This window comes from Hylobates moloch, unplaced genomic scaffold (assembly GCF_009828535.3).
Source record: "Hylobates moloch isolate HMO894 unplaced genomic scaffold, HMol_V3 SCAFFOLD_5, whole genome shotgun sequence".
In the NCBI taxonomy this organism is placed as follows: domain Eukaryota; kingdom Metazoa; phylum Chordata; class Mammalia; order Primates; family Hylobatidae; genus Hylobates; species Hylobates moloch.
Window position 1 is genome coordinate 2,815,923 of NW_026652280.1, and position 60,729 is coordinate 2,876,651.

Genomic DNA, 60,729 nt, shown 5'->3' on the forward strand with positions numbered 1-60,729 from the left:
GGATCCACTCCCATGACCCAAACACCTCCCACCAGACCCCTCCTCCCAACACTGGGGATTACAATTCAACATGAGATTTGGTGGGGACAAACATCCAAACTGGGTCACTTGGCAGAGTGTAAAGTCTCAACAGTTATTGTGTAAATAAATGAACTTATCATCTCCAATAAAGCTACAGGATTTTTTCTCTAGTCTACCAGTGATTTGCTTTTCATTCACCTCTTTATTAAATTTTTTATTCAGTACTGATTTGTCTTATATTCATATTTTTACATAGCTGTGACTTGGATGTGCAAGGACATCTCAGAGTGTTTTATTTCCTGCTAACATTTTTTGAACCACGACTAACAGAGTGCCAAACTCAATCAAATGCCTTTAAAATTCTTAATTAGTGTGGTTGGATGTTGCCCTCTCTTAAATTAGGGTATGCAGCAGTCATCTATTTATTTATTTATTTATTTATTTATTTATTTATTTATTTGAGATGGAGTCTTGCTCTGTCGCCCAGGCTAGAGTGCAGTGGCGCAATCTCTGCTCACTGCAAGCTCCGCCTCCTGGGTTCATGCCATTCTCCTGCCTCAGCCTCCCGAGTAGCTGGGACTACAGGCACCTGCCACCAAGCCCAGCTTTTTTTTTTTTTTGTATTTTTAGTAGAGACGGGGTTTCACCATGTTATTCAGGATGGTCTCGATCTCCTGACCTTGTGATCTGCCCACCTCAGCCTCCCAAAATCACCTATTTTAAACTCAGTCACCATTGAGCCAACAACTCCTGCTTACCAGATACATAGTTTGTTTTGGTCCTAAAAGTGAATATATTTCATCTATGGGTAAACCATAATGCATCTTCCAAATGTCACTGTCTATATTTTAGGAGAAATGCAACTATAGAAGAACTGGGAGAAAATCACCTGCTAGTAGGAACCCACTACAGCACATTCCCCTAGTTGCAGTGGACACCCAGTGCACATCCTGACCCAGGGTCTACTCTGTCTCAACCCAGGAAGAGGCAGAGGCCCTTAGAACAAAGGCAGCTTCTGAGAGAAATAGTTTTTTGATGTGTGTAAACGTCCTGTCTGTTTAACTTGTTGATACTTATTTCCACAGAATAAAACTTCTTTTTTAAAAATCCAAAACAATGTCTCATGATGTTCAGTTGTGGTTGGGAAATATGGATGCCCAATAAGTATTAAATATGTACCATGGTACGTAAATGTATCTTATAGTCATCTACTAAAATTAAAATGCTAAAAGATTTTCATGGGCCTGGTCAGTAAATCAAACTTGTGGCACAGTGAAAAAAAGCAAACAAACAAAACAATCTTGACAGGAGTTCAAGGAGAGGGGTTTGTTTTTTACTGAGATATAACTCATATATCTCATATATGATAATTACTATCATAATTCACTACTTTAAATGGTAAAATTCAGTGGTTTTTAGTATATTCACAGGTTGTAAAATCACCATCACTAATTTCAAAACATTTTTATCATCCCAAAAAGAGGCCTTGAACCACTTAACCACCACTCCCATTCTTCCCTCCCCAAAGCCCCTGGCAGCCACTAATCTACTGACATGGTTGGGCTCTGTGTCCCCAACCAAATCTCATCTCTAATTGTTATCCCCACATGTCAAGGGAGGGACCTGGTAGGACGTGACTGGATCATGGGGGAAATTTCTCCCAAGCTGTTCTAGTGATAGTGAGTGAATTCCCACAGATCTGAAGGTTTCATAAGTGGCAGTTTGCCCTGCTCTCTCTTTCTCTCTCTCGCCGGCCACCATGTAAGATGTGCCTTGCTTCCCCTTCACCTTCCACCATGATTGTAAGTTTCATAAGGCCTCCCCAGCCATGCAGAACTCTGAGTCAGTTAAACCTCTTTTCTTCATAAATTACCCAGTCTCAGGTAGTATTTTTATAGCAGTGTGAAAATGGATTAATACATTTACTTTCCATCTTACGGATTTTCCTATTCTGAGCAATCCATGTAAATGGAACCCTACAACCTGTTGCCATTGGTGTCTGGCTTCTCTCGTGTAGCACAATGTTTTCACAGATCCTCCAGGTTATAACACGGCTGAATAGCACACCACTGTATGCACATCCCACAATTTTCTTATTCATTCATCAGTTAATGGACATTTGGGTTGCTTCCACTTTTTAGCTAACATGAACAATGCTGCCATGAGCACTCCTGTTCAAGTTCTTGTAAGATCATATGTTTTCATTTCTCTTGATGGATACACATAAGTGAGATTTCTAGGGTGTATGGTCAGTCTATGTTTAGCATTTCGAGGAACTGCCAGATTAGTTTCTCTAGCAGGTGTATCATTTCAAATTCCCACCAGCAGTATATGAAGGTCCCAATATCTCCACATTCCCAACAACATTTACGTTCCTTTTCCATTTAAATTATAGTGATCTGTTGGGTGTGAAGTGGTATCTCCTTGGGGCGTTGATGTGCATTTCACTGATGACTAACGATGGTGCACATCTTTTTATGTGCTTGTTTATATTGTATATCTTCTTTGGAAATATGTTTATTCAAATTTTTAACTGCTTTTTAATAATAGTTTGGTTCTCATTGTTGAGTTGTAAAACTCTTTTATATAGTCTGGATTCAAGTCCTTATCCTAACCAAGGGAAGCCGTAACAGACGGTACCTGGAAAAACAGAATGCTCCCACCAAAATACTGCACTTTTCCAATGGCCTTAGCAAGTGGCACACCAGTAGATTATATCCCGTGCCTGGCTTGGTGGGTCCCACGACCACGGACCCTTGCTCACTGCTAGCGCAGCAGTCTGATATTGACCTGCTAGCCTGGCAGGGGGAGGGGTGTCCACCATTGCTGAGGCTTGAGGAGGAAAACAAAGCAGCCAGGGAAGCTCTAACTGGGTGGGGCCCACCACAGCTCAGCAAGGCCTGCTGCCTCTGTAGACTCCACCACTTGGGGCAGGGTATAGCTGAACGAAAGGTGGCAGAAACTTCTGCAGACTTAAATGTCCCTGTCTGACAGCTCTGAAGAGAGCAGTGGTTCTCAGCAGGGTGTTTGAGCTTGGAGAACAGACAGACTGCCTCATCAAATGGATCCCTGACTGCCGTGTAGCCTAACTGGTAGGAACCTTCCATTAGGAGCCGACTGACACCTCATAGAGTTGGGTGCTCCTCTGGGATGAAGCTTCCAGAGAAAGGATCAGGAAGCAATATTTGCTGTTCTGCAATATTTGCAGCCTCTGCTGGTGATACCCAGGCAAACAGGGTCTGGAGTGGACCTCCAGCAAACTCCAACAGACCTGTAGCTGAGGGACCTGACTGTTAAAAGGAAAGCTAACAAACAGAAAGGAATAGCATCAACAACAACAAGAAGGACATCCACACCAAAACCCCATCTGTAGGTCACCAACATCAAACACCAAAGGTAGATAAAACCACAAAGATGGGGAGAAACCAGAGCAGAAAAGCTGAAAATTATAAAAACCAGGGCACCTCTTCTCCTCCAAAGGATCAAGGCTCCTCGCCAGCAAAAGAACAAAGCTGGATGGAGAATGATTTGACAAGTTGACAGAAGTAGGTTTCAGAAGGTCGGTAATGACAAACTTCTCCGAGCTAAAGGAGGATGTTTGAACCCATCGCAAGGACTAAAAACCTTGAAAAAAGACTAGACGAATGGCTAACTAGAATAAACAGTGTAGATAAGACCTTAAATGACCTGATGGAGCTGAAAACCATGGCATGAGAACTACGTGATGCATGCCCAAGCTTCAATAGCCAATTTGATCAAGTGGAAGAAAGGGTATCAGTGATTGAAGATCAAATGAATGAAATAAAGAAAGAAGAGAAGTTTAGAGAAAACACAGTAAAAAGAAATGAACAAAGCCTCCATGAAATATGCAATTCTGTGAAAAGACCAAATCTCCATTTGATTGGTGTACCTGAAAGTGACGGGGAGAATGGAACCAAGTTGAAAAACACTCTTCAGGATATTATCCAGGAGAACTTCGTTAACCTAGCAAGACAGGCCAACATTCAAATTCAGATAACACAGAGAAAACCACAAAGATACTCCTCGAGAAGAGCAACCCCAAGACACATAATTGTCAGATTCACCAAGGTTGAAATGAAGGAAAAAATGTTAAGGGCAGCCAGAGAGAAAGGTCAGGTTACCCACAAAGGGAAGCCCATCAGACTAACAGCAGATCTCTTGGCAGAAACTCTACAAGCCAGAAGAGAGTGGGGGCCAATATTCAACATTCTTAAAGAAAAGAATTTTCAATCCAGAATTTCATATCCAGCCAAACTAAGCTTCATAAATGAAGGAGAAATAAAATCTTTTACAGACAAGCAAATGCTGAGAGATTTTGTCACCACCAGGCCTGCCTTACAAGAGCTCCTGAAGGAAGCACTAAACATGGAAAGGAGCAACCGCTACAAGCCACTGCAAAAACATGCCAAATTGTAAAGATCATCAACACTAGGAAGAAACTGCATCAACTAATGGGCAAAATAACCAGCTAACATCATAAAGACAGGATCAAATTGACACATAACAGTATTAACCTTAAATGTAAATGGGCTAAATGCCCCAATTAAAAGACACAGACTGGCAAATTGGATAAAGAGTCAAGACCCATCAGTGTGCTATATTCAGGAGACCCATCGCATATGCAGAGAAACAAATAGGCTCAAAATAAAGGGATGGAGGAAGATCTATCAAACAAATGGAAAGCAAAAAAAAAAAAAAGCAGGGGTTGCAATCCTAGTCTCTGATAAAATAGACTTAAAACCAACAAAGATCAAAAGAGACACAAAAGGCCATTACATAATGGTAAAGGGATCAATTCAACAAGAAGAGCTAACTATCTTAAATATATATGCACCCAATACAGGAGCACCCAGATTCATAAAGCAAGTCCTTAGAGACCTACAAAGAGACTTAGACTCCCACACAATAATAATGGAAGATTTTAACACCCCACTGTCAATATTAGGCAGATCAACGAGACAGAAGGTTAACAAGGATATCCAGGACTTGAACTCAGCTCTACACCAAGCAGACCTAACAGACATCTACAGAACTCTCCACCCCACATCAACAGAATATACATTCTTCTCAGCACCATATCGCACTTATTCCAAAATTGACCACATAGTTGGAAGTAAAACACTCCCCAGCAAATGTAAAAGAACAGAAATCACAACAAACTGTCTCTCAGACCACAGTGCAATCAAATTAGAACTCAGGACTAAGAAACTCAAAACCACCCACCTGCATGGAAACTTAACAACCTGCTCCTAAAGGACTACTGGGTAAATAACGAAATGAAGGCAGAAATAAAGATGTTCTTTGAAACCAATGAGAACAAAGAAACAATGTACTAGAATCTCTGGGACACATTTTAAGCAGTGTGTAGAGGGAAATTTACAGCACTAAATGCCCACAAGAGAAAGCAGGAAAGATCTAAAATCAACACCCTAACATCACAATTAAAAGAACTAGAGAAGCAAGAGCAAACAAACTCAAAAGCTAGCAGAAGGCAAAAAACAACTAAGATCAGAGCAGAACTGAAGGAGATAGAGACACAAAAACCCTTCAAAAAAATCAATGAATCCAGGAGGTGGTTTCTTGAAAAGATCCACAAAATATTCAGACTGCTAGCAAGACTGCTAAAGAAAAAAAGAGACAGACTCAAATAGACACAATAAAAAATGATGAAGGGGATGTCACCACTGATCCCACAGAAATACAAACTACCATCAGAGAATACTATAAACACCTCTATGCAAATAAACTAGAAAATCTAGAAGAAATGGATAAATTCCTGGACATACACACCCTCCCAAGACTAAACCAGGAAGAAGTTGAATCCCTGAATAGACCAATAACATGCTCTGAAATTGAGGCAATAATTAATACCCTATCAACCAAAAAAAGTCCAGGACCAGACGGATTCACAGCCAAATTCTACCAGAGGTACAAAGAGGAGCTGCTACCATTCCTTCTGAAACTATTTCAACCAACAGAAAAAAAGGGAATCCTCCCTAACTCATTTTATGAGGCCAACATCATCCTGATACCAAAGCCTGGCAGAGACACAACAAAAAAAGAATTTTAAACAATATCCCTGTTTAACATTGATGCAAAAATCCTAAATAAAATACTAGCAAACCAAATCCAGCAGCACATCGAAAAGCTTATCCACCACAATCAAGTTGGCTTCATCCCTGGGATGCAAGGCTGGTTCAACATACACAAGTCAATAAACATAATCCATCACATAAACAGAACCAATGACAAAAACCACATGATTATCTCAACAGATGCAGAAAAAGCCTTCTACACAATTCAACAGCCCTTCATGCTAAAAACTCTCAATAAACTAGGTATTGATGGAACATATCTCAAAATAATAGGAGCTATTTATGACAAACCCACAGCCAATATCATACTGAATTGGCAAAAACTGGAAGCATTCCCTTTGAAAACTGGCCCAAGATAGGGATGCCCTCTCTCACCACTCCTATTCAACATAGTGTTGGAAGTTCTGGCCAGGGCAGTCAGGCAAAAGAAAGAAATAAAGAGTATTCAATTAGGAAAAGAGGAAGTCAAATTGTCCCTGTTTGCAGATGACATGATTGTATGTTTAGAAAACCCCATCGTCTCAGCCCAAAATATCCTTAAGCTGATAAGCAACTTCAGCAAAGTCTCAGGATACAAAACCAAAGTGCAAAAATCACAACCAATTTTTATTCTTATACACCAGTAACAGACAAACAGAGAGCCAAATCATGAGTGAACTCCCATTCACAATTGCTACAAAAAGAATAAAATACCTAGGAATCCAACTTACAAGGGATGTGAAGGACCTCTTCAAGGAGAACTACAAACCACTGCTCAATGAAATAAAAGAGGAGACAAACAAATGGAAGAACATTCCACGCTCATGGATAGGAAGAATCAATATCGTGAAAATGGCCATACTGCCCAAGGTAATTTGTAGATTCAATGCCATCCCCATCAAGCTACCAATGATTTTCTTCACAGAATTGGAAAATACTACTTTAAAGTTCATATGGAACCAAAAAAACAGCCTGCATTGCCAAGACAAGCCTAAGCAAAAAGAACAAAGCCGGAGGTATCACACTATCTGACTTCAAACTATACTACAATGCTACAGTAACCAAAACAGTATGGTACTGGTACCACAACAGATATGTAGACCAATGGAACAGAACAGAGGCCTCAGAAATAACACCACACATCTACAACCATCTGATCTTTGACAAACCTGACAAAAACAAGAAATGGGGAAAGGATGCCCTATTTAATAAATGGTGCTGGGAAAACTGGCTAGCCATATGTAGAAAGCTGAAACTGGATCCCTTCCTTACACCTAATACAAAAATTAATTCAAGATAGATTAAAGACTTAAATGTTAGACCTAAAACCACAAAAACCCTAGAAGAAAACCTAGGCAATACCATTCAGGACATAGGCATGGGCAAGGACTTCACGAGTAAAACACCAAAAACAATGGCAACAAAACCCAAAATAGACAAATGGGATCTAATCAAACTACCATCAGAGTGAACAAGCAACCTACAGAATGGGAGAAAATGTTTGCAATCTACCCATCTGACAAAGGGCTAATATCCAGAATCTACAAAGAACTTAAAATTTACAAGAAAAAATCAAACAATCCCATCAAAAAGTGAGCAAAGGCTATGAACAGACACTTCTCAAAAGAAGACATTTATGTAGCCAACAGACACATGAAAAAATGCTCATCATCACTGGTCATCAGAGAAATGCAAATCAAAACCACGATGAGATACTATCTCATCCCAGTTAGAACGGCGATCATTAAAAAGCCAGGTAACAAGAGATGCTGGAAAGGATGTGGAGAAATAGGAATGGTTTTACACTGTTGGTGGGAGTGTAAACTAATTCAACCATTGTGGAAGACAGTGTGGCGATTTCTCAATGATCTACAACTAGAAATACCATTTGACCCAGTGATCCCATTACTGGGTATATACCCAAAGGATTATAAATCATGCTACTTTAAAGACACATACACATGTATGTTTATTGCAGCACTATTCACAATAGCAAAGACTTGGAACCAACCCAAATGTCCATCAATGATAGGCTGGATTAAGAAAATGTGGCACATATACGGCATGGAATACTATGCAGCCATAAAAAAGGATGAGTTTATGTCCTTTGCAGGGACATGGATGCAGCTGGGAACCATCATTCTGAGCAAACTATCGCAAGGACAGAAAACCAAACACCACATGTTCTCACTCATAGGTGGGAATTGAACAGTGAGAACACTTGGACACAGGGCGGGGAACATCACACACCGGGGTCTGTCATGGGGTGGGGGGCAGGGGCAGGGATAGCATTAGGAGAAATACCTAATGTAAATGACAAGTTAATGGGTACAGCAAACAAACATGGCACATGTATACCTATGTAACAAACCTGCACGTTGTGCACTTGTACCCTAGAACTTAAAGTATAATAATTTTTTAAAAAAAAGAATTCTCAAGTGAGGCCATCTGCTCCTAGATTTCTGCTTGTGGGAAGTTTTTTTTATTATTGTTACTAACCCAATCACTTTACTGTGTGTTATTTTATCATCCTCTTTCCCTATAAGGTCAGTAGTATTGTTCTTCCTTTCATCTTGATTTTAGTCATTTAATTCTTTTCTGTTTTTCTTGGTCGGTCTTGTTAAGGCTTTTTCAACCTTTTAAAGGTTTTCAAAGACTGACTTTTGGTTTCATTGATTTTTTGCTATTCTGTTTCTGTTCTCTACTTCATCTGTTTCCACTTTAATCTTTATTGCTTCCTTCTTTCTGCTAGCTTTGGATTTAGTTGGCTCTTTTTTTTTCTAGTGTCTCAAGATTGAAGGTTATATTATTGATTTGAGATACTTCTTCTTTTTCAACATAGGTGTTTACAACTATAACCTTCTCCCTGAGCCCTGCTTTTGTTACTTCTCTTGATTTTTGGTAACTTTTTAACTCACCACCGTGGTTTCCTATTTACCTTTTGATTTCTTTTTGGATCCATTCGTTATTTAGAAGCATGTGTTCAATTTCAACATATCTGTGAATGTCCCAAGTTCCCTTCTGTTATTGATTTCTAATTCCCTTCCACTGTTGTCGGAGAATATATTTTGTATATCGTCAGTCCTTTGAAATCAAATTGGATGTGTTTGATAGTGTAATGTAGAATGTACTTAGAGAATGTTTCCTGCACACTTGAGAGCTGTTGCTGTGTAGAGAGCTCTATAGATACCTGTTAGGCATAGATGATGTACACTGTCGTCAAGTTTTCTTTCTCCTTGCTAATCTTCTATGTCTTCTATTCATTATTGAAAATGAGGTCTTCAGGTCTCCTACTAGTGTTGAAGTATCTATTTCTGCCTTGGATTCTGTCCATTTTGGCTTCATGTAGTTTGGGACTTTGTTCTCAAATGCAGATATGCTTATTTGTTTGTTTGTTTTCTTTTCTGAGACAAGGCCTCAGTCTGTCACCCAGGCTGGAGTACAGTGGTACAATCTCAGCTCACTGCAACCTCTGCCTCCCAGGCTCAAGCATCCTCCCACTTCAGCTTCCTGAGCAGCTGGGATTACAGGCACACACCACCACACCTGAATAATTTTTTGTATTTTTAGTAGAGACAGGGTTTCACCATGTTGCCCAGGCTAGTCTCAAACTTCTGAGCTCAAGCAATCCACCAACTTGGGCTCCAAAATTACTACAATTACAGGCATGAGCCACCACACCCGGCCTTATAATTGTTATATCTTCTTGATGGGTTGACATTTTTATTATTATAAAAGTATTTCTTTGTCTCTATTAACAAATTTTGTGTTAAAGCCTATTGTATCTGATATTAGCATAGCCAACCCAGCTCTACTTGGTTGCAAATATGTTTGCATGGCATATCTTGTTCCATCCTTTTACTCTCAGCCTGTTTGTGTCTTTTATTCTACTGTGATTCTGTTGCAGACAGCACATAGTTGGAACATTTTTTAATGCATTCTGCCAGTCTCTGCCTTTTAATTGAAGCATTTCATCCATTGAATGTAATTACTAGTAAAGCAAGATTTATATATGCCATTTTCTCTATGTCTTACATCTTTTCTTCCAGTTCCTTCATCATTGCCTTCTTTTGTGTTGAATAGTTATTTCCTACTGTACCATTTTAAGCTTCTTGTCATTTCCTTTACTATGTATAGTCATTTTCCTAGTGGTTACTCTCACAATCCCAATTACCATTTCAAATGACACAAGTCCCTTCCAAGTTAATGCCAACTTAATTTTAATAGTATACAAAAACTTTATTCCTATATAGCTTCATTCTTGTCCCACATATGGTGTTTTTTCACATATTATATATCTATAAATAGTGTGCCAATCAACATACATTTAAGTTATTATATTATTCAGTTGTCTTTTTCATTGTAGAGGAAATAAAAGGTGTAATTACAAGCAAATGTACAAACATACACTCTTTCCTATATACTTACGTAGTTATCTTTTCTGGTGCTCTTTATTTCTTCATTTGGAATTGAGTTACTGTTTAATTTTCTTTCATTTCAGCCTGAAGGACTCCTTTTAGTATTTCTTGTGGGTTAGGTCTGTTAGCAGCAAACTATCTCAGCTTTCATTTATCTGGAAATGTGTTAATTTTTTTCTTTATATTTAAAGGCTAGTTTTGCAGGATATAGAATTCTTGGCCGGGCGTGGTGGCTCACACCTGTAATCCCAGCACTTTGGGAGGCCAAGGCGGGTGGATCACGAGGTCAGGAGATTGAGACCATTCTGGCTAACACGGTGAAACCCCATCCTACTAAAAAATACAAAAAAATTAGCCGGGCACAGTGGCAGGTGCCTGTAGTCCCAACTACCTGGGAGGCTGAGGCAGGAGAATGGCAGGAACTCGGGAGGCAGAGTTTGCAGTGAGCAGATATCGCACCACTGCACTCCAGCCTGGGAGACAGAGCTAGACTCTGTCTCAAAAAAAAAAAAAAAAAAAAAAAAAAAAAATTCTTGGTTAAGGCTGGGTGCGGTGGCTAACGCCTGTAATCCCAGCACTTTGGGAGGCCGAGGCGAGCGGATCACAAGGTCAAGAGATCAAGACCATCCTAACCAACATGATGAAACCCTATCTCTACTAAAAATGCAAAAATTAGCTGGGCATGGTGGCAGGCACCTGTAGTCCCAGCTACTCAGGAGGCTGAGGCAGGAGGATCACTTGAACCCAGGAGACGGACTTTGGAGTGAGCTGAGATCACGCCACTGCACTCCAGCCTGGTGACAGAGCAAGACTCCATCTCAAAGAAAGAAAAAAAAAGAATTCTTGGTTAAGAGTTGTTTTATTTCTTTCAGTACTTTGAATATGTCATCCCACTGCCTTGTATCATTGTTTTGATGAGAAGTTAGCTATTAATCACACAATTGTGGTGTAACAATTCACTTCTCTCTTGGTGCTTTCAATAGCTTTCTCTTTGTCTTTCAACAGTTTAATTATCATATTGGCTGTTCTTGCATTATTAAAAAGAAATACCCAAGACTGGGTAATTTATAAAGAAAAGAGGTTTAGGTGGCTCATGGTTCTGCAGGCTTTACAGAAGTATGGTGCCGGCCTCTGCATGCCTTCCAGTGAAGCCTCAGGAAGCTTTCAATTATGGTGGAGGGTGAATGGGGAGTAGACACATCGCCTGGCGAAAGCAGGAGCAAGCAAGAGTGAGTGGGCAGGGAGAAAGTGCCACACAGGTTTAAATGACCATCTCTCACAAGAACTCACTGTCATGAAGATAGCACCAAGCCATGAGGGAGCCACCCCCACCATTTAAACACTCCCATCCCCATGATGTAAACGCTCCCACCAGGCCCACCTCCAGCCGTGGGGATTACAATTGAACATGAGATTCAGGTGGGGACAAATATCCAAACTACATCAATTAAGATGTGTCTAGGCATGCGTCTCTTTGAAATTCTCCTATCTGGAGTTTGTTGAGCTTCTTGGATGTTGGACACATGTCTTTTATCAAATTTATAGAGTTTCAATGACCAAGGGCGTAAAACATGTAATAATTCAGTCTTAAAACAGTCTATTAAAACAAAAACTACCACACAGCATCTTTCCGGTAACTCTGCTACTCAGGGGGTTTCCTCTTAATAAAGCTTCTGCCTGATCACTCATTTGCCACTTGATATTTTTGTCAATTTGTCTTGTCAACAATCTATCTTGTTTTTTGTTTTTTTTTGTTTTTTTCTGAGACAGTTTCACTCCTGCTGCCCAGGCTGGAGTGCAATGGCGTTATCTTGGCTCACTGAACCCTCCGCCTCCCAGGTTCAAGTGATTCTCCTGCCTCAGCCTTCCAAGTAGCTGGGGTTACAGGTGCATGCCACCACGCCCAGCTAATTTTTGAATTGTTAGTAGAGACAGGGTTTCACCATGTGGCCAGGCTGGTCTTGAACTCCTGACCTCAGGTGATCTGCCTGCTTCAGCCTCCCAAAGTGCTGGGATTACAGGCATAAGCCACCACGCCCAGCCTGTCTTCTTTCTTAAAATTATATGGTTACATTCCTTGGGTGACAAGAAATATATATTACATTTGTTTTTATTCCTGACAATGCCTAACATGGTGAATTGCACACAGGTGTTCAAAAAAAGTTTATTGATTGGCGAAATGAAAAAAAGGTTTCAACTTAAAGAAACTTTCATTTTGGGACCACAACTATTATTCATTAAGGTAACGTAATCTTTCTGAAATCGTATTTATGAAATGCTTTCTTGTAAGAGACAATTTATAGTAACTTATACATTCAACATGAACCCTATCAGCATATTCTCTTTTTTTTTGATTATTCAGATAATGCATTTAAGATTTATGGATATTTACTTTACCAGTATTCTGTACCTAGAGTGTAATCACCCTAGGTAGAAACAAATTTCTGAAATTTCATTTATTCCTTCCCCACCTATTATTTCTCAACAGACATTCATCATATGCTTAATTTAGACTTCAGAGGATAGAATGCCATTTATATATATATATTAATACCTTTATTTGAAGTCTCTGCAAGCATTTTCTTCTCTCACAGTTATTCCCAAAAGGTCAAATGTGTTTAATCACATTTTACAAAATAGAATAAAAGGCAATTAGCAGCTTTCAGTGTACCAATTTAAGTTTTTTAAATGACAGCTTTAAAACTTAATAATATACTCCTCAGGAAAGCTCTATGTACAAAAAATAACACCTGCACAAAATTATTTCATGAACACCACTTCTCAGGCCTGGTCCCCCAAACTGTAGAATCCCAGAATCTTAGAAAATATGTCTTAATGGACACGTGCTGCAACATCCCAGCCAAGGAAGGGTGCAAGGGACTAAGGGGGGCTCCCAGAGCAGAGGACTCACCACCATCAGAAACAGCCTGTATCCCCTTCGCGGACTCTAAAATTCCTATTGTTACAGTTATGAATGGTTTAAGAACAAAGAAAGGAACATTACTGCCTGCACCCACCAATATCTACCAATTATCTTAAAAAAGATTGCAGGTGTTAAGGGTCAGGAGACAGAGGCAGAGAATTCCTTCTCTACATCCCATCGACGTGTGGATGGGCTTCTTGGATGAGCATGGTGAGAGTTCTGAGTTCAACTAAACACAGGACGGATGAGCAGGTGAGTTGCAAGGGGTTGGGGGCAAAGCCATGGGAATCAGGCTCTGATTATGAAGGAGGGCAATGGATCAGCAGAGCCCAGGAAAGTCCTCAAAGACACAGACGGTGGAGGGACTTTGTGCAAGGCCAAGAGAAGCCTGTCTGGTGAGAGGCCAGTGAGGTAAAATGTGCGATGCTACGGAAAGGGGAGACACCTCGAGCTGCAACGCACCCTCCCGGGATGGATGCCCCAGCAGCTACCTAAGCCATCATATATCCCCGTGTTTATGCATTTACAAGAAAACCATCAACCCTGGATTTTTTCCTGCAATATTAAGTAATATTTTATTCTATCATTAAACAGTACCTACACCTTGATAGGATGACACTGGAATATGCAGTTTTAAAATGGCTTCAACTGAAGACGTAATATTCTCTTAACTGCTAAGTCTATGAATTCTTTAAATAAGTATTTTTCACTTAAAAAAACGTAAATGACCCACTGATCTTATTTACACCATAATTGCAGTCATTTTTGTATTTGTTCTTAAAATTATCTTAACCACAGATGACAACACCAATGAAACAGAATCTTTTCTCTTGCATGTAGAGAAAATCGTATCAAGGCCAGGCGTGGTGGCTCACACCTGTAATCCCAGCACTTTGAGTGGCTGAGGTGGGCGGATCACAAGATCAGGAGATTAAGATCATCTGGGCCAACATGGTGAAACTCTGTCTCCACTAAAATACAAAAAAATCAGCCAGGCATGGTGGCGCATGCCTGTAATTCCAGCTACTTGGGAGGCTGAGGCAGGGGAATCACTTGAACCTGGGAGGCAGAGGTTGCAGTGAGCTGAGATCGTGCCACTGCACTCCAGCCTGGCAACAGAGCAAGACTCCGTCTCAAAAAAAAAAAGAAAAAGAAAAAGAAAGAAGGAAAGAAAGAAAGAAAGAAAGAGAAGGAAAGAAAGAAAGAAAGAAAGAAAGAAAGAAAGAAAGAAAGAAAGAAAGAAAGAAAGAAAGAGAGAGATCATATCAAATGTGTGTAAGTATGCAGAAGGAAAATAGCTTCTTACTAAATAAAATAATCAGCAAGCCAAAGTGGAAAGAAAAATTAGGCAACTCTCTGCAGCATTACAGATGTGGCTAGAGGAAGTCATTATAAAGCAGCATTACGGATGTGGCTAGAGGAAGTCATTATAAAGCAGACAATATTAAAAGTCGTTACACTTGAAATCTCTTGATTTTATCTCAGTGTCTTTTAAATTTTTGATCACTACAGAAGGGAGATACTAGACTGGAACAATCTCAGGACCCAGATGTAATATTCTGTGGCCAAGTCCTTTATTTTAGGCTCACTGCCACATCCGTCTCCTGGGTTCAAGTGATTCTCCTGCCTCAGCCTCCCAAGTAGCTGGGATTACAGGCACCCATCACCACACCCATTTAACTTTTCTATTGTTAGTAGAGACAGGGTTTCACCATGTTGCTCAGGCAGGTCTCGAACTCCTGACCTCATTATCTCACCACCTCAGCCTCCCAAAGTGCTGGGATTACAGGCGTGAGCCACCGCACCCGGCCAGGGGGATTTTCTATATAGATAATCATGTCTGCTGTAAATAGAGACAATTTAATCCCTCTTTTCTGCTCTATATGCTTTTCCTTCTTTTTCTTGCCTTATTGCAGTGACTACAACTTCCATACCATGTTAAATAAGAACAGATGTCCTTGCCTTTTTCCTTATCTAAGGGAAAAGCATTCCGTCTTTCACTATTAAAACATGATGTTAGCTCTAGAGTTTTATTGTAGATGCTATTTATTAAATTGAGGACATTTTCCTCTATTCCTAGGTTACTGAGAATTTTTTTAAACACGAATGAATGCTGGATTTTGTCAAATGCTTCTTCTGTGTCAATTATGATAGTCCAATTTTCCTTTAGTAGGCTGCTAATATGGCAGATTATATAGACTGATTTTTCACTGTTGATCCAGCCTTGCACTCCTGGAATAAACCCTTCTTGGTAATGGTATATAATTCTTTTTAAACCTTTCTGGATATGATTTATCAACATTTTGTTGAAGATTTTGTGTTTATATCCATGAGAAATAGAGGTCTGTAGTTTTATTTTTCATTTTATTTTTCATTTTGTATTTTCTTTATTGACATATACTAAAAGTACATTATTGTCATATGAAAGTCTGGGAACAATTTTATATTTGTAAAATAATCCTTACATGAAAAAAGATTTGGAATTGCCAGGCTAAATGGTCACTTTACCAGGCTAAATGTCCCTTTCATATTTATGGAAATATAATTCAATTTATGAAGAATATTCAGGTATTAGAGAGTGATGAAAAGACATTCTAGTGAAGGTATCAGGCATCAATAACTTTAAAAAGCACATACTTATCCAAGCAGAAAAAAGCTAGTTACCTAAAATGGGGGCATCAGTTTGCCTTCTGACTTTTTTCTAGTAACATTCAAAATTGTAAGCTGGGTCTAGAGATATCTTAATAAAAATATACTGCAATAAAGTAATTTCATCTCACATTGTTTTTCAGGTATAAAGGCAACAAATTAATATTCTCAAATATGCAGTAACTGAAGAATACAGTGTCTTCAAGAACTTTATGGGAACAGAAAGTTATTTCCATTTTGTTTGGAAAAAAAAGCACACTCTTAAACTAGAGCATTTCGAGGAACAAATTTCATTTTCAATGCAAGAAAACTGGTTCCAACCACAAAGGCCAATTATATTTCATGCAGAACACAGAGGTAGGATGATGGAGGATGACTGGATTTGGCATTAACTGGATTAATACAAACTCTTAGTTTTTTGGCTTTTGGCTTTGCCAGCTTACTGGCATTCATGCTAGATCCATAAATAATGAGATAAATTGTATGGCCAGCTCTCTAGAGAATAATTATAACAGTGTCTGGCATAAGAAGATCCACGTTCAGCACAGCTTTCATATCAGCATTTGAACAATCACATTGTATTAGTCCATTTTCACATTGCTGATAAAGACATATCTGAAACTGGGCAATTTACTAAAGAAAGTGGTTTGAATTGACTTACATTTCCACGTGGTGGGGAAGCCTCACAATCATGGCAGAGACCAAGGAGGAGCAAGTCACATCTTACGTGGATGGCAGCAGGCAAAGAGAGAATGGATCAGCAGGGGAAACGCCAGATGTTTATAAAATCATCAGATCTCGTGAGAACTCACTACCACAAGAACAGTATGAGAGAAACCGTCCCGTCCACATAATTCAATTATCTCCACCTGCCGGTCCTTGACACATGAGGATTATTACAATTCAAGGTGAGATTTGGGCGGGGACACAGAGCCAAACCATATCACACCTTACTAAAATTTAAAAATACAGTACACATAGTGTTTTTTCCTTACTCATACTACTTATGTTATCAGAAGATACTTAATTTAAAAACTTTAAGTGCAGGGAAAGTTTATTTATCTCTTAGAGATAATAATGTAGTTAAAAATTAGCAGTCACATAGAAAGACATGCAAATATTTAAACATTGAGTTTAAACACTGGGTTCAAAACTTCACATCTAACAATATTGAGTACTATTTTAACCCTTAGCATTTGAGGGAAACAAATTGAATGCGTAGGTGCTCTCTTCCACCAAGATATTTTATTTTATTCTTTTGAGGGGAAAATTATAATAATCTCTGAAAGTCTTACAAGTTATTAAACTCCTTCATGCTTTTGAAATCTTACAAATTTCTGTAGCTGGGTAATGTAATAGTTAAACAGATATTTTATGGATCTGATCAACGTAAGCAATAAAAATTCTGAATGATTTAGATTCCATGTAAACAACTTTTTCACAGAACCATAGAAGCTTAGACTTTAAAAGACCATCTGCTCAATTTGATTGGTTATCTGCTCTGAAAATGCAGATACTATTTATTTTAAAAAGCCTAAACTCCACCTTCACCTTCAAACCAATTAAATCAGGTAGTAGATCTCACAAGGTGGTCTCCGGACCAGCTGCAAATCCTTGGGCCCCATCCCAAATCTACTGAATGAGAAATTCTGCAGATGTGGCCAACAATCTGTATTCAACGAGCTCTGCAGGTGATTCTGATGCTTGAAAAAATATGAGAATCTCTGATCTAAGGTAAGGCCAGAGCATCACGGGGACTTTCAACTGCCCAGCTCATTCAACTGTGCAGCCAGCTTCAAACTCACTGACCTTTTCCAAATCCTTCTTGTGTGCACGAGGATACCCAAGACAGCACTTCAGTAGCAATGAAACAACAGAATTCAGCCCAAACCCTCAGTACCCTAATGAAACAATAGAATTCAGCCCAAACCCTCGGTATCCTAATGAAACAACAGAATCCAGCCCAAACCCTCGGTACCCTAATGTTCATTCTATCCTTTCTACAATGCTCCACAACGACTCTCCTCGCTTAGGCAGACAGAACTGAAGAGATTACAAGATTTGTTCAATCTTACCCAAGAAAACTTTGGATTTCTATATCTCATTGTCAAATTTTGAATCTCTATGTGCTCTATGGCAATAAAATGTGACTCTTAGAAAACCAAAATATGAAAACTAACATTTACACATCCATTTCTGTCTTATAAATATTTCTAGATTATAATCCAATTTTATTTCAATGGAATGACTAAGTTTGATTCTTTACACATGTTAGCCCTATTTTGAAAACATCTCAAATCTAGGAATCTGTGTATTCACTCAGTGTCTGCCATGTAAAAGTTCCTCTGGGGCCCATGAGGCTGTGAAGAACACAGGGCACGTGGGCCTGAGGACGCTACGGAAGCCTCTTTTGTAACCTCGCCCCGAGCCAGAACACTGAGACCTATTTCTGGAGCTACATCGACATACCAGCAAATCCTCTCTAGAAGGAAAATGACATGCTTTCTATTTTAAAAAACACTCTCATCATCAAAGCTAGGTGACCCTGAAACAATGTTCCCAAACAGCATTTGTGTACCCTGTTTCCTTTCTTTCCAATAAAATGGGCAGATTTACACTGAAGAGCAACACATTTAGCCCCGCTCCCACCCCCACTCTTCTGCTTTCTTGGATCTTTGCTATTTCTAAATGGAGACTTAGTGTAACAAGTGACCACAGTGGCAGGTCACATAGCAAGTCTATCGTGCTGATCATGTCTTTCACTCAGAGTTATGTGCTGCCAAGTCCCCACCTATATTTGACCTTCACACATGAACTCTAGACCAGGAATGATGGAAACTCCGTTCACCTGCTCAAATCTCCTTAGAGGAGCAGATGCAGTTCCCGGCCAGAGTAAGTCCGAGGGAGGCACACCCATCACAACTCCACCCAACATGCCCGGGCCCAGAGAGCTCCCTGCAGCGGGAGTCAAGTCCCAGCATCGGAATTCCTCTCACTGAGCAGACGGACAAATCTCATCTGCCAAGTCATAACATCTGAGAAGAACGATGCACCCCAGACACCCACAGGGAATGAGTTCTCAGAGATGTGGCCCCCGCTGGGTCCAGAACCCCACTCAAGGCCCTCAGGAGGCCACACGCCAGCTGACCTGTTCTACAAACAATGCTGTGGAGGAATTGCTGACATGATCTGTTATAAAAATAACTTGCTCATGAAGCTTGCATTTCTGTTAGATGGAAAAGTATTGACAGGATAGCCAAGAAAAAAGTCCTAAGTCCAAACAGAACAACGAGGATATAGAGGTCTGGGGCCAAGCCACTTTGTGAACCCCTCAACATTCACAGAAATTGGAAGATCTCAAATGTAGAAATATGACCAACTTTAGGAAAAGAGTAGGGAAGAATAAAAACAGACATGTGTACGAGTAATAAAAGAGTGAATGAAGGCGTAATCAGAAAGTCAACACAAATAAAGGATGATAGATTTTTTTGGATTAGTTGTTCTCTAATGATTCTCAACAAATTATTACACAGACATCCAAAGGCCAATGGAGGTAAGAATCGCCTGGCTGAACAGGAGAGGAGGAGCTGGGAGCCTGCTTCTGCCATCAGCTTCATTTCTCCACCCTCCTGGCATAGTCAACGGTCTCCAGAGGTCTCCAGAAGTCCCAGTGCTACAAGATGCAGGCTCTAAGAACCAATCAGAAATGATGTTCTGTGATTCCTCAAACAAGGCAATGAACCCTTAGGTACTTGACACAAGTCCATTATATACTGAAGGCCTTACACATCATCTTTGGTATCCCATTGCAGAAGTCCTGGGGAACAACACTTACACAGTGCAGGCCACACAAACACAAATGGGGCCCTGAGAGCTTTGCCTGCAGGGCCTGGGTGGTGCCTGGGGATCTGCCCTTCACTCGGGTTTTGGATGTCTGCCTACTTTGATGCTCACCATACTGGAAAAGTTCTATGTTGGGCCCAGGTCATTCTTCATTAGCACCAGCCACAGGACCATCTGCATTTTTCCCCATTATGTGACATGTTGGCTAGATTGTCCAAAAACAAGCTCACTTGTTTTTGGGCAATCTAGCCAGCAAATAAAGGAGCTTCATAGATCACGATGGTCTTTGGAATGATGACACATAAATAGTTCCAGTGTTCATAATCAATATCCAATATTTTGAAATACAGTACTGTGGTATATGGTGTCCCATAGAAAACCCACAGCAGGCCCCAAAATTCATCCCAGTTCATGGGTTACCATATTGATCACCACTACCTGAGAGTCAAAAATTTAAACAGTGGAGCTCAGTTCCAGTCCATTCCATCAGCAAGGGATCTTTTCTTTACTGTGCCTTCTCTAATTGCGGAGAATTTGGACCTACACAACTTGGCCTGAGAAATCTGTTCTCCAGCAGAAAAGGAGAGGCTTTCTATCCAACAGTGCCAACAAAATCTTGAGCTAACAGTTCAGCTCTTCAAGCAATTGTCTGAATACGGCAAATGGAGCCAACATTGAAAAGATGCAGAGAGAAAATTCAGCTGAGGTTATTTTCAATGAATATAAAGATAAAACTCTCACTGGCCACCTTCTCTTCTTTTTTTTTTTTTTAATTTTTATTTTTTTGAGACAGAGTTTCACTCTTGTTGCCCAGGCTGTACTGCAATGGCGCAATCTAGACTCATCGCAACCTCCACCTCCCAGGTTCAAGCAATTCTCCTGCCTCAGCCTCTTGAGTAGCTGGGATCACAGGTGTGTGCCACCACACCTGACTAATTTTGTATTTTTAGTAGAGACAGGGGTTTCTCCATGTTGGTCAGGTTGGTCTCGAACTCCCGACCTCAGGTGATCCACCCGCCTCGGCCTCCCAAAGTGCTGGGATTACAGGCGTAAGCCACATGCCCGGTCCCACCTTCCCTTCTTATTCATCATTCACGATTATGGCCTCTCCCACTATTTCTGCACCTAGAACAAAACCCGAGAGTCATCGGATGCGGGAACAGGGCCTATGGGGAGGGATGGGGAGCATCTGCCCATGAGTCAGCACTGTGAGTAGCATCAGGCAGCACAGAGAAGCGAAATCCAGGGCCTGCCAAGGTATGTGAGGGTCTTGCCCAGTCAAACAGACATGCTACCCTCAGAACCCCAGGATGGCAGCTAAAGTCAAAAACATGAATGTGAGTGAATCCGCCACACTAAGAAAAGAAACCACCATCTATTATCCACAGCACTTTCACAAGTCGATGAAAAAAACATCCTGCTAATGCATTACAATAACACGATACACTCTCCTTAGACACTTTTGCCTAATGCAGATACAGCTCCCATCAAAGATGTCTTAAGAATTTTAAATTCTTCCTCAGGCTCAACTTTTCCACTTCTAAAAGAGAAAATATTAAAATATGGTTAAATAAAATCAGATATAATTACCATTTTATAATTTTTTTCTTTCCAGGCCAACATGTAACTATCTGAATTTTAAACCACCTACTCGTTCTTACTACATATAGCTTTTAAAATAAGTAAGTCAATAATTAAACAAGTCATTAACATCTACTTGAGAAATAGCCTTACATGCAACATGTTTAATGGTCAAGAAGAATACGATTACCTTTCATAGAAACCCACTTACAAATTTAAGACATGGAAAATATGTGCAACAGTATAGATTAAAATTTACAAATTTTAGACAGTAACTTTTCAGAGGAAGTAGCCACATTGATGTATTTTCCCAGTTAGTAACTATGTAGTTTACATACATGTATTTGATAAATCATTTAAAACAAGAACATGATGCAGCTGCACAATGGGTTATTTTCCTCAATGTAATGCTGTCTCATCACGAGCATTTTGGTGTTTACAGATATCCACGGCCATGATTGAAAAGGAAAGGGACGCTTGGATAAGCTGTCCTCTCCTGCTGACATCTTGGGTCTCAGTTAACATATTAGAATGATCGCTGCACTGCCTCAGAGCATCTGGGAGAATGCAGGAAGGCAATATGGTTTCGAGTTGAGCCACAAGAAGTTCTGAGCCTTGCATGACTCATGCAGTTCCTTAAGCTTCTCTCCTCCCCACTCCGATTTGTTATATCTGGGCCAAAGGAGGAATTTATCTGTGGTAAATATTATCAAGAGGAAATCTGGATAGAAGTGAGTTAGGATAAAAAAGACAAAAGCACCAGAGATTGGGATGGGGCAGGAAATGGTTTTACTCCCAATGTGGAAAATAAAACAATTTAGTTAGAAGCAAAAGTAATTTACCTAAAGTATTCAGAAAATGGCCTCAGTCCCCTATATTGCTGAGCACATACCTGGTCAGAAGAGCACACAGAGAATCTGTTTCCTATCTCCAGGATATAGGACAAGAAAATGTTTCCATCCACATCACCGTATTCATCAGCAGGACAGTGAAATTGTTGCTTATGCATGTGAAACAGCAAGCATTTCAGCCACTAAATATCCCAGAGCCTGTTTCCTTACGTGAAAGCAAAAAGCCTAGGAAAATAACAGCTGCCTTGGGCACTGAGACAGCCAAATCTACGTAGAAAGCATCAGTTTTCTTTGAAGTAAACTGAAAATGTGGGTTTCAAGCAGCCTGACTTCAAAGGTATACGCAATATTTCTCCCTCAACCTGATGCTGGGAGAAAAAGTGTGTCCTTGGGAAGCTGTCTTTATTTAGTGATGGAAAAGAAGGTGCTTCAGAATTGGTCATTATATATTAGGGGGAAGTCTAGCGAGGAAGCAGATGCTTGGCAAATGCAACACACTCCTACACTTCTCTGGTTAATTTCATTCTGTTTACGAGTTCTTCTGGAACTCTTTATTCAGAAAATGTTGTACAGGTTTAGATCTTTGCAGAAGATGTCATTATCCCTATCAAAATTTGTTTTAGAAGTAGACTCAGTCAAAACTCTGAGTAAGAGGAATTGATTAGAATGACAATATGCAGGACGTATATCCTATCTAACTGTAAGATGCAACAATTAGCATTTACATTTAGCAAAGTGGGGGGGGTTCAAGTGCGAGCTATTACTTTTGTGCCATGCCTTAAGCTTCGGACACGCCAGTAGCATCTGGGAAGGACAAAAGGCACAGCACATTTTCAGCATGCCTCTAGAAAATAGCAACATTAGCTAGAGTATTTTTTTTTAAATACTTCCATTTATATGCTTACAGATCAGAAGGAGAAAACAAAGAAATAGCCATGGTGCGAGAAACCATTTCCATTCATGCAAATTCAGACGCAACCAGAAGGCACTTCTTTGCACACTTTTGTGAATTCACACCCAAAGAAGTTGTTCTGGAGTTCGCAACAGCAACTTCAAGTTCCACAAATCACAGGAGGTATCATCGTCAGGATAAAATTTTTCTGCTCCTATATATTTGAATAAAGTGCAAAAAACATTCGATGCAAAGGACATATTCTTTAAGACCCTCTCTTACACATAAACACAATTTCTTTCTCTGGTCAACAAACATAAAAATATATCACTTCAAAATATTTCTAACGTTTTTCTTTCCTTTTATCCAGAGAGTTATTAATAACATGCAAATGCAAACACTGGTCACTGAAATACGATTAGTGAAAGTAAGTGAATGAGCTAAAAAAGTTAGCATGCCAAATGCTTGTGTCAAGTTTGTATTTTTATCTAAAATTTGATGTTTCGTGTGGAGTGCTGATTTGGCACAGATGTACATTACACATATACATATATATATATATATACACATATATTTTAGACAGAGTCTTGCTGTGTCATCCAGGCTGGAGTGCAGTGGTGCAGTCTTGGCTGACCGCATCCTGGACCTCCCGGGCTCAGGTGATCCCCCACATCAGCCTCCAGAGTAGCTGAAACTACAGGCATGCACCACCACACCCAGCTAATTTTTATATTTTTAGTAGAGACCGAGTTTTGCCATGTTGCCCACGCTGGTCTCGAACTCCTGACCTCAAGCATTCCACCCAGCTGGACCTCCCAAAGTGCTGAAACTACAGGCATGAGCCACTGTGCCTGACCAAATCCTTTTTAACAAACAAACAAACAAAAAACTTCTTGCTTTTGTTTCCTCCTAAAACATATCAAAGTCTTACAGTCTGAAAAGTACTTTTCCGACACAAGATAATTTAGTATTTTCATGCCATTTTCTCACTGTAAACACATATCAATATGAAATTGTCATGAAAACTACATTTGAAATTCACGTGGTGATGGTTTTAACCCCAAATTAACATTTTTAGAGGAAATAATATTTGGTGGAAATGTGCATTAAACATCATTACAAATTTAATGAAAAAGCATGCATTTGTACAAGATAGGATACCCCTAGGTATATTCAGTCCCATGATTTTTTTTGAATGTCATCTAAATCAAGCATGAAATATGCTTTATCTACAGGCATGACCATTACGTCATGTGACTTAACTGAATTCTGTCTAGTCTTTGGTCCCATAGAAATTATTATCTACATCAACCTCGCTGATTTTTTTTTTCATGTCTCCTTTTAGTAGGTTCCATTCAAGGCAAAATGAAAACTTTTGTCAAGTACTTATATAAAATTTCAAAATCCAGTTTTATTCTCAAAAACTTATTTGCATCTTCCACTGTTAAGAGAGTGGTCTCTGATTCTGTTTTGTTAACTCTATAAAGCCTAATTTCACAGGATAAATTTGAATCAACAGTGCCTACTACTGCATCCCAGGTCACCACCACAACGCTGAATTGACTCCTGAGGTAAACCGACTGTATCTCATAACGACAGGCTTCCAAAGCTCCGTACGCTAGCTACAATTGGAAGCAAACGCCACCTGTGCAAACAGACTTCAGAAAGCCTTCTTTCCACTTAGTAGATGTGCCTATGTAAATGGCCAAAAAATTCATCATTGTGTGTCCATGATCATATTTTAAAATACATAGTTCACAATATTACTTCTCTTAAGGAACTAAAGCTCAAATCTTTTTTCTAAACAAATTTGCTTTACAATGTAGACTGCAAATATTCCTGACCATATTGATGGCCCAGTTCTCAATCAATGAAGAGTTGAACATATATATGGAATTCTACTAAGCTTTCATTTCTGAAGAGGAATAAAACTATACAGCATTATCTTTTGTTTCTGAAACATAATTTAGAACTAAAATAAAATTGAAAAATAATTCTCACTAGACCTTGGAATTTCCTAAGTGGATCAAAGTACTTTTTAACACAGGTGGGCTTTAATTAAAATGACTGGAATTGTTGTTAAGACAACAAGTTGCAGCATTGCTCACTAGCGCATTCTGTTTGCTTCTGTGTCTGGGCCACTTATATGGAAACTCAGCCACAGTGATCCTCTAATATAGCTTTCATCACACATGAGTACAATTGGTTGATGGTGGGGTGTCTATTCGACTTTTATTTTCTTTATTATCACTCAGATGTGAATCTTTGCGGATGTGACACTTGAACACTTGCTTATAGGCTTTCCTGAAATTTTCAGAGAGAAATGCGTATATGATAGGATTCACGGAGGAATTGCTGTACGCCAGGCAGTGGGCGGTGATTCTGAAGAGGAAGGAAGCCGGCGTCAGCGGGAAAACTCCAAACTCAGCCCAGAGATGGATGATGTGGTGCGGCAGCCAGGAGATTCCAAACACCACGACCACCGCCAGAACCGTCTGTGCAGTAGGAGGAGGAGGAGGAGGAGGAGGAGGAGGCAGCAAGAGAGAAGAAGAAGAAGGAGGGAAATTCATTGATTACAACAGAAAAATAATCCAGCATTTTAAAATACATCCTAAGCTAATTTTATGTATATTTTCATAAGATCAAAAATGGATACATCTGCTTTAAGTGTTAACCTTCACTCCCCATAATACTTTTGTTCATAACTTCTCCAACACCTGTCATTACCTTCCATAACAATAATTTTGTAATATATGTGAAATGCATTATAGGAAGTATGCTTCCAGTCATGGAACTAGAAAAGTACGAAGATTAGAGACTGTAACTTTTAAACCAGCAAACCTGTTCAAGCATCTCACCCACCGCAGCTGTATCACCAGCAATGCATCTCGGAGGAGCGCTGGACTTTGCTCCAAATGGTCACCTCTATGAGCAGCTGTGTAGGTGTTTATTTCTCCTCGTTAAACGTTGGCAAATTCAAGCCCAAATTAATTGATGCAGCGATGTGTTTCATTTCAGTTTCATTCTATGGACCGAATTAGTCCCTTTTGCTTTCTTTCATTTTAACTCTTTCTTTGCTGCTCCTAAATCGGAAATACTTAGAAATCAGAGGCAGGGTCTTTGTGTTTCTTTTGTGATTTCTACTGACCAATGGTAGGAGGAAGTCGTCGCTGATTAGGGACCTCAACAAGAGAGGACATCAACCTCCTACACTCAACAAGCATGTGCCTGTACGCATGGCCATGGCCTCCTCGACTGGCCACAAATCTATGGGACTGGAATTAAGCCTTAGGGCAACCTCACCTGTTCCACACATGTTGAAAGACAAGAGCTAGGTGGCTTAGTTTGTGATTAATTGAAAACTCTATGTCTCTGGATTCAAAGAAACGACAATGATCTATGTTATTAAAATGATTTAATTACAAGGAGTCTAATATTTTTTGAACTATAAAATACAAAGCAATCAGTTGGTTCCCTCCTCAAACAGATTGTTCTCTAACAAGGCAGCTCAAAACCCACACACAACCTCTAGTGCCTCGATGATCACAACAGAGCCATCGAAACTAGCGGACCGATGACGGGACCACGTGCATTATTTCACCGAAACAGAAATACTCTAAAATGGATGGGTGGGAGAAGAAAAGTTGGGGGAAAAGAAGAGAAAGAGAGAGAAAAAGAATGAAAATAGAGCCTTATTTTTCTTATAACTTTACCAGCGAGTTTACTTCTCATAGGAAAAAAAGGAACATTAAGCACATAAGAGGCGCACCTTTCAGCCTCTTGGCCAAAGGTTAGGACTCAAGGAGCCTCTTTCTGTCAGACATAGTCCAGGCTGTAATATTTTAGCGCATGCTTGGACATGGGGAGGGGAAGCATCAGAGCGTGAGCTGGCAGCAATCCCACTGATATGGTTTGGCTGTGACTCCACCCATATCTCATCTTGAATTGTCATTCCCATAATCTCCACACATAATGGGAGGGACCCAGTGAGAGGTAATTGAATCATGGGGGCAGTTACCTTCATGCTGTTCTCGTGATAGCGAGTGAGTTCTCACAAGATCTGATGGTTTTATAAGGGGTTTCCCCCGACCCTTCGCTCTCATTCTTCTCCTTCCTGCTGCCATGTGAAAAAGGACATGTTTGCTTCCCTTTCTGCTATGATTGTAAGTGTCCTGAGGCCTCCCCATCCCTGTGTAACTGTGAGTCAATTAAACTTCTTTCCTTTATAAATTACCCAGTCTTGAGTATGTCTCCATTAGCAGTGTGAGAATGGACTAATACAGTAAATTGGTACTGCAGAGAGCAGGGCACTGCTGTAAAGATACTCAAAAATGTGGAAGTGACTTTGGAACTGGGTAATAGGCAGAGGCTGGAACAGTTTGGATGGCTCAGAAGAAGACAGGAAAATGTTGGAAGGTTTGAAACTTCCTAGAGTCTTGGGGGTGCTGAGAAGACAGGAAGATGTGGGAAAGTTTGGAACTTCTAGAAACTGTTGAATGTCTTTGACCAAAATGGTGATAGTGATATGGACAATGAAGTGCAGGCTAAGGTAGTCTCAGATGGAGATCAGAAACTTCTTGGGAATGCAGTAAAGGTCACCCTTGCTATGCTTTAGCAAAGAGACTGGTGGCATTTTGCCCTTGCCCTAAAGATCTGTGGAACTTTGAACTTGAGAGCGATGGTTTGGAATTGGAACTTATGTTTATAAGGGAAGCAAAGCATATAAAAGTTTGGAAAATTTGCAACCTGATCATGCAATAGAAAAGAAAAACCCATTTTTGGAGAAGAAATTCAAGCAGGCTGCAGAAATTTGCATAAGTAATGAGAAGCCAAATGTTAATCACCAAGACAATGGGGAAAATGTTTCCAGGGCACATCAGAGGTCTTCATGGCAGCCTTTCCCATCACACACCCAGAGGCCTAGGAGGAAAAATGGTTTCATGTCCAAGCCCAAGGCCTTACTTCTTTGTGCGGTCTTGGGGCTTGGTGTCCTGTGTCCTAGTTGTGGCTAATAGGGGCCAACATATAGCTCAGGCCATTGCTTCAGCAGGTGTAAGCCCCAAGCCTTGGCAGCTTACCCATGGGGCTGGGCCTGAGGGTGCACGGAAGTCAAGAATTGAGGTTGGGGAACCTCCGTCTAGATTTCAGAGGATGTATGGAAATGCTTGGATGCCCAGGCAGAAGTCTGCTGCAGGGGCGGGGTCCTTATGGAGAACCTCTGCTGGAGCAGTGCAGAATGGAAATGTGGGGTAGAGCCCCACACAGACTCCCCACTGGGGCATTACCTAGTGGATCTGTGAGAAGAGAGCCACCATCCTCCAGACCCCGGAATGGTAGATCCATCAAAAGCTTGCACCCTGCCCCTGGAAAAGCCATAGACACTCAACATCAGCCATGAAGGCAGCCTGGAAGGGGGCTATACCCTGCAAAGCCATGGGGGAGGGGCTGCCCAAGGCCATGGGAGCCCACCTCTTGCATCAGTGTGACCTGGATGTGAAACATGGAGTCCAAGGAGATCATTTTGGAGTTTTAAGATTTGGCTGCTCCACTGGATTTCAGACTTGCATGGGGCCTGTAGCCCCTTTGTTTTGGCTAATTTCTCCTATTTAGAATGGTTGTATTTCCCCAATGCCTGTACCCACATTGTGTCTAGGAAATATAATAGGTACGTGCTTTTGATTGTAAAGGCTCATAGGCAAAAGGGACTTGCCTTGTCTCAGATGAGACTTTGAACTCAGACTGTTGAGTTAATGCTGGAATGAGGTAAGATTTTGCGGGAATGCTGGAAGGGCATGATTGTGTTCTGAAATGTGAGGACATGAGATTTGGGAGGGGCCAGGGGCAGTAAGACAAGGTTTGGCTGTGTGTTCCCACCCAAATCTTATCTTGAATTGTAGTTCCTATAATCCCCATGTGTGGTGGCAGGAACCCAAAAGGAGGTAACCGAATCATGAGGACAGTTACCTTCATGCTATTCTCATGATGGCGAATGAGTTCTCATGAGATCTGATGGTTTTATAGGGGCTTTTCCCACCCTTTACTCTCATTCTTCTCCTTCCTGCTGCCATATGAAGAAGGACGTGTTTGCTTTCCCTTCCACCACAATTGTAAGTTTCCTGAGGCCTCCCCAGCCCTGTGGAACTGTGAGTCAATTAAACATCTTTTCTTTATAAATTGCCCAGTCTTGGGTATGTCTTTATTAGCAGTGCGAGAACAGACTAATATACCTACTCTCCTCCCAGGCCTCACTGGGTTTCATGGAGCAGGAAAGCAGACCCCCTCCCCTGGCCTTCCCATCACAGCATACAGATACGGTGAAGGGTTTACCTGTGGCCACCAGTCTGTTTTCTAAACAGAAATACTCTAAAATGGATACAAGGGAGAAGAAAAGCTGGGGGAAAGAAGAGAAAGGAGAGAAAAAGAATGAAAATAGACAGAGCCTTATTTTTCTTATAACTTCACATGGAGGGAAGACTAAGACATGGGAAAGTGACTCCATGACTGAGACAGCACTGTCCCACCACAGATTTTCCCTTGGGACACAGGACTTCCTACAGCGATCCTGCATGGACCTCACACCCTGCAGGACTATCACAGGGCAGTGGGAACCACAGCTCCACACTGCTAGGAGAGGAAATCCTACATGGCAAAAGGACTCTTTTTTTTTTCTCTCGAGATGGAGTCTCACTCTGTCACCCAGGCTGGAGTGCAGTGGCACGATCTCGGCTCACTGCAACCTCCACCTCCCAGGTTCAAGCGATTCTTCTGCCCCACCGACCTGAGCAGCTGGGATTACAGGTGTGCGCCACCATGCTGGCTAATTTTTGTATTTTTAGTAGAGACGGGTTTTCACCATATTGGTCAGGCTAGTCTCAAACTCCTGACCTCATGATCTGCCCGCCTCGTCCTCCCAAAGTGCTGGGATTACAGGCGTGAGCCACCGCACCCGGCCAAAAGGACCCTTCTTATCACTTCCCATGAACCGGAGTCCCACTGCAATAGAAATGACAACCAGACTATAACGCATGAGATGCCAGCTCTTCGAGGATTGACACAAGGTAGCAAAGTAGACATGAGATGAAGTTTATCAAAGAGGGGGAATGGAAGCCAGGAAGCTGTGCCCAGGATCCAGGCAGAGACAGTAGAGGGAAGACTAGATCTCAGATCAAGACCAGGACAAATCCTACTAGCGAGGCGGACAAGAGATGAGAGTTAAGCTCCCTATCGAGAGGCACCAGGGATTGCACAAGACCCCAGGACTGACGGCAGGTCTGTGTTCCCACCTGGCCATGCCATAAGCTGGTTGTACAACCTTTGCAAAATGTCATAAACTCCCTGAGCCTCAACTTCCTCATCTAAGAATAGGATGAACCAATGAAATGATTCCTAGACCATGCCTCATCTATTTAAACACAACAAACAACTCAGGTATAAAAATCTGAGTACGGGTTTTACAGGGTACAAGCTTACATATTAAAGCCACTTATTGCATGACACACAAAGCAAACAGATAATGTGCTCACATATATTAAGGGAGTGCCTGCTATCAATCCATTTATCCATTAGTAGATGAGAAATGCCATTCTCAGATGATTTAATCAAAACAATCTAGATATAATTATACCTACAAATAGAATATAAAACATCATCATTTCTTTCTAAGACAATCAGACCGTCTCTCTACGTCACAAAATGGTTACCCTCCGGGTATTGCATTTCATTGCTTCTTTTAGACATTTTTACTAAGTACAAAGCAGAAATCTATCCCAGCAGCTTACTGATAAGATCCATGCCTTATCAACATCCACAGGGCAAATGGTAGTGTGCCCTGAGGCCGGAGTGTTTTCTCTGGCAGTGTTTGTTAACTTTGTGTGTCTGTGACTCATTCCAAGTTTACCTTTCAATTTTTACTAGTCCCATTGCTCTTAGAGCCATGGATAAGAATCAGGTTCTTTTTCTTGGTTTACCAGCAGCTTTGAAATGAGATGGAATTATAGTTTGCAACATAAATATCAGGAAAGAAGGCTTAATGGGTATTTGCATAAACCATATCATCTGTCTCAGATTGTTCCCAAAAGAGTTTAATAGGAGGCCTGTCAACACTGACTATCCTCCCAGCTAAGTGTCTCCAGGGGATTACTATTTTCTTCATGTTTATCAAGCATCTCAGGCCATTGAAGTTGAAGGCCTCCTGGTTGTTAAAAGCCAACTCCCTGCAAACAGGCCCTGGGCACCTGGTCCTGCTATCTTTTAGCTGAGTCCAATTCAGTCATAGCAATGTCAGTGTGGCAAATACACCCATGCGCATGGTTGAAAACCGTAGATGATTTTTGTCTTCATTCTTCCCTTGCAATGGATGCTGGTAGAAGATGGGACAGGGGACAAGAAGTTCTGTGCTGGTGGAAAACCATCTTTCTTGATTTACTATTGCTCCACACTGTCAAACTCGGGAAACAATATATGCCTGGCATAGACAAGCTCAAAGTTAAAGATCCGGCAAGATAATGTATGTGTACTGATTTCAACCCTGGGATTTAAGTAGGTTAGTATGCCCATCCTTACCCAGTGCAAAGCTTTTTTTTTTTTTTTTAATTCAGATAGCTATACCTCATCTCTTATGGCTTTAAAACAATTGGTAGAGTTTACTAGTTACCCAGGAATCTGCCTTTTTAAAAAGCTCAGCCAGATACAGTGGCTCATGCCTGTAATCCCACCACTTTGGGAGGCTGAGGCAGGAGGATCGCTGAGGCCAGGCATTCTAGGCCAGCTTGGGCAACATCCTGAGTCCCCACCTTTAAAAAATGTTTTCAAATAACAGCTGGGTGCAGCAGTATGCACCTGCAGTCCCAGCTATGCAGGAGGCTGAGGTGGGAGCATCTCTTGAACCTGCGAAGTTGAGGCTGCAGTGAGCTATGATCACACCACTGCACCCCAGCCTGGGCAACAAAGCAAGACCCCATCTCTAAAAATAAATTTTAAAAAGAGCTCAAGAAGGTGTTTGGAGAACCACTGATGAATTACATAGAAGTCACAACAAAAGGAAAGTTGTCTTACCCACCTCAATTTAAAGGCAATAAAAAATGCTTAGTATCAACCCCTAAGGCTGAAGCATCTCCTTTCCTCAGAAAGGGCTGGAAAAGCCGCTTCCTGTCTTTCCCATGGAAACATCAGAAAGTAACATCAGAGAGTAACCAAACACTGAATCTGCAGGAGCTTGATTTTAGACCAAACTCCAGGACTGCAAGAAATACATTTCCATTGTTTATGGGCCACCCAGGCTGTTGTATTTTCTTACAGCAGCCTGAACAAACTAAGACCAGTGGATACAGCGCAGAGAAAGTAACATAGAGAACTCCCCTCTGTGGAGGGAGAGGCTGATTTTTAAAATTTATTTATGACGTGATTCTTTCTACTCTCTTACAGGGTCCTCCGTCTCCGTCAGACAGACATGTCCCCCGTGTGTGCACTGCTTCCCTCCTTTGTCTATTTAGCGTATAGAATCTCAACATTATCTTTTGATGGAGAAAAAATTATCGTTTAAAATTATGTGCTAAATCTGTATACAAATTCTTCTTACACTTGAGTTTAGGTCTTTTAATAGCACAGTTTCTTTGTGCTCCTTCTGCTGAAAGTATCTGAAAAAATATTAGTCTCTCTTCTTATTGTGAGATGCTCTTTTTCAGATCATCTGAGACGTCTGTTCTTTCTTCAAAGAATTTTACTCACAATATGTCTAATGGAATTTGGCTGAGGAGAAAAGAACTGACTAAAAGGTGAGAATGACAAAAAAAAAAAAACCCTCACAAATTGTATAAATGACATCCAAAAAGCTTACTGAATTACTTTAAGCCAAAGAAACAACAAAAAAAGCAAACATTAAAAGAACCCAGTGACTTGATAGGACATCAAGAGGTCCTTTAATCCAATTTTCTCCAGGAAGCAACCATCCAGAATGGGTGTCTATCCCATTTTGAGGTCTTCCAAGGTTTTAACAACCAGCTTTGAGCCAGAAACATTTGTTTATGTCTAGCAGAGTTTAAGCAAAGCATGTGGCCAATCCCAGCACTTTATTCCTGCAGTAGAAATGCTATTCTTCTTTTACACTTTCTCCAAACATGGAGAATCACTGTTAGCATGTTTATCATGAAAGACCAATCTCTCCACCCCATAATAATTATAACTCTCAACAGGAAAGCCCTGTATGGACAGTGGCACCATCTCAAAGTTTATGTCCCCCCCCCCCGAAAAATGCATATATTGGAACCTAATCACCAAGGTGATGGTATTAAGAGGTGGGGCTTTTGGGTGGTAATTAGGTCATGAGGTGGGGGGAGCCCTCATAATGGGATCAGTGCCCTTATGAACGGGAGTCCAGAGAGCTGCCTCACACTTCCCATCCTATGAGGACACAGAGACTAGTGCTCTTTTGAAAGAGGCCCAGAGAGCTGCCTTACACCTCCCACCCTATGAATAACGGGACCAGTCCCCTTACGAAAGAGGGCACAGAGAGCTGCCTTTCGCCTTCCACTCTGTGAGGATACAGAGAGAAGGGGCCATCTATTAACCAGAAAACAGCCCTCACCAAACGCTGAATCTGCAGGAGCTTGATTTCAGACTTCCAAACTCCAGGACTGCAAGAAATAAACTTCCATTGTTTATGAGCCACCCAGACTATGGTATTTTCTTAAAGCAGCCTGAACGTACTAAGACCAGTGGATACAGAGCAGAGAAAGGGAACTTTACTTAGCCATTGAGAGAAAGGGCTGGAAACAAGTAGAGCTGAAATGAGCAAACTATCCAGATCCCTGTCACATCTTCTGTTACCTATCAAATGATGACCATGTGTGCACCAGTAGCAATTTTCTGTGCTGAGACCTGGGGAAATATCCACAACGGACCAATCCAGTTCCTGTCTTCAGGGAAGTTGCCATGTATTCTTGCTTTCCTTCCCGAGTTTCCCCTATCTCACCTCTCCTGCCTCTGTCCCCCTCTCTCTGCCACCTCCCTTCTTGTCATGCCTCTGCTTCCACACCCTCTTCTTACCCTTCCTCTGCTCCTCTCTCCCATCTCTTTCTTAGATACACACATACCACCACCACTTAGATACACACACACCACCATTACCATCACTACCATCACCACCACAATTGCCACCATCATCATCACTATTGCCACCACTGTCACCACCACCACTGGCACCATCGCCACCACCACCATCACCATCACTGCCATGACCACCATCAGCACCACCATCACCACCACCAGCACCAGTATTACCACCACCACCACCACTATGACCACAATCCACCATCACCACCATCACCACCATGATCACCATCATGACCATCATCACCACTACCACCCACCACCATCAACACTATGACCAACCACCATGACCATCATCACCACCATCATCACCACCATCACCACTATGACCACCACCACCATCACCACCACAATCGCCACCATCACCACAATGATCACCATCATCAGCACCACTACCACCCACCACCATTAGCACCACCATCACTACCACCACCATCATCACCACCACCACCACCACATTTATTTGTTCTATGCAAACAAAGAGGCAATTAAATACATCAACAAAAATCTGACATCTGTTCAGTGGCTGTTAAGGGTCAGAGGCTGTGAAAATGAAAAAGAAAATCTTCATCCCTTCTTCAAATGCTAGAACCTCCTCATGGTAAGAATAAGCAAAATATAATTTTCTATAGATATATTTAGTATATGTATATTTGTAAGCACATATGTATTATACATACATATACTCACATAAATCTAAATATTTGTGTATATATGTGTATGTGTATATAACTAAAGTAATTACTGAATTAATTACTGATCTTTAGGTTTTTTTATTGTAAAATAAAATAGAAGCTTTTCCAATCGTTTTTATAAGACCTGTTTTTTAAGTATTTTGTTCTTCTCTGAGACCTTCACAATTTCTCTCCAATACTTTTTCAAATATAGAGACTAAAATTACCATCGACACAAGTAAGATTCAGCAAATGTTAAATGTTTTGTTTTATTTCTTTTAGTAAGCATAAAATCCTTTGAATCATTAACAAACATTTGTCACAGATCAATGATGTCTTCTCAGTTAAAGTTTGACGAGCCCAATCCCTCCCAAGGGAAATTAATCTCTCCCTTCCCTGATGCTCCAAACACTGCCCCCTGGAACATGCCTTTGGAACTTACACATTTATCTCTTCCATTAAAGTGCTGGCTTCCATGCGGAGCCAGTTCCTCTTAGAATCCCCTGGATCAACTTGGTCCTACACAGAGCAGGTGCTCTAAAAATAACTGTCCGAGGAGAAGTCAGAAACTATCCTTAATTGTCTTTAAAGAACTATTTTATTAGAAATAAGAAGTGTGACTCACAGGAAAAATAAATAGATATACCAAAAAAACGGAAAATTTCTACCATAACAGCACATCACTAAAAACAGAGAGGGAAAGCATCAACTTTTAGGGTTTATTCCATTCATATAACTTAGCACTTGGTCAGCTGCTCTAATGAGGGGCCTAGATGCCTAAAATGAAATATTCATAATAATTGTTCAGATGTAAGAAAGGATCAATGGAATAAAGCCATAACATGGTCTTGTTATTTATATTGCACCTTGTAATTCTTAGGTGGTTATCCTAAAAACTGTATGATTGCATTTCTAATATAAGCTAATTTTTTGCTGCCAGGAAAAAAAAAAGTCTTAATGTTTGTGCTCTATAACCAATTCTCTACCACTGGTTTTGACTCTGGACTATCAGATGGCCTTTTGGCCACCTTACTGTTCATAAAGAACAAAGTCAGGAAAAGCTGTCCTTTATTCAAGTAGAATTTTTAAGTAAACATGATTAAATATGATCTAAACTATAATTTCTATAAATTATGTATGTCATTGATCATAATAAATATAAGGAAAAAACAAGGTATTTTAAGATGTTATTACTACTCTTTTGGGTTAAAATGTCTGGTTATAACCTCCTACTCCTTAATCATATCACCTAATAATCTCATTCTACTTCCTAAAATTAGAAGCTATATAGATATTTTCTGAGTAAGAGTTAATTTAACCTTGATTTGTGAGATAGTTTTTCCTCAAAATGTAGAACGTCATGACCATCAATAAGTTAGATGCTGTAATACTACCCAGGACAAGCTTGTTTAAATCAGGGCTGGGGGATGAGAAAGTCAGTTAGCAACGGGAGGAATCTGCTTTCAGCCTTGTCCACTCTTCAGTCTTTACCTGTGGAGTCAGAGTCAGCACATGTGGGTGAAAGAGGCAAGGATGGCCCAGCGCTCTGGCGGCTTTAGGGAGGGATTATAACAACATTGTCTTAAACAAGAACCAAACCAGGGCTTTTTGGAATCACATCAGAGATTGTAAACATAGAACAAAATTACTATACTTTCCCTCTAAGTATGCATGTCAGCAACTCTACACTCTGCACTCTGTCTCAGTCAACCCAAGCACACCTCCTGGTGAGGGGCAGAATCAGCAGAATCCGCATTTCCTCGTCTCCCCAGATCTTCAGCTAAGTTTGAATGCAGCACAGAGTGATCCACGATGCCCTTGCCAAGGCTGACCCTCCATTCCCAACCTAACGGTGGGAGTCTCATCTCAAACCTCCTCAGCCACACCGAGGCTCCTAAATGTTACAGGCTTTGGATGGACGTGAGGACAAGTAAAAGCAAAGATAAACTAAGCTCTGAAAAGTAACATACATATGTATATATATTTGTGGTCATTACCTTTTTCTTGGATGCTTCAGACTTCTTTGACATGTTCTTCAACTTTTTATGCAAATGATTAAGGACCTGAAAGACACAGACGATTGAAATCAGTTCGCCTCGCCTCTCACAACCCACTGCCTACGTTGCATTAACAATTATTGACATGCTGAAATGGTAACATCACTATTTATAAGATCATTAAAATAAAAACTCAAATTAGGTGATTAGGTAACAATGAATATGAATTGCCAAATACATTCTTTTCTAACACTTAGGAGCAGCCAGGAAGGCTGATGCACAGCCAGACAAGTGCACAGCCATAGCACCTGTTTGCAGAGAATGCCCAGCGCGTGGAGCTCTGGGGTTTTGCCCAGAAACGGCCATGCCATGACCCACTCAGGCATGCTTATTAGTCTATTGTCTGCCTTGGTTTCTTCCAGGACCCCATATATTAACAAACACCAGGTCCCTACTACATGTCAGGCACAATGTTAGATCCTGGATGCATCAAAAAACTAGAGATTTGCCCTTCTGAAATTCACCATCTGATGGGGAAAGGAGGCAAGTAAATGAAGATAATATCATCAGACATTTCTTCAATGTAGCCAACCCCAATATTGCCAGCGTTTGTGCCAAAATATTCTTTCTTCTTCCTCTTATGGGCTTCCTCCACTGCAATTCTCCTTACAGCAAATCACCACCCATCAGGCTTCCTTTCATTATTTATTCAAATCCTACCCACTGTGCTGTGCTTTTAGACAACTTATTGGGGATTCAGCATCACTGATGAGTTACAGAACATTTTTGCAAGGTTTTACAATTAATGTCCCTGTCAGGGAATCTCCTTGAAACACACTGGCTCCCTCAATTAAAGAAACTATTTTTGTCTTTTCTTGCCAGTGTAATAATACTCAGGAGAAATGATATGAAAATGTGGGGTTTTAGATGTAGGAATTTCCAACATATATTTGGTCTTAGACAACATTGTCAAGCCTGCAGAACTGTTACTTAAGTTCATTGCTATAGCCCATCTGAGGGAAAATCTAGAGAAAATCGAGCCCCAGGGTGACTAAGTGCTTTAGATCATCTGTAGATTGCTGAGAAGTCTCTCAAGGAACCAGAAGCCATGTTCCAACCAGTTCTTTGTTCCCTGTAGCATGGAAATAATTTAATCGAATTGAACTTCTTGCAAAAGCCTGCTCCATTCAGCCAGATGAGGCACTTTCAGAGCAATTAGTCACACCCTACTTGGAAGCCACAGGATATATTTACTAGCTGCCCAGGCCCTATGTAGGTGAACAAGCAGCCATCCCAGGGATGTGAATTTCTGACTTTAAATTCTCTCCCCTACTGAAATGCTTCCCACTTCCTGAAATGACTCAGCAACATCTGCAACAAAACAAGTGTTTACTTGCCGCAGGAGCATTTGGGAAAACACTCAATACATTAACAAGGTGTTAGTTTACTGTCCTACCAGCCGAAATGAGAGTATCAAAACCCGAATGCAAGGCAACCACAGAACAGGGGTTTCTTGCAGGAGCAAATGAGAGCATTTCAAAGGGGAAGGAAAGGACCCTGCCCAAGAGGACAGGACTGCCTAGGTGGCTCAGTGGCAGCCTTCCCAATGGGAAACTGCAGGACAACACTGGTCACTGAGGACACAGGAGAGACCACAGGAGAGGCCGCACAAGCAAAATCAGAGAGGGACACCTGGACAAATCACAACAAAATGTCCAAATGTGATCAGCTTCATAACGCTGCCGAGCTCCAATTGTTCCTTCCAAAAAGGAATTCGGATCACAGCTCAGCCACTTCAAAACACCCAAGAATGTTGAATGCTGTGAAATGTTCAATGGAGAAAATACTCAAGGATATTTTCATTAGCTCTGTTTCTCTTCAATAGCACATGCTATGAGCACAGAATGATGTATCATGATGCACCCCAATGAAGGTCTCGTCAGCAAAGGAGGAAGAATGTAGGTATCATGATAGGGTATGACGATGTTTAAGAAGAGAGCGATAATAACATACTGGGTTATCTTGGTGAGTCTGTAAGTTTCTGAGTGTGCACAGGAAGGTGCTAGTTCAAACCAAACCCAGGTCCTGCTGGGTACATCCTGGGGATTCGGAGTAACTTAGTCAGGTGGGCCCATTGAGTTTATCCTCGTGGTAGACCAAGGAGATTCTGGACAGTAATTCACTCTAAGGAAAGTGAGCGAGGGGCACAGCCTGGTGAAGAACAGCTCCATAGCAGCAGAGCAGAGGGCTCTTCAGGGGGCACTGGGCAGACCACTTTGACTCATCCTCCCGCCCATGTATTCGATGAGTTTCCCAGAAACTGTCTGGTGCAAAAGACTGTTCCCTTACAAACTTGTAAGAATTTGGAGGCAAAAGGCAACTCTAGAATGCAATTGTCTTAAGTTTTTTTGTTTCTTTAAAGCATCATAAACTCAGGTTCCCTTTTGGCCATCTGTGTTTTTTCAGGCTATCCAAAAGACCTGGGGTTTGGAGGAACAGCTAATCCTGAAACTAATACTCAAGTAGCAAAATCCTTAACTGGATGGTGTACACCTAATGCCTGAGCCAAAGAAAATCAACTTGAAATAACTTAAATCTCCACCTATCCATGACAGCCCTGAAACTAACTTGCAAATATTATTAATATTATGCTGAATTCAAAATATGTTTCCAGTTATGCTTAGAAGCAAACTTTTCCATATAAAAAAATCCAAATGATCGTGTATTCATTAAATTTTTTTTAATCTATTTTTTAAACATTGCCCTTCTGTAGGACTTTTATAGACTCGCAAATGACAGAAATGTAGCCTAATTTATTCCTAAAAGCTTACTTTGTCATTTCCAGTAAGAAGATTTTCGTTCTTCTCCCTAAAGGCTTTGGGGAAATAAGGAAGCGTGTGCTTCAGTTCTACACAGTAATTAGGAACTTAACAGCCATCTATGTTAAGAATCTCAATCTCAGACTTCAATGTCCTCGAGGCCTCACCAACTGTCCCGTCCTCAGGAGACTGGGAATCCCTGCGTTAAAATCCTTCCTGAATCATTCACCAGCTTCATAATCTGGGTCAGATGTTCTTTTCCAAAGCTCTTTTTCCTTAAATAATAAAATATGGGTAAATAACAAAATAGCTCCAAGCCACAGAGTTGTGCAAATTAAATGAGATGGTGCACATATCAGATAATTGTGCTATGTAAGATAGCCTTTGTTTAGCATTTGCAGAAGACCACATTAATAAATCAGCCGTATTCCAAATAGCTAAGCTAGAGTTCTTTTCCAAATTCCCTTACTGCTACTATATTGGTGGTGGTGGTGGTGGTGGTGGTGGTGGTGGTGGTGGTGGTGATGGTGTTGTTGTTTTGAGACTGAGTCTCGCTCTGTCGTCACCCAGGCTGGAGTTCAGTGGCACGATTTCGGCTCACTGCACCCTCTGCCACTCGGGTTCAAACAATTCTTCTGTCTCAGCCTCCGGAGTAGCTGGGACTACAGGGGCCCACCACCACACCCGGCTAATTTTTGTATTTTTAGTAGAAACAGGGTTTCACCTTGTTGGTCAGGCTGGTCTCAAATTCCTGACCTCAGGTGATCCACCTACCTCAGCCTCCCAAAGTGCTACTATATTTCTTTATATTTAACCTTTTGGTGCAGGCCGTTCAGATAATATCCAGCAATATTATTATTCAAAATAGACACAATCTACATCGATGAAATAGGTGGGGGGAAACAGGTGGCTTATAGTAAACACTTTTGTTGATAAAAATACCTTGTGAATTGAGTATTAAAAGTGATAGTTGCTCCACCTAGTCAGGTTCTTTGTGGTCGTATAGTCACAGCCTTACTGAAACAGAATGAGAGACAGCAGTGACATCGGGTGGAACCTGGTAACAGCTGATTTCAAATGGCGATGCTCTGGAGCGAGGAGGGTGCGCACATTGGGGTTTAGCCTGTGAATCGCCATCACCTGATTATTAAAATAAGCTCCCGTTTACGCAGATAGAAACACGTATGTCAAAGGCCGAAGACGTTTTGATCAGTATAAAGTCTTCAAACCCTTGTGGACTTAATGAGAAAAAGAATGTGAGTGCTGAGCTCTGCCTGGCTGTACAAAGGGAAAAACCATCTCCCACACGCGTGGACGGCGCCTCTGCTACAGTCAGGGTGAAGATCCGCCGCCTCAACCACTTCACCCTGTTCAGGAGACCTTTCTAAAAAGGATTGAAATGGGGAAGCCGAAAGCTCGAGTCCATTCCATTCCAAGCTCCTGGAGCCTGCGGTCGACTCTGTAAAGAAACACCCTTTTGCCACTTGGGTTTATAAGGCCAAGCTTCAGAATAAAATAAAACTCGAAGCTCTGTCCCCGGGAGCAGCGGCTTCACAGAGCCCGGTGTGCGCAAAGCCTTCGGAGCGAGGGCAAACTGCGCGCCCCGGGGGAGAGGGGCCGCCCCGCGAGTCCCCCCACCGCCACGGCCAGCTGAGAGCCCGGGAGGGAGCTGTGGGGACCCGTCACCCTCGCGAAAGGTCCGCGCTCTGGTGACCACGCGCTCTCCTCAGGTCCCACAGCGCCGCGGCGGTAACCTCCCCGCGCAGCTGGCCTGGTGGAAGAGTAGCTGGAACAGAGCGGGGTTTGCTGTACCGGGAAGGACGCGGCAGCGCCCGCCTACCTACCTCCCAGGCAACCTGGGGGCTTTGAAGGGCCGCAGGGGCGAGGAAGGGGAGGGGGGTAGAAACTTATGCTACTGGACCATGCGAAGTGAACTGCAAACTTTCCCCAGCATCTCTCAGACTCCAAGAAACTTTCTTGCGCAAGCCAATGGCACGCTCCAGCAGCGGCCAGGAGGCCTCTCCGCACAGATCCGCCCCAGCACCGCAGGAGTGGGGACCACCGGGGCCAGGCTGCCGCCAAGGCTCCGGCAGGGCCGCGGGACACCGAGACCCCCGGGCCCCCACCGGCCCTCCGCCCTCCCTCGCGCGTCTCGGCCCGGCGCCCTGCGTGCACCTTGGCATAGCAGAAGCAGATGAGCAGGAGCGGCAGCAGGTAGCCGAAGACGAAGGTGCACACCACGTAGGCCTTCTTGTGGCGAGGGTCGGGCCACTGCTCCCAGCAGAAGGTCTGGTTGCTGGCGCGCGGGTGGAAGAGGCCCTGGTGGTAGGCCACGGGCGAGGCCATGGCAATGGACAGCGCCCAGATGCAGCCCACGCCCAGCAGCGCGTTGCGGGACACCCTGAGGGAAGAGGAGCGCCGCGAGTGCACTACGGCCACGTAGCGGTCCACGGACATCGCGGCCAGGGTGAAGATGCTCACCAGCATGGACACAGTGAAGAAGTAGTGGATGAACTTGCAGATGAAGGCGCCCAGCACCCAGGTGGGCAGCGCGTACACCGTGGCCTGGAAGGGGATGCAGAAGAGCAGGTAGGCCAGGTCGGCGATGCTCAGGTTGAGGATGAATAGGTTGGTGGTGCTCCGCGGCTTGCCCGGCTTGCTGCGCGCCAGCACGGTGATCACCAGGCTGTTGCCCAGCACGCCCAGCGCGAAGATCAGGCCGAACACCACCAGCGTGACGAAGTTCTCCACGCCGATGCCGAACAGCGGCCCGGGCTCCGGGGCGGGGGGCTCCGGCCAGCTCGCGTTGCCCTCGCTGAGGTTCCCGACCGCCAGCTCCATGGCCCGCGGGACTGCCCCGGCGACCGGTGGGGCGCGCGGGGAGGGAAGGCGGGTGCCTGGCGGGGGTCCCGGCGCGGAGCACGGAGAGCGCGAGTGTAGGAGTCTGAGCTTCCCCTGAGGCGCGAGCCAGCGGGCGCGGGGATCCGGTGGCCGTGCCTGGTGGCACCGTCTTTGCGCCGCGACCTTCTGAGAGAGAGTGGAGTCGGGAGCCCGGAGCTGGACCTTCTCGGGAAGGGACGGTGATCTCGAGAGCACTGGGGTCCCCTGCCCGGGCGCCTCCGCCCGCTGCGCGACCACGGAGCCTGGGAAGAGGGATCCGCCGGCTGCAGCCGCGCAGGTGGAAAGACCTTTCTCTCCGCCTTACCGCTCCAGATCTTCGCCGGCCGTTTTCCCTGGCTCCCGAAGCGGCTGCGGGCTGCACCTGTTGCTCGGAGCCGCTCCTTCCGGCGGCGCTTCCCCGCACTGCCCAGCGCGCAGCAGTGCACTGTGCGGCTCCTGCAGAGAGGGCTCTCCGCGCCTCCCGCGCACCGAGCGCCACCTCCCCAGTGAGCTGGCGCCTCGGACTCCCTCCCGGCTTTTCCAGGGATTCCGAGTCGTCCACAGGGCGAGAGCTCTTTTGGGGGGCTTCCTGGTGGTAGATAGAGTCGGGTGCCAGGGGCCTCTCTGCTGCAACTGAGAGGCGAAAACAGCCCCGGCTGAAATCCGCGCCCCCTGGAAGTCACGGTGCGCGAGCAGAGACTGGACGGATTCTAGCGGGATGGGTCGCCGCCCACCTCCCGGCTGGAACCGGCGCGCGCTCGCCTCCGCGGAGTGCGGACCTGCCCGGCGGGCTGAAGGCGGGGCTGCCGGATGCCGCGGGCCAGGCGGGCGAGGGAAGCCGGGCGCGCTCCAGGGCGCCTCAGGGCGCGCCGGGGTGGGAGGCGGAGGGGTGCGCGGGCCTCCTCATCCATCAGTGCCTTTCCTCCTCCTCCTCCCCAGGGTGGCTGTCCGTGAGAACGCCTCTGTCCCGGGAATAACCCCAGGAAATCGAGGCTGGCGACGCTCCCTGGAGTTTTGTAAAATTGGCCGCCTAATCCCACCTTCACCCCGCGGCCTGCTAGAGAGGAGAGAAGTGCAAAGGGAAAGGCTGCGTGAGCTTCTCTATAGACGTGGATGACATTGAAGGGGAAGGCTGTTCACACCACTCAACCTCACTTCATTTTTGCCTTGTATTACTCATCTGAGGGACATAAACTGCAGCAATGACAAACAAAATATTTTTAAAGTGAAAGAACATGTTTAGTATCTTACCGTCGTAAATGCGGATTTGCCAGAAAGAAATGAAGCCGTTTCGGTATAGCAGGGCTAGTCACGTTATCTTTGTAACCTGGGTGGTTCCCAGCTAGAGAGCTGACACTGATTCCTTTATTTGCGGTGATTTGTCTGTTTTCACTTTTAAAAACACCGATGCGTTTCCAGCATTCTCCATCTGGTGACTGTCCATTATGCGGGGACGCAGTGCCTGAGGGGATGGGTAATCCAAAGACCAAAGAGGGCAGGGGCTCTTTGCCTTGGAGAGTTAAGGAAGTAGGATCTTGTTTTTCTATCTTGCTAGCTCTGTTCTGCCTCATTTCCAGATAAATCTTGGTGCAGTTCATTGAACATCTATGTATTTTATCTACATTCATTGCTAGGGAGTTCCTCGCAAGGGAATTGTTCTATTCACACACATTTTCTGGAAGACAAAATTGAGTGTAAGCGACTTGCCTATTTGGGTATCCTGCTAAAGCCGAGAATGCTCTTACCTGCCCTGACCTGAGAGAATGCCTTGAAACTTCCTTAGGTAATCTTGCCTATCCGTATTGCTTTTCTTCCCTGAGACGCTCTCCGACCCAGGCTTTCAAAGTATCATGTTGTATTCGACAGCTCTGTTGCATTGAAAGTTAGTAGTAATATGATTTGGGAGAGTTTTTAAATTATGAACTATTTTGACATGAAACAGATATGATAAAATTACATTGAATACCAATGCACCCACCATCTAGCTTGGAATAATTTTTAAATATTATCAATAGAGTTGAAGTAACTTTTATATACTTTCCAGTCACAACCTCCACCTCTCCCACTATCTGCAAGTAACCTAAATTTGTTGTCTATTAGTCATTTCTTTATACATTTTTGGCATACCCATATGATCTTAAATAATATATTGTGGGGAGGTTTTTTGTTTTTTTTTTTTTTTTTTTTTTTTTTGCTTTGACATTATGTGGTTGGTATTATGGTACATGTTTTGTTTGTTTTTGCCTTAAAGTATAATTTGTCTGTTATTGCTATAAGTACACCAACATTCTTTGCTTTGTATTTGCCTGTTACATCTTTTACAGCCTTCCTATGTTATGTCCTGCAATTTAAAGGTATCTCTTTAATATAGCACGTTAACTGAATGATTTTAAAACACAATTTTAAAATCTCTAGTTTTTAACTGGTGAGTTTAGGTCATTTATATTTATTGTTATTACTAATCTATATGGATTTATTTTTAACATTTTATTTTGTACTTTTTATTTGTTTCCTATTTCTGTGCTTTTTTTTTTCTCTCTTTTTTCATGACATCTTTTGAATTGCATTTTAAAGTGTTTTCTCCCTCCCTCCACATTCTTGGAAAAGGAAGAAATATAGTGTACTTTTATTATTTTACTGGTTACCCTTGAGTGCCTACTATGTGCCAGGAACTATTGTAGGTTCTGGAGATAGAGCAATTAACACAACAGTTCTTTCTTTTATGGGTTTTACATTTTATTATGGACACAACATTTAAAAATAAATAAAATGATAATGTCACATGTGGTAAATGCTACTGTTATAGTTTAGATATCTGTCCTCGCCAAATCTCATATTGAATTATAATCCCTAATGTTGGAGGTGGAGCCCAAGGGGAGGGTTTGGGTCACTGGGGTGGATCCCTCATGCTTGGTGATGTCCTTGGGACAGTGAGTCTCAAGATCTGGTTGTTTGAAAGTGTGTGGCACCTCCTCCCTTCTCTCTCTTGCTCCTGCTCCTGCCATGTAAGATGTATCTGCTCCCCCTTTGCCTTCTGCTGTGATTGGAAGCCTCCTGAGACCTCCCCAGAAGCTGAGCAGATGCCAGCACCATGCTTCCTGTACAGCCACAGAACTGTGAGCCAATGAAACCTCTTTTCTTTATAAATTACCCAGCCTCAGGTATTTCTTTATAGCAATGCAAGAATGGCCTAATACAACCCTAAAAGAGAAGAATGCAGGATAAGGGATAGAGAGCAGTTAGAGAGTGTAACTATATACAGGGCAATAGGGAGGAACATCTGAAAAACTGACATTTGAGTAGGAACCTGAAGGAAGTACAGCAGGAAGCCTTTTAAACACGTGGTATGACACATTCCTGGGAAACAGTGCAGCAGAGGAAGCTGTGTGAAGAATGAGGAGGACAGTTTTGCTGTCATGGAAACAGCTGGGAAGAAGATTTGTCAGCCATGAGGTCAGAAAACATTGGTTCAGGAAAATGGGGATGGATGACCTCGGACCTTGGAGAGCAAGGAAGAGGCCTGGGACTTCATGCTGGACTTCAGAGGAAGTCCTATAGGGAGTTTCAGGCAGAGAGATGTTATGCTCTGACCTGCGATTCAGAATGATGATTCTGGTGTACAGATTAGAAGAGCAAAGGAAAGAGCAGAAGACCAGCTAGAACGCTTGCAGGAACCCAGACAACAGATCGTTCTAGGTGTGGTGGGAAGGGCTTGGATTCTGGATATCTCGATGTTGTAGCAAATGGGATTCGTTGGTGGATGGATTTAAGGTGGGAGAAAAGGGAGAGCAAGGTTGACTACCACGGTTTTAGTCTGACAGCCTGGATGGGAAATCACCATTTACTGAGTTGACACAAAGAGTGGAAGGAACGGGTTTGGAGGTGTGGAGCATCAAGTTAAATTTTAGGTGCTTGCTAGACATGGGACTGACAAGATTGCAGTTGGGTGGATTAGTCTTGAGTTAATGAGAGAGACCAGAGCTGGAGACATGGATTCAGAAGTTACTAAAATTCTATTAATATTAAATAGAATTTAAAATTAATTGTTATCACTCCCCTCCTCCCAAGCCATACAAGTTTTAGGAAGCCTTCTAACTCCAGTCACTTTTTCTCATTCTACCTGGCTTTGTTGCCCAGTTGTTTAGTTCTTTTAATTTCCCCCCAATTAGGCATATTTGTTGTGTGATACAGGCAATATCCAGTTTGGTGACCCACATTCTTACCCATGGCTTTCTTCACCTTCCTCTATTCATCTTAAGCCTTTTCCTTGTTTTTAAAGAATATATTTTAAGTTTTCCTTTAGTGATAGTCAATGATAAAAATTGCTCATTCGCTCTTATTATTGAATGGGAGTTGGCCAGATGGACAGTTCTTTTCTCCCAGTACATTGAAGATATTGTTCTACTTTCTGGATTTTGCTCTTGCTCTTGAGAAATCAGCTGATGTGCTTTCTGTCACTCCTTTAGAGATAATCTGACAGTTTTCTCCATTTCTAATATCTTCTCTTTATCATTGATGTTTTATAATTTCACTTTGATAGGTTTGTGATGATTTTCATTTTTTAGCCCTTCTTGTTGAGCTTCTGAAGCTAAAGATTCATATATTTTTCATCAGTTCTGGAAAAATTTTCAGCCATTATCTCCTTTACTTTCCCCATTCCTGGCACTCTCTCCTCCTGGAATTCTGAGAGACATAGCTTAGGCCTTTCCACTATCTCCTTCCTATCACTGACTCACTTTTTCATACTTTTCATCTCTTCATCAGTGTCAATTTATTGGTATTTCTTCAGCTATACACCCTTTATTTAACTATTCTCCTTAAGTTCTCACAGAATGTTTTCAAATGTGCCAGGCCCATTTTTTAATATTTTCTTCCTCATTGCTGATGTTTCTAATTACCTCTCCTATTTATCTGAATATTTTAAATGTGCTGATTTTATATTCTGAAAATTCTAATATCTGAAGTCCTTGGAGTCTAATTATGCTTTTACTATTTCTACCAAGTTCCTATTCTCATAACTTGTTTCCAGTTTTGTTTTGTTTTGTTTTTGTCCTTTAGATTTCTATTAGGCCAGAACATACCTGTGATGATTTGATAGACTTGAGTGAAGTGCATACTCCCATAAAGGTGTTTTTATTTGCTCTGCCATTGGCCCAATGGTACCATCAACTCAGGACATTTTTAAGTTGATTTCTCAGCATGATATGCCTCAGGACACACAAGGGTTGAATTTTGGGGTAAATTCAAACCCCAAAACCTACATAAGAGAGGGAATGGGGGAGTGAATTCTCAGGCCTTTCCCTCCCACCTGGGCCTAAGGCTGCCGCGGAGTTTTCTAGAAGTGTTTGTGGGCAGATTGCTTTGTCGTTCCCACTCATTTACTGCGCTCCCTATTGGAAGATTCTGTAATTCTGCCTCTCCCAGGTGACTTTCTGTGCTCCTCTCAGGGCAGAAATGAGTCTTACCCATTTCCTTCAGGTTTTGGCTGAGACAATGTGAGTGCAACAGCTGTGAGGTCATCCTGAGCTCAAGGTCTAAGCGATGCCATGGGATTCATTCCTCGGGTACGAAGACTGCCCATCCCCCTCTGGTATGAAGACTGCGCATCCAGGTGCAGGCTGCTGCTTTAGGCTGTGTTCTCCATGAATACGTGGCACAGGATTTCAGCTGACCCCAGTTAAAATGTCCCCTTAGCAAGAAATTAGCCTTTGTGGCTGTGAGCTACTTGTTACTGCAGCTTAATGCAGCAAAAGCTGACTACAGTACTTCTTTGCCAGGAAACGTTTTATAGGTGAATCCTTCACTAACAGTGTAGCCTTTCAAGGATCCTGCATTTTTAAAGGGGTCTCAATTATCTGTCTTATTCTGCCTTATTCCCATTCTCTTAGAGTTAAATCCAAGACAACCTAGTCTCTCCTAATGGAAATTTTAAAACTCAGCAAGGCACAGTGGCTCATGTCTATAATCCTAGCACTTTGGGAGGCCAAAGAGGGAGGATTGCCTGAAGCTAGGAGTTTGAGACCAGTCTGGGCAACAAAGCAAAATCCCATTTCTACAATAAAAATAAAAATAACATTAGCTGGTCATGCTGGCACGTGCTATAGTCCAGCTACTTGAGAGGCTGAGGCAGAAGGATTGCTTGAGCCCAGGAGTTGGAGGCTGCAGTAAGCTATGATCATACCACTGCATTCCAGCCTGGGTGAGAGAGTAAGACTTCATCTCTAAAAAATAATAATAATAATCTGTGACAGATGTTATGAGTGTTCACCAAATTTTCAGTTCTCCCCCTCCAGGCTCCTGGAAGACTGCACTTCTCAGCCCCATTGATGTTTTGCAGGTCTGCAGAATCAGTTATGTCCAATCAAATAGAAAAGAAAGAGAAATTTCCAAACCACATGGAAGAACCCACACAAGCATCCAGTTTCTGTTTGTTGACCTGGGTGACACTGGAGAAGGCCATGATGTACAACCATGAGATGGAAGAGGGCAGGAGCCCTGAGTCACAGCATGGAGGAGAGTCTCCCAGAGCAGCAAAACCCTTTATGCAAATGAGCATTAACCTTTCATGTGTTACGCCCTGAAATTTTTGGAACTCTTTTTTTTATTGCAGCAAAACACAGCCTATCCTTAGCAATTCCCCAAAATTTTGGCTAATAATTTTGTCAAAAGTCCTGCTGGCTGCACTGGCTTTCATATCTGTTTAGCACTGTAATTTTCTGCTTCTTCATTTTTGGAACCCAAAAATTTCCCCAGTTCATCAAAAGCTTGTTTATGGACTCAAGATGCTTCCTTAAAAAGCCTAGTAGGGCTTTTCAGTATAGAGTATATAATATTGATAGAAAATTGTGTCTGGAAAGTGTTTTTTTTTCCATGGAATTTAATGCTTTATAGCAAATATATTGAGATTGAGTTAGAAAAATATCTCCAAAAGGAAAATTTAAACATTTCATGAGAACATGAAGAAACAAATCTCAAAAACAAATGAAAAACACCCAGGCCTCATGTCCAGGTCCTCAGGATTGCTATATCCCGCTATTGGGGAGCATCCTAAAATCTGGAGTTGTTTTTTTTTCTTTTTTTTTTTTTTCTTTTAGACAAAGTCTCACTCTGTCACCCAGGCTGGAGTGCAGTGGTGAGATCTCAGCTCACTGCAACTTCTGCCTCCCAGGTTCAAGCAATTCTCCTGCCTCAGTCTCCCAAGTAGCTGGGATTACAGGTGCCCGCCACCATACTCGGCTAATTTTTTTGTATTTTTAGTAGAGATCAGGTTTCACCATGTTGGCCTGGCTGGTTTCAAACTCCTGACCTCAAGTGATCTGCTCGCTTCTGCCTCCCAAAGTGCTAGGATTACAGGCGTGAGCCACCGCGCCTGGCCTGGAGTTTCTTTCCATGAGTTCCACTATGTCTGTCCTGTGCGATCAGGCGCCACAGGAAAAAATACAGGGGACTTGGACGGATGAGCAACTGGCCGAATGATCACCTGGATCTTACAGGAAACGTGAAGGTGGGCTGCAGTTTCTCCATCCCACGGGATGCTGTGGCACCATCTGACACAGAGCTCTGTCCTGAGTGCCTATGTGCTGACCCTGTGACTCCTTGAGCAGCCTTGTAGCTTGCACCAGGGCCCTTCCTTCTGGATATTGTGCAATGCCCCTGGAACTCCTGTCTCCCTACTCTCTGCTCTCCCAGTAGCTGTTCCAGTCAAGTGGACTCTTAATAAGCATCCTAACATACTCTGCTCTTCCTTAATCTTTTTGCCTTCCTACATAACAGACAGACCACCTATCTGAATGTCAATTTTCATTGTATTACACCTAGGATGTTTTGACTCATCGTTCAAGTCCCAGTTGCAATGTTATCTCATTTCCAGAGTCTTTTTGGCTGTCCCTGTTAGGGCGCATCACTCCTCCCTCTATACTCACAGAAAACTCTGTCCTGGCTTCCCAAAGCACCCTCACAATGCTTTGTAACTTCGCATGTCGCGGGCAAGCATCTCGCAGTCCTGAAACCCGGGAGTCTCTCCAGGGCACATTGGGGTCGGCTCCAGGCAGCTGTTCTGGGTCTCTGGAGGTCTCCCACACAGCCAGGCACCAGCCAGGTAAGGGCTTTAGGGGGCGGATGCCATCGGCATCCTCTCTGCTTGCCCATGGGCCCCGTGTGTCTGTCAGGACAGGTGCAGGGCCAGCCTGGGGACCCAGCTGCTCCGGTCACCTTGGAGATGCAGGCAGCCCACTGGGTGGATGAAGCACACTCCTGGGGTCTGAGGGCAGCTGCACAGGCACTGCTGGAGTCACACACTCCTGGGGATTTGGGGGGGCAGGGTGCCACCGTCCCCTCTGCCACTGACCCAGCCCCCTGGCTTCCCAGCCAGTCCCTGCCGGGCCCTCCTGCCCTGCATCCAGCCCCAAGGGTATGGCACAAGCATGAGCCTTGGGTGTCTGCTGCACCCCTCCCGACTCTTGGTCCTCTAGGATGTTCCAGGCTTCACGCAGGGACCACTGTTCCAGCAAGGCCACTCTCCCTCTGTGGCTTTAAACAGCAGGTTTTGGAACTCACAGCAAAACTCGGACTCCATTCCCTTACCCCTACCTCTGGCACTGTGGCCTGCTGTAATTTTCCCCCTGAGGGACATAATCCTGTCTAGTAGTTAAGTTTTAGTGATATACAGGGTGTAGAACAGAAATAAAATATCTAGAAAAAATGGAAAAGGAAGCATTTAAAGTATTATCTGGCCACATTCATTTAATCACCTCCATACTCTGAAACACAGCAGACACATTCCTCATCTTTGCATCCCAAGCTAGCATGTGACCATGCTAATGAACGAATAGTAATAAACAGGCATTAACCAAATCATTAATAATTAGCAATAATTTCGAAAGAGTGTCTTATGTGCTATACTGTAGGAAATATGTTCACTATCTCTTTGAATTCTTGTAACAACTCTATAAAGTTGGTGATATTTTCACCATTTTACAAGCAAACAGCTAAGTCTTGGAAAGGTTAAACCAACCTTAGGACTCATGCACATTTTTGTTTGTGGTGATGGGATTTAAAGCTGGATCAATTTCAATCCATATACGATATTCTTAATCTTTATACTGTTGTAGAATATTTAGTATATACCTATGTCAGTCAAAGTACAGTGGGAGATGGTATCCTCTGAAACAAATTCATGGAGATTCATTCCCTGTGTAGCAAATACCTGAAGCAAGTACATATTTATCTGTCCAGCAACCTTACCTTCGAGAAACATTATTTCACCATTCTATGGTAAAGCAGATTAATCCCCAGATGTCCCCCCACTCATGGGGTGGAGGGGCATATCTCATGGGACTAGAATATTATCTCATGCCAGTCCCATGAGACAATAACCTCCTGCTCTTCACAAGTGAACTTTAGTTAAATTTCTGCAGCCAAAAAAAGGCCTGATGTAGCACTGCTTCATCATATACAATATATACATATTGTATATACATAATGCATCTTAGCTTTAGAAATCAGCATCTACCCAGGCCTAGCCAATCCAAATACCCCACAGGTTAATCTTCCCCTGATATTCCAAACTGCCACATCTACAAAAAGTTAGAATTGTTGGCAGCTGCTTTTGTCACTGTGTGAAGTAGGCCCCTTGAGGCCGCCAGTCATGCGGAGGGAAGCCAAGTGAAAAATGGAGATCGAGAAGCTCAGAGGATGTCACTATAGCTGCTGGATCCAGCTGTGCCTGAAGCCAATGACCCGCCTAGACTTACCAGTGTCATGAGATAAGCTCCTGCTCTTCACAAGTGCATTTTAGTTAAGTTTCTGCAACCAACAAAAGGTCTAATGTAGCACTGCTTCATGAGAAATATACATAATGCATCTTAGCTATTTATTTATGCTCAATTTGAGAAATAAAATACTTAGGAAAGAAAAAAGAATGCAAAATGATAAAAATTAAATAGGTAGTTGAAACCAGATACTTCTGGTCTATTTTCCAGATTTAATATTTTAAATATTTTAACTTTTTATCTCTTTGCTTATTTATTTATTTATTTATTTATTTATTTATTTATTTATTTTTGAGACAGAGTCTTTCTCTGTCATCCAGGCTGGAGTGCAGTGGTTCAATCTCGGCTCACTGCAACCTCCAACCTCTACCTCCTGGGCTCAACTATCCTCCCACTTCAGCCTCCCATGTAGCTGGGACCACAGGTGTTCACCATGATGCCAGTCTAATTTTTGTATTTTTTGTAGAGACGGGTTTCACCACGTTACCCAGGCCGGTCTTGAATTCCTGGGTTTAAGCAATTCACCTCCCTGGGTCTCCCAAAGTGCTGGGATTACAGGTGTGAGGTACCATACCCAGTTTCTTCTTACTTAGATTTAAGGTAATCACTGTTTCCCTTAACGTCACTAAGAAAATAAAATTTAAAGAATAGTAAGGGGTCATGCATTTGAGAGAGGTCATTGCTTTAAAGATTTTTTCTGTATTAACTCATTCCATTCATTCATTCATCAAAGGAATACACTTAAATTTAAATCATAATGCAATTCCTTTCTCTAGGCATGAAATGTAGGAAATTTACACCAAGAAAGGATTACCCTGTGCAGCTTTTCCTAAACAAGCATATCTTACTGACATGCGCGATAAATCCACAAAAAGGTGCATGAATCGGAAGTCTACAGAGTGGCAGATCTTCAAAAATTCTTCAGTGCTTCAAGAAAGCTGCATTTACACATCTTCCATAAAATGCAGGTCAGTGTGTGTTTGGGGGTGGGGGTGCTGCAAGAAAATCGAAGATGCAGAAAGCAGGAGCCTTACAATTAGAGTCCTCTGCATTCCCAGAAAGGGACTGTGTCCCCTAACACAAAAGCTGTGTAAAACAGAAACAGGGCATCTCTGAATAACGAGGGCTGCCCTCCCAAAGCTCCTCATTAATCTCCTCAAAACCCACTAAGTATGCTTGTAAGAACTGGAGCGGCTGGGAGTGTCTTTCGTGAACTGGTTCCTAAGTTCTGACTGCTAATAAGTCCTAGAGGTGGGGGTCTGGCTTACATTATTCAGCACAGTATGGATAATCCCACATGGCTTGTCACCTACTGCAGCTCGTAAATGTTTTCTGGCTAATTAAGCTGAAGAAATGGCCTATCTTCCACTTACATAGCTGACGTTTTATCTTTCAATATACTATTGGAACTTGTCCATTCTGAACAACATATTTGACTTCTTATTTCCCTTCTTTAAAGTCCATTTGGATTCCAATATTTGAAGGAGTTATTGATTTCATCTATCCAAGTCTATTATAAGTTTATTTCCTACCTATCCATCTATTCCATTTCTAAGTTTTGCATCAAAATAACTAGGAGGGGGCTGGGCGTGGTGGCTCAGGCCTGTAATTCCAGCACTTTGGGAGGCCGAGGTGGGCAGTTCAGCTGAGGTCAGGAGTTCAAGACTAGCCTGGCAAACATGGCAAAACCCCGTCTCTACTAAAAATACAAAAAATTAGCCAGGCATGATGGCGGGCGCCTGTAATCCCAGCTACTTGGGAAGCTGAGGCGGGAAAATCGCTTGAACCCAGGAAGCGGAGGTTGTAGTGAGCCAAGATCACACCACTGCACTCCAGGTTTTATTTTCTTAAACTACAGAATAGATGTAAAGAATGAGTTAACCTAGGCAACATGGTGAAACCCCCATCTCTACAAAAAATACAAAAATTAGCCAAGCATGGTGGTGCATGCCTGTGGCCCCAGCCACCTGGGAGGCTGAGGTGGGAGGATCATTTGACCCCAGGAGTTGGAGGCTGCAGTGAGCTATGATCATGTCACTGTACTCCAGCCTGAGCAACAGAGAAGAACCCATCTCAATAAAATAAAATAGAATAATGAGGTACAAAGACTACGGTGAGATTGTTTTCTGACAAATTTAAGGTGAGAACCTCATGGCCAGCCATCTGTTGAGTTTTAAAATATAGTTCCCATCTATTGTTTTGCTGTATACATTTTACTCCCAGCAGTTTCAGATGACTAATACATCCAACTTTGGCCTCACCAAAAGGTGATTTGCAGTCCTTGGGACTCACGGGCCCTTCAGAAGTTAAGGGGAAGGAGGAGCAGAGTGAGGAAGGAATGGCCAGCCCACAGGGTCAGGGAGGCAGCAGAGCAGCCATCCCACAGGGTCAGGGAGGCCACGGCAGCAGCCCCTGTGGGAGGGGCCCAGGCTATGGGTGTACAGGTTCCCTTGGGTCTGTTGGGGTGATCAGACCCAAAACCAGATTGTGGGGGTGATGAAGTCCGGCAGAGTCAAAAGAATGAGAAAAGACAGTTTGAGAGAGAAAGTGGGACCAGGGGGCTATTGCAAGTGTGGAGGCCGCAAAGGCCCCGAGCTCTGGAAGCCCAGACTATTTATTGGTGATCAAACAAAGAAACAAGTGGTAAGAATGTGGGGTTGAAAGGGAGCGTTGCATTAAGCACATGATTTACAGCTGTGACAGTTTAGCATATGCTCTGCTACTTGAGATAACGGGGAGCAGGTTCTTTTAACTCAAGATACAATCGACCCTGGGAGAGCAAGGAGCAAGGAACCAACAAGTCTAGACACACTCCAGAGCAACAAGCCCTGGATTCTAACCAAGCCACGAGGGGTTTTATGCCCTGGGCTTAGACTGTGGTGTGTTAGGGTAGCCTTCCACCCTTTAGCACGGAGCTTGGTGTTCCAAAGGCCACAAGGGGTTTTAGACTCTGGACCCTGTTCATGTTCCAAGACTCTTTTACATTATGTCAGACATGCAAGCCCTGCCTCAGCTTCTCCCAACACTCAGCTTTTCCCAACAGTGTCCAACCCCTGCAGAAACACACATCTGCCCCGGGAACTTCCCTTCTTCCTTCCCACATTTTTGCCCTTGACCAGCCTCCTGAGCCCTCGGCTTCCTTGCTCCAAGGCCCTGATAGTGGGGAGGGGCTGAGGGTAAACACTGTTCCACATTCCATATGATCACGTTTGTTTTTCATAAGGAGAAACACATATGTTACTTATAGGAAGTAATGTGTAATGTGAGATGCTAAAATAAATAGCAAAATGATTTTTAAATTTTTTAGATATTATAGGTTAGTGGAGCTGGGGGTAAACAACCAATTTCTTCTTCTGTCCTCACTGTAACCCAGGGTAACCCCAACTGAGCTACTGTTCCGATTTGGGGTATTTACTTTAGTTGCCTCCTTTCTTTTGCCTCAGATGCTTTATTGGTAAAACAGACGTAATAATAGTCCCTCCCCCATGGAGTTGTTCTGAAAATTAAATGAACTAATAGATGTAAAGTTCCAAGAACAGTGACAGCATAAAATAAGCATGAAAAAAATGCTATTTTTAAGTGATCCATCCATTCAGCTTGTGAATGTTTGCATTTTAAGATACTTGCTTCTAACATGCTACTATTTTAGTATTTTATTCCTTCTCTCTGTAGCTCAGCTGATTCTATTATTTAAGATACTTGCATTCCTCATGACAGAATTTTATCACATCTCTCCATATTTATGATGTAATCAACTCTCTGTTAATGAATGGACCAATAGTAAAAACAACACCAATTGCTGATCATTCAAAAAAACTGACACATGGCCCAGGCGCGGTGGCTCACGACCGTAATCCCAGCACTTTGGGAGGCCGAGGCAGGTGGATCATGAGGTCAGGAGATCGAGACCATCCTGGCTAACATGGTGAAACCCCATCTCTACTAAAAATAGGAAAAAAATTTAGCCGAGCATCATGGCAGGCGCCTGTAGTCCCAGCTACTCAGGAGGCTGAGGCAGGAGAATGGCATGAACCCAGGAGGTGGAGCTTGCAGTGGGCCGAGATTGAGCCACTGCACTCCAGCCTGGGCAACAGAGCAAGACTCCATCTCAAGAAACAAAACAAAACAAAAAAACTGACACAGTAATATTTTACTTTATATACATTATATTTGTTGAATAATATTCTGTTGGGTGGAATATATGTGCTTTGAACTTATTACAATGTTGGATATTTATTTCACTGGAACATACTTCCTGGGGTCAAATTAAAACATACTTAAGAATGCATGAAAATTCCAAATTATATATTTAAGAGAATTTATAAAACACTGTAGCTTAGTAAAAAGATTATGAATTATGGAATCAGAAAAGTCTGGCTTAGAATGTATTTGCTCACATTGTAACTCTATAACTTTGGACAAGTTTATTCACAGAAATGTTAAGAGTTCAAATAAATGATAGATTAATGTAGATAGTGTATCTAATATTCTCTTAATCTTCAAAAGAATTTTATGAGGTCATTTTAATCTCCACTTTAGATAGTGGAAATTGCCCTAAACCTTATTTCCCCAAATGCAAAATGAAGATCATTAACCCTAGAAATTACAAAGTTATAACTAAGAGGCTTACCATAGAGATGGTTATATTATAATATTATTTGTTAAATGTTAGGTATATTTAGTAAATGTTAATAAGAATGTTTCTCATGAAATATGGGGTATTAGTCCATTCTCAGGCTGCTAATAAAGACGTACCTGAGACTGGGTAATTTGTAATGAAAAGAGGTTTAATTGACTCACAGTTCAGCATGGCTGAGGAGGCCTCAGGAAACTTACAATCATGGTGGAAGGGAAAGCAAATACGTCCATCTTCATATGGCAGCAGGAGAGAGAATGAGAGACAAAGTGAAGCGGGAAGCCTCTTATAAAACCATTAGACCTTATGAGAACTCATTATCATAAGAACAGTATGGGGGGAACCACCCCCATGGTTCAATTATCTCCACCTGGTCCTGCCCTTGACATGTGGGGATTATTACAATTCAAGATGAGATTTTGGGTGGGGATGCAGCCAGACCATATTGTATGGATAGATCAAATGTGAAGGCTGTGGTGTGGTCAACATAAGAATATAATGACACTGCATGTAAAATAGTGACAATAAGTACTTTACAGACAGTTAAAACCCAAAACTTAGCAATGGTTACTGATTAATTATCAAGAAACGCTGAGGAAGGCAATACACCTACAGCCTTTAACTTTATTGATAATTTTTCCAAAACTTCATCCTTTTATATATTCTCACCTAGTCAATCATCCAGGTTAGAATGGTATATTCAAGGAGGGCAACATAATTCAGACCCAAAATGGTCAAAACTTTCTTAACAATGGACGCTTATGCTAACGACTGCTAAAACAAAAACTATGCAAGAGCCAGCAGGGATTCTGGGTGGATATTATTGGCGGGTGTGCTAAGTTGGAACTGCAACCTGTTATGATGATCTTGGTTCATCTTGAGAAAGTACTAAGTGAATATGTATCTCTAAGTGGAAGGATTTAGGTACAATATCTAGCAAAGAAGAGAGATCGGAGCAGGTGGTAACAGTTGGGAAGTGATGGTGACAAAGGGTCCACCAAGTTGTCTCATTTCATTTCAAAGGACACTTGTCTTAAATAGGTGATCCATCATAGAATACTCATTCCTTAGGCATTTCCACTGAAGGAGGTAAAAGCACCAAGGTCTCTGGCACCCATCTGTCTTTGAAAGAACCACACCTGTTCTGTAATGCCCGGAACTATCAGCACCCCCGCCTCTTCTGTGGAACAGTCAAGATGCTGACCTTTAGCACTTCCTGCTCTCAGACCTGTCTGCCAGTTCAAGGCTTCCAACAATCATTAAGAAGTTCCTTCCCTAGCCCTCCATCAAAAGCTACTTAACCCAACCCCACAGTTGTTTGGTTATCATTGAAGCCCACCGCACTTACTACCAGCCATTTTTTCTCCTCCCAGCCACTGACTGCCAGGAAGGAAGAGCAGCCAGGTGCAGAAGGAGCACAAGGTGGGCTCCAAGCTCCCTAATTTACTGCATCTGTTGCCCAGCCCGCTTTAATCTCGATGGTGTAGGTCAGTGGCCCAGTGACTCCCCAGTCACAATAGATCAGACAGCACTAAGGCGTAATGCCAATTTCTTTGTGTGTGGCATTTTTCGCCACCATGGACATTGTCCGCAGCCAGCTTTTTGCTGCAGCAATACTAGAGATGCCAAGACATTGAGACTCAGAGGCTATCAGCTAGAGGCACGTACTTCTGTCTTCCACGTCTGCTTGCCACGTGGGTTTGGCTGCAAGTCAGTTCCACAACCGCATTCTAGAGTCCAGCTGAGAACACAATCAGCTGGGTAGGGAGGAGACGAAGAGGCTGAGCCCGAAAGCATATTTAATTTGTTTGGATCCAGTGTGTGTCCATTCTGCTCACGCAGCATTGGCCAAAGCAAGTCACACAAACAAGCCTCAGGAAACTCTTTGAGGAAGGCTGCTCCTTCCGTGTGTGTGGGAAGCCAAGAGCAAATATCTGCTGGCTGATACAATCCACTGCAGGCCTCTCTAGCTATGAAATAGTTGCCTTCTATAAAGCAATGGAGACTTGAAATAACAGATGGCAAAATAACGGCATCTGGATGAGAATGATTGTTTTCTTGAAGGTATTGTCAATGAGTATGAGAAGCCCCACAAGGCAGAACTCTAAATCTGTTACTTGACATCATAACTCATCACCTAAGCATTGATTCATTCCCTTCTGTTTTAGGGTATCAAGTTACCATGGTATGCATGGCTTCCTATTAGGCATTTAGGAGTGGGAGAAGAGGAATGAAAAGACTGAGGCCACAGGCATGCTTCCCTCAGGGAGCACCACTGGTGGAGTCTGGTCACGGGCCTGCAGCTACTGTGTGCCTCTGCAGAACAGTGACTGCAGTCATCGTGTGTAAACAGTGCACCTGTGAACCTGACTGCCAATGACAACTTACAAAGGCAGCTGTGCAGATGCTAATCGCAAGCTGAAGGTGCTAAAGCCGTGCAGCAATAAAGAGCACGGATTTGTGTCAGGCACACCTGGACTCATGCCCCAGCTTCCTGCTGTGTGGCCTAGGGCAACTTCCTCAGTGTTTCTAGGCCTCACTTAATTCATCTGTAAAATAGGTTTGCTTTAATTATTACAAGAGATAGCACCTATGAAACATGCTGGACATAGCATGTGGTCATGCACAAAGCGGATTTGTAGCAGCATTTAAGACAGGGGGAGCAGCAGGGGCAATGTCCACAAGAGTGTGAGGGCAGCTGCAGCGGTGCCCGCAGGTCAGGATGTGCATCCTTGGTGGGGGCATCATGAGAAACATGTCGGCTGGAACAGTGGGTGAGACACAGAACTCACCTCACACGAGTTTCCTAGTAGAAGAGATGCATATGGAAACCTAAATTTCCATTTCATAACCTGGAAATACAAGACCGTGGTTTCCAAAGAGGACTAAAAACTAAAATTTGTATGTAAATTAAAATATAATTTTCTATAGGCGTCTGGAATAGCAGAATTAATAGACATATTCCACTTATTAAGAGAAGACAGACCTGGTCTACCTGCCAGATGTCACTTGGTGAAATTAATTACCCAGAAAATAAGTATATACGGAGATCTGGGCATGTTTCTTGACCTTTGTACACAGGATCTGCAGAAATTGGGCTTCACCAAGGTGATCCTTCGGAACAACTGCATCAGATGTTTCCTGTTTTACTGTCCCCAGAGCTGTTCAGTCAAATAAAGTATTAGCCAGAAAGTGAGTCTGTTTACTGTTACTAAAACTCTCAGCAATAAACCTGTTGAAAACTCAACTTCAGCCCACCAAAGCAAAACTTACGCACGAATAAAGAGTAACTGCTAAGGTGGTACAACATTTCTGTCGAACCTGACAGCCTTTCTGCCCCTAAAACGTGCCCATTATTCAATGTTCCTTGAAATTTTAGCCATTAACTTCACTCTATTGGCTTTGAGGTCTTGATTCATTTTAAAACACAGATTTTGGCAGAGCAGGGAAGGGAAATGGAGAAAGAGAGAGAGAGGTAATGAAACAGAAGAAACAAAAGGAGGAGGAGTAGGAGGGGGAGGAGGAGTAGGAGGGGGAGGAGGAGGGGGGGGAGGAGGAGGGGGGGGAGGAGGAG

The 60,729-nt window shown here is 42.5% G+C and overlaps 1 protein-coding gene across 1 annotated transcript; it reads right to left on the reverse strand.

The window, feature by feature from the left end:
* Positions 1-25,459: 25,459 nt before the first annotated feature.
* GALR1 (galanin receptor 1) lies at positions 25,460-42,710 on the reverse strand. The gene is made up of 3 exons (XM_032151670.1): positions 42,045-42,710; positions 37,051-37,116; positions 25,460-25,777 (listed from the first exon to the last, which is right to left on the reverse strand). Exons 1-3 carry the CDS (start codon positions 42,708-42,710, stop codon positions 25,460-25,462), a joined length of 1,050 nt encoding a protein of 349 aa, XP_032007561.1.
* Between the last annotated feature and the right edge of the window lie 18,019 nt (positions 42,711-60,729).

Excerpts from the sequence above, each read along its gene's own strand:
- GALR1 (XM_032151670.1), bottom strand. The coding sequence starts at position 42,710 with ATGGAGCTGGCGGTCGGGAACCTCAGCGAGGGCAACGCGAGCTGGCCG. Across the intron at positions 37,117-42,044 it reads TCTGCTTCTGCTATGCCAAG|GTCCTTAATCATTTGCATAA; the intron begins GTGCACGCAGGG and ends TGTGTCTTTCAG. Across the intron at positions 25,778-37,050 it reads CTGAAGCATCCAAGAAAAAG|ACTGCACAGACGGTTCTGGC; the intron begins GTAATGACCACA and ends CCTCCTCCTCCT.